Here is a 72,089-nt window from a genome sequence, read left to right as displayed (position 1 = left end):
AGAGACTCAAGACACATTCACATTCACTTAGTTTTTTTTTTTTAGTTTTGGAATCTTAGAGAGAACATTACCTCCTCTAGGGTTCTTCATATTCATAGATTTCTAGTTTTATGCTTTTGGATTGGATATTGAGAAGAGTTACTACCTCCATTGAAGTCTTTATCATTCTAGTTTGTTTCCTTATTTCCTTACTCTTTTATTGCCCATTTACCCTGTTCAGAGTTACATATGGATATCTTTGATTTTGGAAAGTATTAATGCAAGAATTATTTTTACATTTAATTTCATTATTGGTTTGAGTATCATCTTTCCTTAATTTATTATTTCAAAATTAGCTTTTATTAATTTATTTTTAGTTACCATGTCTCTTCTCTACTCCCTTTGTAACGACCCAATTTCTGGTACGTCATGATCATACTAAAAACTGAGCGCTACCAACTTGTCTTCCTAATTATTATCTATTAATTATTATATGAGCCTGATTCGTTGTTAAAAACGTAGTTATTTTGCGAGGTACTTTTTTTTAAAATGTTTGGGTTAATAAACAGAATCATTCATAATCAATTCACAGCTGATAGTAGATAAAACAGTTATAAACAACCATACATAAATACATATCAAGCAGTTGATAACATTCCATGATTCAACCTTTATTAGAGTAAAAATCTTTAGTTAGAACACCCCTAGATATAGTTAAATAATAACTATATACATATATATACATAGAATATCCCAGGTCCTGACCTATTCAAGAAGTCCCTAAGCTGGCACCCAGGCTAGCTTAGACTCTATACTCACCTAGTCCCTCTAAACTACTAAAGCGAGGGAAAGTACGTTCTAAGTCTTCAAAAATCAAGTCAGGTGGAACGTCATCAAAAGGTGGAACATCTTCTACTACTCCTGTGAATGATCATACGTCGTCTTAGAGCATATCATTGGTACTTTATTGAGTGGCCGCATAATAACAACATCGTACGAAAGAATTAGGTTAAAGTTTGTAGATAAACGGGGCATAGATGTCGGCCGGTCCCACGGTATATACATATAAATAGATAACGGAGTTCACTCTATACTCAGAAGACTATTTAGAGCGGAATCCTTTTTATGAACGATCATCAGCGAAATACGAAAGGGTACTCATGCTTCCATCTGAAGGGGGAAGAGAGAGAGAAGGGGTAAGAACTGGGGAGTTCTTAGTAACGCCGGGGTTATTAGTTAAGTTCATTAATTCCGTGTTGTTTTGCAACTAAATAGCAGAATACAGAAAGCAGTAAATAGAAGATACCGATAAATAGAGAAGATAGAGAAAACAGATAGCAGAACAAAAACAGAAGAATACAAGAAAATAACACGAACACAAATACAGAGAATAGAATACAAACAAAGAAAGCATACATTCAAACAACAACCATAACAGAGGAAATGTGCAACCAAATATGATGCATGTCTAGCCCTAGTGCAGGTAATGAGCTCATTTGTCAGTTACATACCCACTCCCGATGTTACCCAGCAACCTTTGTCTTGCAGGGTATCCACTGCAAGCAACCTTTGTCTTGAATGGCGGCACTTATTAGCTGATATACGCCCAACACACTCACTGTAAGCAACCTCTGTCTTACAGGAGCACAACACACTCACTGTAAGCAACTTTTGTCTTACATGAGTACAATACACTCACTGTAAGCAACCTCTGTCTTACAGGAGCAACAACACACTTACTGTAAGCAACCTCTGTCTTACAGGAGCACACTAATCTCGATACCTTTGTAAGCAACCTCTGTCTTACAGCAAAACATTATAGCAAGGTATCCCAGGAAAGCGTTCTCAGTGGTCGTACCACCATCTATCTGACTGCCTCTCTGCAACAGATTCTTACATAATCATTCTCATTATCATCATTCATTAACATTTTCATTATTCATCATCACTTTCACATTCTTATGCAGTACCTCTTTCTTTCTCTGCAGTACCTCTTTCTTTATCTGTTCAATCATGCTATACAAACTCTATAGCTCTTACTTTTACAATATTTCAACTCAAACCATTTCTCTTTATCACGTTACTCTTTTCTCTTTGTCTTTTTACTCTGCTCTAATTATTCTTTTCTCTGTATCCCTTTATTATGCTCTAGTTACTCTTTTCTCTGTATCTCTTTACTTTTCTCTGGTTACTCTGTTCTCTGTGTTTCTTTACTCTGCTCTGATTTCTCTACTTAACATATGTATTTAAAGCTTATGTAAATTTCGGTATGAATAGTTAGCCTGTCCCAAGTATAGGTTCATTAAGTCTATACTGAAACAGTTTAACTTTCAATATTATACCTAACCCTAGCCGCAACTCAAGGACTAACTATGTTGCCCTAGTTCGTTCACTAATTTCTGTCATTAAAACTTTACAGACTTTTCTTTGGTTTTTATCTTTTCTTTAACTTTTTATCTTTCCTTTATCTTTGCCTCACTAACATGTTATTACCACTCCCTAAGTATTTTATGAAGGTAATTATGAGATTCTACACTTAAAGTTGTCTTTCTAAAGCTTTTACAGAAAACTGCCTTTTCCGTATTATTTTATTATTTTTATTAAAATATTATTTTTAATTAAATATTATTATTTAATTTTTTTATTATTTATTATTTTATTAATATATTTTTGAAAATTACCTTCCTTTAACCTTTTACTTTATAAATTCACTTTTTACCACCCGTAACTTTTAATATTTCTACTTTAACCACCCTAACTTTCAGAAATTACAAAATAACCCCTCAAACACCAAAATATTTACTTCCTTGCCCTTTCTAAGATCTAAAAGGTGTTCTTCAATGTTCTTCATCACATTCAAAGTGTTCTTCGTAAATTCTTCATATTCTTTCTTTGTTTTTACCCATTTTTCAATCTTTTCAGCAACCGATTTTTACCAAAATTCTAAATAAATTCCCAGCCACTAAAATCCCATCTCTTCTACATGTTTTAAACACAAATTGAACCCCAATTTAAGGATTAGGGTTCGTTTTTCCAGCTGCACTCAAGAACATGTTTCATAGCTTGAATATCATCAAATTTCAACAAGAATCACTCATATAAATCATCAATTTCAAGCACAGCCAAACCATATCATAATCACACAAATCAAACACAATCAATCAAGATTAAATTTATCAAACCCTACCTTGATTTGTTGCTCCAAATCCGGTTACTCTTTGAAGTGTTCTTAAAGCACTTTTTCCTCCTAAAACACATCAAGAACAACTTTAAAACTCTAAACCATCATCTAAACGAACTTTAGCAGCATCTTAGGAAGGTTATCCTCACCTTAAAACTAGATGTATCGGAACACTTGTAAAAACATCTCTAAAAATTATTTTCTGAGCTACTAGCATAAATGACACTAGTAACATATTTATTATGAGAATAGAACATGTATGATAAGGCCTTAGCATTGCTAGTCATCAGAGAGTGCTGGTGCAAAGCTGCACCAGTAAACTGTAAACCCGGTTAAAACTATTTCCTGTTTTTAACTAAAACAGACCAGGTAACCTTATAATATCATTCAAGCATCTTCTAATACTAATATAATGATAATATTATACTATTATCTCTTTTCTCTCATTAATCGAGTCCGGTTCATCAAACAGAGACTATTTACGAAAACTAGAATCAAAACTCCTAACCGATATGGTTCAAAAACTAGGTTCTTCGCAATTGCATTGTCGGGCTTATCTCCATTAAGGTCCTGAATTAAAGATAATATAATGACAATAAGGATTGAGATGCTTGATGATATAGTAGAGGTTCTCTCCTTAATGATCTTCCGGAGAAATCCGTACTTTCAGAAAAGATCTCACCTACTCGAAAATTGGGGTTGTTACACCCTTTACATGTCTGTGAAATTGGCATCCATGTTAATGGAGTAGGCTCTTAACTTGACTTAGGAGTTGATTAATAGGAGACCCTTGAGTTGGAATACTCAAGTGGTAATTTGTAATTGGAAGTTGTTGGCTTACTCTCTAGTCACTAATGCTAATCCTTCCATAGGAGAGGATTAGGACTTGTGAATTGAAGTTGGCTCAATTACTTGACTTTTTTTTATTCGGTAAAGGTTAACTAAGTAAAAACAATAACCTTTTACTATTACCCTTGCGAAAATTCAACAAGGATAGAACTTCCGATTAATCTTCTCCTGGTCAAGGCTTTTTATTTCAATTACATAAAACCTCTTGTTAATTTTCATTGCTTTAATTTATAATCATTTATTTTTCCATTCTCCAACTCTAAAATTTCTCGAAAAACTCCTGACCAATAAATTGCACTCTTTAGTCAACTCGTTGGGAGACGACCTGGGAATTCTACTCCCAGTATTTTATTCTCAATTTGTGACAATTCTTTCTAAATTGATAAGCAGAATTTTCGTCGGTTAAGAATTGTACTCGCAACGTTATTTCTATTATAAATTCTTAATCGGCAATTCTCCGCCCGTCGGTGGACAACGTGCGCGATTCTGATCTCAAAATGCTGAATTTGAAAAAGTGTAATGACGCGCACGTGTACATCACGCTCACGCGTGGATAGGCCAACGTTGGAGGGAACGTTGCTAGTCCAACGCTGAGGGCAACGTCTTCTAAAAGCTTTCAAAACTAGAAATTGGGATTTTTGCATCCACGCGCACGCGTGGATGCGTATTCTGACCCCAAGGGCGCGAACGCGCAAAGCACGCGTACACGTGGGTAGAAGAATGTTGACACTCCAACGTTGATTCAAATGCTAATGACAGCAAGCAGAACTAAATTTTCAAAGGGACGTTTGCTTCAATGTTGGCCCTCAAACGTGGACTCCAATGTGAGCATCAAAACTTTGCAATTCAAACAGATCTCTTCTCAACAGCAAGGAAAACCAATTAGAGCAACTTTGACCCAATTCAATCAAGGCCAAAAGTCCAATTCAAGGATTGAAGATCAATGGAAGAAAGTGTATAAATAGCTTAGAATTTAAGTTAGTTGGAGAATTTTTTAGTTGGCGGAGTGATACTGACACTTGGCTCATTTTAATTTTTTACAATTCTTTCAATTCTGCAATGTATTTTTCAATTCCATTTTCCATTTTGAGAGCTATGAACAACTAAACCCCTTTTATTGTGTTACGGAGCTCTGTGTTATTCAATGGATCAATATTAGTTTTCATTCTTCTTCTTCTTTCTTTTCTCTTGATTTTGCTAGAAAGCTTTCGTTCTTCATCCTATTGGATAGTTATCTTAGGAAAGAAGCTATTCATAATTGGATCTCCTTTGAACCTTGGAAAAGGAATGAGGAGATCGTGCTAGAATTGCTTTTTCACATTGGATTAGATTGGGGTTTGGATGGATATACTAACATGTAATCTTACCAGTACCTTGATCTATGAATTTGTGTGGTAGAATCAGTGACCAAACTTCATCTCTTCCCATGAGCACTTAAATCAAGGAATTGGGCAATTGTTCATGCTTAGAGAGATTAGATCGCTAAGAAATTGGGATCTAATCACCTAAGATTGCCAAGGAGATCATTGAATGCATTGATTGAGGAAGAGATGAAAATGAACATGATCCGGAGAATTATCACATCTCTTGACCCCAATGAATCCCTTACTCTGATCTTACCCATTCTCTTTACATTCTGCTCTTTAATTTCATGCTTAATCTCCATTTCCATTTAATTTCTTGCAATTTAAGCTTGTGTCATTTAATTTCTTGCAATTTCATTTCTATCATTTAATTTTTTACAATTTAAGTTTCCTTCCAAATTTACATTTTGCAATCTCAACCCAAATTTTGATTTCGCTCAACTAGCACAATTCTCCAATTAACATTGATCAACCAACCAATCCCTGTGGGATTCGACCTCACTCTACAGTGAGTTTTTACTTGACGACAATCTGGTGCACTTGCCGGTAGGAAATTGTTAGGAGATAGTTTTCGAGTGCATCACGAACAGCCACCAAGGTCCTCTAGAGTGTCTTTTATCGGCCAACAATCTTTAAAGACGCCCGAGAGTTTGTCCGTAACTGTGATAGTTGCCAACGAGCTAGCAATCTTCCTCACAGTTACAACATGCCTCAATAAGGAATCCTGGAGATTGAGCTATTCGATGTGTGGGGAATAGATTTCATGGGACCTTTTCCACCTTCATTTGCGAATACCTACATTCTAGTGGCAGTGGACTACGTGTCTAAGTGGGTTGAGGCAGTTGCATCACCCACCAATGATGCAGGAGTAATGATGAAGTTCCTCTGGAAGCACATCTTTAGTAGGTTTGGTGTCCCACAGACACTGATCAGTGATGGAGGCACTGGTGTATGAATCGCCACGCTTCGTACAACTTAACCAGCAAGTGCACTGGGTCGTCCAAGTAATACCTGAGTGAGTTTGGGTTCGATCCCACGAGGATTGTGGTTTGAAGCAAACTATGGTTATCTTGCAGATCTTAGTCAGGTGAGTAGTAGATTTTTTAGATTTGGTTAAAAGCTTAAAAGGAATAAAGATGGAATTACAAGGTTTGATTATAAGAATAAGAAGATGGTTAAGGCTTGGAGATGCTTTGTCCTTCAGCATTAACTCTGGTCTTACTGTCTTCTTCAATTGTGAATGATTTCTTCTATGGCAGGCTGTATGTGATTGATGATGGTTTGAGCAGTTGCCAATACTCCTCCAGATTTGAACTCCATGGTTAGTGCGGATCTATTCTGATTGAAGGTGAAGCTCCTGCAGTCCATTCTCTTTAGTGATCCTACTCAAAACGCCACAGATAAGGTCGGATATTCTGGATCAGAGGATGTTGCACCTTTGGGTTCTAGCCTCTACCACAGAGACCCTAATCTCCCCATACTTCGACTGAACTGGTGTCTCGAGAAGTCCCCAACGAAGTCGTGGATTAACCGTCTAAGAGATGTAAAATCAAGTTGGTGGTTCATCATTGTCCGATGAAAGACTCACTCTGAACCCATGTAGAATGTGATAACTTTATGCCAGTTCAACGCATTCATATTGATGAAGAACGAAGATACATCTTAGAATAGAGAATCAAACACGGATTGAAGAAAAACAATAATACTTTTATTAATCCATAAAACTCAGCAGGTCTCCTCCCCTCAATGTAGGAGGTTTAGAAATTCATACTGATAGAAAATACAATGTGAAATTCGAAATATGCTGGAAGAGATCCTAAACAAGTGTGATCTTCCCCCTTTAATACTAATGTAATGACTAAGGATTACATAAAAAGGGTAAAACAGTCTTTTAGTGCTAAAATCTACTTCTAGGGCCCACTTGGTGAGTGTTTGGACTGAGCTTTGATGAGATCCACATGCTAGGAGGCCTCTAGGGCGTTGAACACTGTCTAGGAGGTCCTCTTTGGGTGTTTGGATGCTGGTCTCCTCCTTTGGGCGCTGGACGCCTGGAATAGGGCAGGAGGCTGGTGTTGGACACCAGTTTTGGGCATTTAAATCTGAAGGAAAGTATAAACTATAATATATTTCTGGAAAGCTCTAGAAGTCAGCTTTCCATAGCCATTGAGAACACTCCATTTGGACTTCTGTAGCTCCAGAAAAGCTCTTTTGAGTCCAAGGAGGTCAGATCTAGATAATATCTGCAGTGCTTTCTCTGTCTCTGAATCAGACTTTTGCTCTAGCTCCTCAATTTCAGCCATAAAATACCTGAAATTGCATAAAAGTACACAAACTCAAAGTAGAATCCAAAAATGTAAATTTTACACTAAAACCTATGAAACCTCAATGAAACTTAAACAAAACATGCTAAAATTATATGAAATGATGCCAAAAGCGTATAAAATATTTGCTCATCAGGCACTCACTTCTGTAATAGACAGCTTGACTCCCTTCTGCACTGTTATGGCATTCGCCATAGAGTGGCCACACCATATCATCCGTAGACAAATGGGCAAGTTGGAGTCTCCAACAGAGAACTAAAAAGAATCCTGGAAAGAACTGTGAGCACCTCCAGAAAGGATTGGGCGAGGAAACTTGATGATGCTCTCTGGGCATACATGACAGCTTTCAAGACCCCTATAGGAACATCACCATATCAACTGGTGTATGGATAGGCATGTAATTTGCCAGTGGAACTGGAATACAAGACCTATCGGGCAACTAGATTCCTCAATTTTGATGCTAAAGTAGTAGGAGAAAAGAGGTTACTCCAGCTGAATGAGTTGGATGAGTTCCGACTTCCTGCATCCTATAATGCAAAAATTTATAAAGAGAAAACCAAAAGGTGGCATGACAGGAAGATATCTTCTAGAGTCTTTGAACCAGGCCAGAAGGTCCAGCTCTTCAACTCTAGACTCAAGCTATTCCCTAGAAAGCTCAAGTCACGTTGGATCCTTTTACCCTTGCCTTTTGGTTTAAAAGGTTAATGGCTTTTGGCTCTTGCCTTTTAGTTTAAAGAGCTATTAGCTTTTTCTGCTTTTCATTTTTCATTTTTTTCGCCATTTTTTCGCATGGGTATATATATATTTTTCTTTTACAACATACTTTTTCTTTTTCTTTTTGCTGCTTTTTCTTACTTCAAGAATCAATTTTTGGATTTTTTAGATTACCAATAATACTTCACTTTTATCATCATTCTTCCAAGAGCCAACATTCTAAAATTCCAACTTCAAATATGCATTGTTTATTCATACATTCAGAAAACAAAAGCAATACCACCACATCAAGATAATTGAACTATTCTTATTATAAAATTGAAATTCATGTGTCTCTCAATTCTTTTCAATTAAAATTTTCTTTTAAGCAATGTGAGAGACATATGGAACACTTTATAGCTTAAAGACATAGATGGGAATGATCATGCAATAAGAATAAGAGAACAGACAATACAACATAACAGAAAACAGAAAAATAACATAGGAAAAAGAGATAAAGAGAACGAATCCTTTAATGGTAGCGGCTAGTGCTCCTCCTTAAGGATCCAATGTGGTGCTTGATCTCTTTAATGTCACCCCTTTGTGTCTGTTGTTCTTCCCTCATATCCCTTTGATCTTCTCTAATTTCATTGAGAATGGTGGAATGCTCTTGATGCTCCATCCTCAACTAATTCATGTTATATCTTAATTCTCCCATGGAAGTATGCCATTAACCCAATAGCTTTGAGGAGGAAAATACATCCCTTGAGGCATCTCAGGGATCTCATGCCGAGGTGGCTGCACAGGCTCATGTGCATGCTCTCTAATTTGCTCCATCCTCTTCTCAGTGATGAGCTTCTCCTCCTCAATGAAGATGTCTCCCGCTATGACAATTCTAGTTGAATTGCATAGATGGCAGATGAGGTGTGGGAATGCCAACCTTGCTTTGGTGGAAGGCTTCTCAGCTGTCTTGTATAATTCTTGAGGAATCACCTCATGTACTTCCACCACACTTCCAATCATGATGCAATGGATCATGATGGCTCTTTCAATAGTCACTTCTGACCGATTGCTAGTAGGGATGATAGAGCGTTGGATGAATTCCAACCATTCCCTAGCTATTGGCTTGAGGTCAAGCCTTTTTAGTTAAGTGGGCTTGCCTTGGGAATCCCTTTTCCATTGTGCTCCTTCCACACAAATGTCTAAGAGCACTTGATCTAGTCTCTGATCAAAGTTGACTCTTCTAATGTAAGGATGTAGATCTCCTTGCATTAAAGGCAAGTTGAACGCCAACCTCACACTTTTTGAGCTAAAATCTAAGATTCTCCCTTGGACCATGGTGCTCTAATTCTTGAGATTTGGGTTCACACTAATGTCATGGTTTTTCGTGACCCATGCATTAGTATAGAACTCTTGCACCATTAAGATCCCAACCTCTTCTCCAGATCTCTCTTCGATTTTCCAGATACTCATTCTTCTTGAGCCTGAAAGGGACTTCAGGGATCACTTTCTTCTCTGCCACTACTTTATAGAAGTGGTCTTGGTGGCTTTGGTGGTAATGGAAAGCAAAAGCAACGTTTTTCCAACACCAAACTTAAAAGCTTTGCTCGTCCTCGAGCAAAAATAAAGAAAAGAGAAGAATGGAGTAGAAGAAGAAGAAAATAGAAGGAGAATGAGGGAGAAGGCAATTCAGCCAAAGGGTTATTGATATGTATGAGAAGTGTGTGTATGAAGGGTTGTGAGGAGGGGTATTTATAGGAGTGGGTTAGGTTAAGGTTCAGTCATGGGTGCGTAAATAGGAGGGAAATTTGATTTTGAAGTGGGTGGGAGTTTGTGGGAGTTATGATAGTTTTAGGGAAGTAATATGAATGTGATTGGACTAGAGTTTATAGGGAAGAGTGTATGGGGAAGTGTGAAAGTAAGAAGGAAGAAGTGGGGTAGTTAAAGATGCTGTGGGACCCACTGGTCTTGAGAGGCTAGAGAATTCAAATTCTCTACCCTCTGCATGGGCGTTGAACTCCCAAGGCTATGCCCATAGCTGGCGTTCAACGCCAGCAACACTCCATTCAGAGTGTTCTGTTTTCACTGCTGAATTTTTTTCTATCTCTGTTTTGACTACTGCACATGATCAGAAACCTAAATAAATAAATTAAAGAAAAACAAAATTAAGGAAAATATAAATAATTAATTAAGGTTGGGTTGCCTCCCAGCAAGCGCTTCTTTAACATCATTAGCTTGACGGTTAGCTCCTTACGGAGGTGAGTATGGGCTCAGAATTTTGCCCCTTACAGTGAACTTTCTTCCTGTCTTCTCATGAATGAGCTCCACATGTTCTAGATATAGGATATGACTCACTGTATGTGATATGACTGGTTTCTTGGTGAAGACAACTCTCATGCCAGGTGAGAGGCCTTCAGTTGGGACTTTCTTATCCCTCCAGCCTTTAGGTACTTTCTTCCTAGTACCTTTGTTCTTAGAGCTTGTTGATGGTTGCCCAACACCAAACTTAGAATTGATGTTTGGGGGCTTTGTTAATCTCTACACAGAAAGAGAGGGCTGGAACATGATGTGCAGAAAACGATCCGACACAAAACTCACCGGCAAGTGCACCGGGTCGCATCAAGTAATAATAACTCACGGGAGTGAGGTCGATCCCACAGGAATTGAAGGATTGAGCAATTTTAGTTTAGTGGTTGAATTAGTCAAGCAAACAAGTGTTGATTGTGTGAAATTGTGTTGACAGGAATTAAATTGCATAGAATACAAAGGGGAGTGGGTGATTTGCAGGAAATTAAAGAGAACGGAAAATAAAAGTACTAAATCTTAAAGAACAAGAAATTAAATGGCAGAAACTTAGAACGCAAGAAATGTAAATTGCAGAATCTTAGAGTGCAAGAAATGTAAATGGCTTGAATTGTAAATGGGTCAGGGATGTGGGATTGCAAGAATTAAACAAGGAAAAGTAAATTGCAACAAGCAGGGAAGTAAAAGATGAATTTAATTGCAGTAGATCTTAAACAGAAAATGTAAATTGCTTGAAGAAGTGTTCAATAGAGAAATAAAAGGAAATTTTAGATCTCAGGACCTAAGAGACTAGATAACCAGGTCTAGATCTCAATGCCTTCCTAGATCCAAATTCAGAATTCAATTGCAAGAAAAGTAAAGATCCAGCAGTAGAAGAAAAGAAGTGAAATCGCAAATTCTCAATGATGCAGTAAATCAAAACAGAGAGAGATCTCAAGATGAGATTGAGACAGAATTTCCTCAATTCTTCAACCCAAGATTCAAGACAAGTGTAGATGAAATTGAAAAACAAGAAAACTAAGAGGAAAAGAATTCAATTCTCCTTCCCCAAAACTCAGAATCTCCAAACAGCTCAAAACCCAAAAGCTCTCTACTGTAAATACTATGAAAATTCTTCAAGAAAACTCTAAAAAGAAAAGCTCTTTTTTAAAACTTCAAATCCTAAGCTATTTATACACTTTCTTCAAATGATCATTAAGCCTTGAATTGGGCCTTTAGTCTTGATGGAATTGGGTTGATAATAGCCTTCGTTGATTGCTCTTGGTGTTGGGAAGAAATCCATTTGTGAACCGGGCCATGAACCAATCACGTTTGAGTCAACGTTTGAGGCAAACGTTGACTCAAACGTCCCTTGTGTGAGGTATTATGCAGATAGCCCATTTGCTGTCATCCACGTTTGAACCAACGTTTGAGGTCAAACATGAGCTCAAACGTGGTTCTTCCCAGGCTCCCTTTTTGGCCAACGTTTGGCCCAACGTTTGAGGCAAACATTGGCGCAAATGTGGCTCATCTAAACCATCAATCAGGGGTGCTTTGCCATGCTCTTACTTGCCAAAATGTAGCCAATGTTTGACCTCACATTTGAGGCAAACGTTGGCTCAAACGTTGCCGTGCCCAGGAGTGCTCTTTTTCATTCTTTTTGGCGCCAACGTTTGACCTCACGTTTGAGGCAAACGTTGGCGCAAACGTTGCCTTCCCCTGCTTCTTCTTCAGCCAACGTTTGCCTCAATGTTTGAGGTCAAACGTTGGCGCAAACGTTGGTTCTTCTCCAGGGTGATCTTCATCTGCTTCTCACGTTTGAGTTAACGTTTGAGGCAAACGTTAGCTCAAACGTGAATCCCTCTTTTCAAGCCCATTCTTGCAACCTTCTTCCAAGCTTTATTCCACCTATCATCAATCAACAATTGTATCAAAGCTATGCCATAATCATGAGAGTTGTTCTTCTTCTTGTCATATGAGCAATTATGGCATAGAAACTCATAAAAATGCATCAATTTGTCCCTGGTTCATTGAATCAAAGGAAACATGAAATTCAACCCAATTGGCTTACTTATGGCTTAAGAAAGTGCATAAAACTAAATGAAAACAAAGGAAAAAGACTAGTGAAACTAGGCTAAGATGACTTGTCATCACAACACCAAACTTAAAACTTGCTTGTCCCCAAGCAAGAACAGAATTATTAAGAAGAAAGAATGAAAACAAAAGAGAATGCTCATGTTAGCAGAGTATTATTGGTAGCTCATGGGGTTTTATGCAGATATGTAACTACTCACTTCTTATTGACAAGTAGGCCTAGAAAGTTTCCTCTAAGCATCAAGCAACACACTGCTATGACCTCTCATTTTTCCTTTGTCCTTGTTTACTGAATTTTTTTTTATAAACTTTAGTTAAGTGTCATGTGTAACAAGCTCTTTTCTTTATTTATGCTTGACACATTATTCACTTTAGACACTTGGCTCACATGCCTTTTTAGAACATTGATGCCCAGCACCTCTTTGGGTTACTAAATGTCTTGTAGCCAGGTTGCTCTTGATAGTGGACTTTCAGTTGATAATCCCGGGTTAGTTAACCCAAGTCACCAAGTGTTGATGCACTCCAAAGAACTTAATAATCCAAGCAGATCCTAGTACAAAGACACCACAGGCATATATTCTAAGGTTCAAGCTATTGGTGTCTAGCTTTGTTTCTTTTTTTTTTCTTCCTTTTGTTCTGTTGCCACTTTTGGCTTTTTCTTTTTTCTTTTTGTTTTTCTTTTCACCCAAGGACTTTTATTTTGTTGAGATTCATAGACAGTGAACTACTTTCTTCTTAAAAAGAGAACAGTCTATTCCTTTTATTCACTAATAGTGAGTTGCCACACAATCACACATACATGCCACCACTTACTATTATTTGACTTCTAGCTAGCAATGAACCATCTTACTTCATGTTTCAAACATTTCTTTTATTGAATTGAAAAGACTTAGGGGACAAAGCATGCATTAGTTAAGTGAAAGTAAACACACAAGTACACTTAGACTATCATTCTTATTAACAATAATATTCAAGATGCATAGCTACTGAACTAACAGTTACTGCTAAGATGGGCATATTCAAATTTCAAATTTAGAAAGATTGCATGCTGATGGAGTTAAGTGACAATACAACCTTTTGGTGGCTTCTTCTTCTTACTCTCAACTGATGGTGTGAAGCCCTCCCGAGAAAGTGTTTAAATCCCTGCAGAGTTAATGGAAGTTGCTTGTTTCTCAAGCCCTTAAATAACTAGTTAGTGTGCAGGGCCTTCTTGTAGGCTTTTGAACTTACTTTGGTGTGTGAACACCAAACTTAGTCCCTTGCCACTGCCTTTGATGCATCGAGTTGATCATATGTGAATTCCTAGTGTCTTAGCTAGAAGTAATAAAACTACAAAGTAGAAGCAGACAATGATTAAATGATTCATCTGATTGCATGGAGCTAGCAACCCTTTATGCAGAAGGTGAGAATGTGTTTTTAAATTAGATTTTTGGTGGAACACCAAACTTAAAATCCTTCATTCTCCTTTAAATTGTTTTGGTGTGTGACACCAAACTTAGCTCCTTGCACTGCAGATGAATCCACTTAATCTTTTTATTGAACTAGCATTGAAAGAAAAGGACTACCTCAGGTTGGGTTGCCTCCCAACAAGCGCTCTTTTAATGTCACTAGCTTGACATTCTTCATTTTTGCTTCAAGGACGTTGTAAGCTCTGAACCTCTTTTTCCTTGTCCCAATGTCCTCCTAAGTACAGCTTTGCTCTGTGACCATTTGCTGTGAATTGACTCTTTGTTGCTTCATCTAGTAATTCAATACTCCCATAAGGGAAAACCTTGGTTACCAAATATGGACCAGTCCACTTAGATTTAAGCTTGCCAGGGAATATCTTGAGCCGTGAGTTGTACAAAAGTACTTGCTGCCCTGGTTTGAATTCTTTCTTCATGACCTTCTTGTCATGCCACCTTTTGGCTTTTTCCTTGTATATCTTGGCACTTTCATAGGCTTCTAGCCTAAATTCATCCAGCTCATTTAGCTGCAACAACCTTTTTTCACCTGCTGCTTCAGAGTCAAGGTTTAGGAGTTTAGTAGCCCAAAAAGCTTTGTGTTCAAGCTCCACAGGGAGGTGACATGATTTGCTATATAATAGCTGAAAGGGTGACTTCCCAATGGGAGTTTTGAAAGCTGTCCTGTATGCCCAGAATGTATCCTCCAGCTTCCGAGCCCAATCTTTTCTTGAACTTCCTACTGTCTTTTCCAAAATCTTCTTCAATTCCCGATTTGCCAATTCAGCCTGTCCATTGGTCTGGGGGTGATATGGCGTGGCTACTTTATGAATCACTCCATATTTATGGAGGAGCTTCTCCATCTGTTTGTTGCAAAAATGGCTACCACCGTCACTCACAAGACCCTTGGGAACCCCATATCTAGTGAAAATATGCTTCTTAAGGAATTGAAGGACAATTTGTGCATCACAGGTGGTTGTGACTATGGCTTCCACCCACTTTGAAACGTATTCTACTGCCACTAAAATATATCTGAAAGAATAGGAAGGGGGGAAAGGTCCCATGAAGTCAATACCCCATAAATCAAATAATTCCACTTCCAGAATGAAGTTTTGAGGCATCTCGTTCCTTCTTGTCAAGCCTCCTGTTCTCTGGCATTCGTTGCATTGGTGAACAAATTCTCTGGCATCTTTGAAGATAGTTGGCCAATAGAACCCACTCTGTAGTATCTTTGCAGCTGTTCTTTCTGGGCCAAAATGTCCTCCATAGGCTGAGCCATGACAATGCCACAGTATATTTCTTATTTCACTCTCAGGGATACATCTTCTAATTACTCCATCAGAGCATCTCTTGAACAGGAAAGGTTCATCCCACAAGAACTTCCTTGCTTCATTGATTAACTTCTTCACTTGTTGCTTAGATAATTCTTGAGGTATCTTCCTTCCTACTTTGTAGTTTGCTATGTCAGCAAACCAAGGTGCTTGTTGAATCTGCAGCAAATGTTCATCTGAGAAGCTTTCATTCACAGGCTGTGAGGCTTCTTGGATTGTTTTTTGTGGTAGTCTTGATAAATGATCAGCAACTTGGTTTTCAGTGCCCTTCCTGTCCTTTATTTCAATATCAAATTCTTGTAAGAGTAATATCCACCTGATAAGTCTTGGCTTAGCATCCTGTTTTGACATTAAATACTTAATGGCAGCATGATCAGTATAAACCACAATTTTGGATCCTATCAAGTATGATCTAAACTTATCAAATGCATAAACTACAGCTAACAATTCCTTCTCTGTTGTGGTGTAATTTTTTTGAGCTTCATTCAATACTTTATTTGCATAATATATGACGTGATGCAAGTTTCCCTTCTTTTGTCCAAGCACAGCACCAATTGCAATGTCACTTGCATCACACATGAGTTCAAAAGGTAGTTCCCAATCTGGGGGTGTGATGATTGGTGCTGTTGTGAGTCTGTTTTTTAAAGTTTCAAAGGCATGCTGGCAATTTTCATCAAAAACAAAAGGAGTATCAATCATAAGCAGATTACTCAAAGGTTTAGCTATTTTAGAAAAATCCTTGATAAACCTTCTATAAAATCCTGCATGCCCCAAGAAACTTCTAACAGATTTCACATTAGTTGGTGGAGGGAGCTTCTCTATGATTTCCACTTTTGCCTTGTCAACTTCTATCCCTTTTCTTGAAACTTTGTGACCAAGAACAATCCCTTCGGGCACCATGAAATGGCATTTCTCCCAGTTCAAAACCAAATTAGTTTTTTGGCACCGTTTCAAAACAAGAGTTAGATGTGTCAGGCAAGCATTGAAATTATCACCAAAAATAGAGAAGTCGTCCATGAAGACCTCTAGAAACTTTTCGACCATATCAGAGAAGATGGAGAGCATACACCTTTGAAATGTGGCTGGCGTGTTACAAAGCCCAAAGGGCATCCTCCTGTATGCAAAGACTCCAAATGGACATGTAAAGGCAGTCTTCTCTTGATCCTTGGGGTCCACCACGATTTGATTATACCCAGAATATCCGTCCAAAAAGCAATAATAGGCATGGCCGGCCAATCTTTCCAGCATCTGATCAATGAATGGGAGAGAAAAATGATCTTTCCTGGTGGCATCATTCAATCTTCTATAGTCTATGCACATCCTCCACCCCGTCACTGTTCTAGTAGGGATTAACTCATTCTTCTCATTGGTGATGACCGTCATTCCTCATTTCTTTGGTACAACTTGGACCGGGCTTACCCATGAGCTGTCAGATATTGGGAAGATTATCCCTGCATTCCACAACTTTATTACTTCCTTCTGGACAACTTCCTTCATCGTGGGATTTAGCCTTCTTTGAGGTTGAACTACTGGTTTGGAGTTATCTTCCAAAAAGATCTTATGCATACATACTGTAGGGCTGATGCCTTTCAGGTCGTCAATAGTCCATCCTAAAGCATCTTTGTGAGCTTTGAGTACATCGAGAAGTTCTCCTTCTTCCTTTTTTGTTAATGACGAATTGATGATCACTGGGAAATTCTCTGATGCACCCAGGAATGCATATTTGAGATGGGTGGGTAATGGCTTCAGTTCTTGTTTTCGTACTTCTTCCTTCTTGTCTTGTTTTTCCTCTTGCTCCATAGACATCTCGGCTACTTGTTCCTCTGTTGTCTCTTGATTTTCTTCTTGCTCTTGAGGATTATCTTCCAACATTTCTTCCACCAAACTCTCTATCATATCCACTCTCATGTAATCCTCTTGCTCAGGAATGTGTTGCATTGACTTGAAAACGTTTATGACCATTTGTTCATTGTGGACCCTGAAGATCATCTCTCCTTTTTCTACATCAATGATGGCTCTTGCTGTGGCTAGAAATGGCCTTCCTAAAATGATTGAATTGTTTCCTTCCTCTTCAGTATCCAAAATCACAAAATCTGCTGGAAAAATAAACTCTCCGACCTTCACCAACAGGTTTTCCACAATTCTATTGGGTGTCTTGATCGATCTATCAGCCATGACTAGTGACATCCTAGTGGGTTTGAGTTCTTCTATAGCAAGTTTCCTCATCATAAATAGGGGCATTAGGTTGATACTAGCTCCGAGATCACAAAGAGCCTTGTCTAATGTCATTTTGCCTATGGTGCAAGCAACTACAAAACTTCCTGGATCTTTAAGCTTTGGTGGGATTCCCTTTTGAAGCACCGTGCTACATTCTTCAGTGAGAAGTATAGTTTCCTTCTCCAACCAGCTTCTTTTCTTGTTAATGAGTTCCTTCAAGAACTTGGTATATAAGGGCATCTGTTCCAATGCTTCAGCCAGGGGAATGTTGATTTCCAGCTTCTTGAAAGTTTCCAGGAATTTGCAGAAGTGTTGATCCTTGGTTTCTTTGTTGAACCTCTGTGGGTATGGCAGCGGAGGAATGAAGGCTTTCTCCTTTTTCTGTGCTTCTTCCTCTCTCTCATGTATATTGATTGGCTGGTCTTCTTTTCTTTTGGGGTTCTCTGTGCTCTTGTTTGGCACCATATCTTGATCATTGGCTTCCTCTGTATCTGTTGGTTTTCTGCTGCTCTCTACTTGTTTCCTTGTAGTGTCATTGTTGTTCATCAATGTTCTCCCACTTCTTAACTGTATTGCCTTGCACTCTTCCTTAGGATTTGGGATTGTGTCACTTGGTAGGGAACTTGGTGATCTCTCAACAGAAATCTGCTTGGAGATTTGCCCAATCTGCCTCTCTAGGCTCTTCATGGAGGCTTCATGGTTCTTGGTTGTCATTTCTTGGTGTTTCCACATTTTGTCTATCAAGGTTTCCAAGTTAGTGATTCTTTGAGATTCTGGTGATGCTTGTGGTGGGTTGTGAGATGTGGATGGTGGATGGTAGGTATTTTGGTTGGTGGGTTGGTTATTGGATTGATAATGATTGGGATTGGGGTAGTTATTTAGAGGTTTTCTGTAAGGGTTTTGGTTAGTTTGCTGCTGGTTGTGGTTTTGGTTGTTTCTTGAAGTGTTTTGGTTTGAGTTCCTCTGCCATGGTTGTTGGTTCTGGTTGTGATTGTCTCCCCATCTGAGATTTAGGTGGTTCTTCCAGGATGGATTGTAGGTATCACCATAAACTTCATTCTGTCCAGAGTTTTGGTTATACATGTACTGCACTTGCTCCTGTTGTTGCTCTTCTTGGCTTTCTTCATTCTGCACACATACAGTTGATGGGTGGCTTGTGTTCACAGCTGCTACTTGAAGGCTGTCAATCCTTTTGGCCATTTGTTCAAACTGTTGTTGAATTTGTTGTTGCATCATCTTGTTTTGAGCCAAAATGGAATCTACTCCTTCCAGTTCTAGTACCCCCTTTCTCTATGATGGTTGGCGGGTTCTTTGATGAGCAAAGAAATATTGATTATTGGCCACCATGTCCACAAGATTCTGGGCTTCCTCAGCAGTTTTCATCAGTTGTAATGAACCTCCAGCAGAGTGATCTAATGCCTCTTGAGATTTCAATGTTAGGCCTTCATAGAAATTCTGCAGCACATCCCATTCATTGAACATCTCTGGAGGACACTTTCTGATTAAGGCTTTGTATCTCTCCCATGCTTCATACAAGGATTCGGCATCTAATTGTGTGAATGTCTGCACCTCAGTTTTCAGCCTGATGATCCTTTGGGGTGGATAGAATTTGGCTAGAAATTTAGTCACCAAATCATCCCAACTAGTGATACTTCCTTGGGGAAAAGTTTCAAGCCATTGTGCAGCCTTGTCCCTTAATGAGAACGGGAACAACAGAAGCTTGTAAGTTTCAGGATTCACGCCATTGGATTTGACAGTGTCACAAATCCTTAAGAAGGTAGATAAATGCTGGTTGGGATCTTCCAATGGGCTGCCTCCATAGGAACAATTGTTCTGGACAAGTGTAATGAGTTGTGGTTTTAGCTCAAAATTGTTTGCATTGACATTGGGGGTTAAGATGCTGCTTCCACAGTGTCTGGGATTTGCAAAAGTGTAGGAGGCCAACACTCTCCTCTGTGGTGGATTGGGATTAGATGGATCTCCTTCCATCTCGTGATATTCTTCCTCAGATTCTTCCTCTCCAACAATACCTTTCCCTCTTTCAGCTCTTCTTAATCTCCTGAGAGTCCTCTGGTCAGCTTCGGATAAGATAGGAGTACCTCTCCCTGTACCTGACATACAAACAAAACAAGAAAAACACACAACCAGTGATACTTCAACCTATTGCTAGAATAAAGTTTTAGTTAGCTTAAGCAAAAATTCAAACAGTTAGTAGGTTAGTCAAAATTAAAGAAAAAGTGCTTGATCTAAACTACCACCTCACTTAATCATTGTCAATCTATTCAATCCCCGGCAACGGCGCCAAAAACTTGATGTGCGGAAAACGATCCGACAATAAACTCACCGGCAAGTGCACTGCATCGCATCAAGTAATAATAACTCACGGGAGTGAGATCGATCCCACAGGAATTGAAGGATTGAGCAATTTTAGTTTAATGGTTGAATTAGTCAAGCAAACAAGTGTTGACTGTGTGAAATTGTATTGACAGGAATTAAATTACATAGAATGTAAAGGGGAGTGGGTGATTTGCAGGAAATTAAAGAGAACGGAAAATAAAAGTACTAAATCTTAAAGAACAAGAAATTAAATGGCAGAAACTTAGAACGCAAGAAATGTAAATTGCAGAATCTTAGAGTGCAAGAAATGTAAATGGCTTGAATTGTAAATGGGTCAGGGATGTGGGATTGCAAGAATTAAACAAGGAAAAGTAAATTGCAACAAGCAGGGAAGTAAAAGATGAATTTAATTGCAGTAGATCTCAAACAGAAAATGTAAATTGCTTGAAGAAGCGTTCAACAGAGAAATAAAAGGAAATTTTAGATCTCAGGACCCAAGAGACTAGATAACTAAGTCTAGATCTCAATGCCTTCCTAGATCCAAATTCAGAATTCAATTGCAAGAAAAGTAAAGATCCAGCAGTAGAAGAAAAGAAGTGAAATCGCAAATTCTCAATGATGCAGTAAATCAAAACAGAGAGAGATCTCAAGATGAGATTGAGACAGAATTTCCTCAATTCTTCAACCCAAGATTCAAGACAAGTGTAGATGAAATTGAAAAACAAGAAAACTAAGAGGAAGAGAATTCAATTCTCCTTCCCCAAAACTCAGAATCTCCAAACAGCTCAAAACCCAAAAGCTCTCTACTGTGAATACTATGAAAATTCTTCAAGAAAACTCTAAAAAGAAAAGCTCTTTTTTAAAACTTCAAATCCTAAGCTATTTATACACTTTCTTCAAATGATCATTAAGCCTTGAATTGGGCCTTTAGTCTTGATGGAATTGGGTTGATAATAGCCTCCGTTGATTGCTCTTGGTGTTGGAAAGAAATCTATTTGTGAACCGGGCCATGAACCATTCACGTTTGAGTCAATGTTTGAGGCAAACGTTGACTCAAACGTCCCTTGTGTGAGGCATTATGCAGATAGCCCATTTGGTGTCATCCACGTTTGAGCCAACGTTTGAGGTCAAACATGAGCTCAAACGTGGTTCTTCCCAGGCTCCCTTTTTGGCCAACGTTTGGCCCAACGTTTGAGGCAAACGTTGGCGCAAACATGGCTCATCTAAACCATCAATCAGGGGTGCTTTGCGATGCTCTTCCTTGCCAAAATGTAGCCAACGTTTGACCTCACGTTTGAGGCAAACGTTGGCTCAAACGCTGTCGTGCCCAGGAGTGCTCTTTTTCATTCTTTTTGGCGCCAACGTTTGACCTCACGTTTGAGGCAAATGTTGGCGCAAACATTGCCTTCCCCTGCTTCTTCTTCAGCCAACGTTTGCCTCAACGTTTGAGGTCAAATGTTGGTGCAAACGTTGGTTCTTCTCCAGAGTGATCTTCATCTGCTTCTCACGTTTGAGTTAACGTTTGAGGCAAATGTTAGCTCAAACGTGAATCCCTCTTTTCAAGCCCATTCTTGCAACCTTCTTCCAAGCTTTATTCCACCTATCATCAATCAACAATTGTATCAAAGCTATGCCATAATCATGAGAGTTGTTCTTCTTCTTGTCATATGAGCAATTATGGCATAGAAACTCATAAAAATGCATTAATTTGTCCCTGGTTCATTGAATCAAAGGAAACATGAAATTCAACCCAATTGGCTTACTTATGGCTTAAGAAAGTGCATAAAACTAAATGAAAACAAAGGAAAAAGACTAGTGAAACTAGGCTAAGATGACTTGTCATCAGAACACTAGGTGTTGCACCATTGTCTCTTTCTTATCAGAGGAAGAATTGGGTTTGGACATCTTGAACAAGATGTAGTCCTCTCTTAGTTGGAAAACCATTTCTTCCTTTGCCACATTAATCATGACTTTTGCAGTGGCTAGGAAAGGTCTTTCGAGAATGATAGAGTCATCCACATCCTCTCCAATATCCAAGACTGTGAAGTTTGCAGGGATATAGTGGTCTTCAACTTTTCCTAAGACATCCTCTACTAAGCCATATGGCTTCTTTATTGACTTGTCTGCCATCTCTAATGAGATATTTGCAGCTTGTACCTCAAAGATTCCCAGCTTCTCCATTACAAAGAGTGGCATGAGGTTTATGCTTGACCCTAAGTCACACAGAGCCTTCTCAAAGGTCATAGTGCCTATGGTACAAGGCATCAGGAAGCGTCCAGGATCTGGAAGCTTCTGAGGTAGCTTCTGCGGAACCAAAGCATTGAGTTCTTTGGAAAGCACTGTAGGTTCTTCCTCCAAAAGCTTTGTACCAAATAGCTTGGCATTTAGTTTCATAAGAGCTCTTAGGTATCGAGAAACTTACTCTTCCCTAGTATCTTCATCCTCATCAGAGGATGAGTATTCATCAGAATTCATGCACTGCAGAAGTGCATGCAAAAGAACCTCTATGGTCTCTATATGAGCTTTGGCTTCCTTTAATTCTTGGATAGGGATTTCTGGAGTAGGTATTGAGAACTCAGAGGGTGTGCTTGTACTGGCATCCAACGCCAGTGAAGAACGAAACTCTCGCGCGATCTAGAATTTTCACAAAAATATAATCGCGTTGTAAGTATAGCTTCTAGACCGACAAGAATTCCTTTCTTACAAAAGTTTGGTTGTCACAAGTAACAAAACCCAATAAAATTTATAACCGAAGTATTTAAACCTCGGGTCGTCTTCTCAAGGAATTGCAGGGAGGTATGATTTATTATTGGTTATGTAAAGTAGTATATTTTTTGGTTTTTTTAAAATAAGGAACAAGTAATTTAAATGGCAAGAAAAATAAATTAATAATTAATAAAATCTCTTGGCAAGGTATAAGAAATTGAAGTCCTATCCTAGTTATCCTTATCAATTGTGATGAGAATTGGATTCTGCTCCTACTTGTTAACCTCTAACTATGAAGGTAAGTTAAGTAGATGAATCAATTTGATTCCTCAGGTCCTAGTCAATTCCTAAGAAAAGACTAGAGTTATTGGAATTCCAATCAATCAGCGAAGAATTCTAATTTTCAATCAACAAGGAGTTTGATAACTCAAGTGTCTCCAATTTATCAATTCATCAATTAAAACCAAGAACATAAAAAGCTAAATAAAAATCATAAATCTGAAATACCTCAAATTGCATAAATAAAAGAAATCAAATCTAACATGGAAATTCATAAATTAAATTGGGAAAATAAATAAAAAGAACATTAAACATGTGATTGAAGAAGATGAAATCCTAATCCTAAGAGAAATCCTAATCCTAAATCCTAAGAGAGAGGAGAGAGCCTATCTCTCTCTCTAAAAACTACATCTAAAACTGAAAATTATGAATTATGAGCTGATATCCGGAGTCTCTGCATGTTCCCTGACTTTAATCTGTATTTCTGGGCCAAAAACTGGGTCAAAATGCGGCCCGAAATCGCCCCCAGCGTATTCTGTTATTTCTGCAGATCGCGCAGGTCACGCATACGCGTCGTCCACGCGTGCACGTCATTCAGCGTTTTTCCTTGCCACGCGTACACGTTGTTTACGCGTTCGCGTCAGACACGCGAACGCGTCACTGCGCTTTCTCCATTTTTGCACGGTAGCGTGAGTCATGCGTCCGCGTCGATTCTTGCTAGTCATCTCCTTAATTTCTTGTGCTCCTTCCATTTTTGCAAGCTTCCTCTCCATTCTCTAAGCCATTCCTGCCTTATAAAGCCTGAAACACTTAACGCACAGATCACGACATCGAATGGTATAAAGGAGAAATTAAAATACACAATTTAAAGCTTTAGGAAGCAAGTTTTCAATCATAAAATAAATCCAGGAAGGAATTGTAAAACCATGCAAATCATATGAATAAGTGGGTGAAAAGCTGATGAAAACCACTCAAATTAGCACAAGATAAACCATAAAATAGTGGTTTATCAGCTAGCTCTGATGGCTCTTTGGGTGTTGAACGCCCATGCTGTATACCCTCACTGGCGTTAAACGTCAGTTCCCTTACTATCTTGGGCGTTGAACACCCAGCAGGGATGTCCTGGCTGGCGTTTAACGCCAGCTAACCTGCCTGTTGGGGTGCTGAACGCCCAGTGAGGGCTTCCTCACTGGCGTTCAGTGCCAGGCTTGCTGCCAGGTTGGGCGTTGAATGCCCAGTGAGGGCTTCCTCCCTGGCATTCAGCAATAGGCTCTTAGCCATTTTGGCGTTAAACACCCAGTGAGATCTTCCTCACTGGTGTTCAATGCCTTCCTATTCTCTCCAGATTCGGCCTCATCCTCAGTGGTGATGGCCTTGCACTCTTCTCTTGGGTTCACTTCAGTATTACTAGGAAGAGTGTCAGGAGGGGTCTCAGGGATCTTCTTGCTCAGTTGACTAACTTGTATCTACAAATTTCTGATGGAGGATCTTTTTTCAGTTATGAAACTATGAGTGGTCTTAGAGAGGATGGAGACTAGAATGGCTAAGTCAGAAAGGCTCTACTTAAGAGTCTCCATATCCCTTTGAGAAGATGGGAATGGTAGCCTATTGTTGAACCTATTCTGGTTCCTTCCACCTTGATTATTATTGAAGCCTTGCCAGGACTTCTATTGATCCTTCCATGAAAGATTATGATGATTCCTTCATGAAGGGTTGTAGGTGTTTTCATAGGGTTCTCCCATATAATTCACCTCCTCCATGGTGGGTTGATCAGGATCATAAGCTTCTACTTCAGAAGAAGCTTCATAAGTGCTGCCAGCTGCAGCTTGCATTCCAATCAAATGCTGAGAGATCATATTGACCTGCTGGGTCAAGATCTTGTTCTGATCCAATATGACATTCAGAGTGTCAACTTCAAGAACTTCTTTCTTCTGATGGACCCTATTGTTCACAAGGTTTCTCTCAGAAGTATACATGAATTGGTTGTTTGCAACCATCTCAATGAGTTCTCTTACTTCTGAAGGCATTTTCTTCAAATGGAGTGATCCACCTGCAGAGCTGTCCAATGATATTTTGGACATCTCTGACAGACCATCATAGAAGACACTGATGATAGACCATCTCTTTGTCTGAAGGTTTGAACTTCCACTCTGATTTTGCTCATCTTTTGAGGGGGAAAGAATTTAGCCAGGAAAGCATTAACCAGCTTTTTCAAGAGTCTAGACTCTCTTTAGGTTGAGAATCCAACCATATCTTAGCTCTGTCTCTTACAGCAAAGGGAAAGAGCATAAATTTGTATATCTCAGGATTCACTCTATTGGTTTTAACAGTATCACATATCTGCAAGAATTCCGACAGGAATTGATGTGGATCTTCCAGTGGAAGTCCATGGAACTTGCAATTTTGTTATAGAAGAGAGACTAACTAAGGCTTAAGCTCAAAAGTGTTAGCTCCAATGGCAGCTATAGAGATTCTTCTGCCATAAAAATCATAGGGTAGGCATGGTGAAGTCACCAAGAACCTTTCTTGCCTCTCTTTCATGTTTGGCCATATCTTCAGCTTCTTGTTCAAAATTTTCGAAGAGGTCTCTTCTGGAGTGTTGTGCTTTAACTTGTTGTAAGCTCCTCCTTAAAGTCCTTTCAGGTTCAGGATCAAGATTAAAGAGAGATTCTTTATCCCTGTTCCTGGTCATAAACAAGAAAAGAAGAAACCAAGGACAGAGGAGAATGGGAGCTCTATGTTCAAGAACAGAGGATTCCCTGTGAGATGTGAAGAAAGAAAAGAAAGACAGAAGAATAAAGATAGAAGAAGTAGAAGAAGGATTCGAATAAATAGAAGTAGAGAGGAGAAGAAGTAGAAGTAGAAAAGATAAACAAGAATTAAAATATTTTTTATTTTGTTTTATTTATTTATTTAATTCAAAAATAAAGGTTAATTAATTAAAAAGATTTAAAAATTATTTAATGAATTTCGAAAAAGAAGAGAGAGAAATAGAAGAAGGATTTTCAAAAACTAGGAGAGAGAAGAATTAGTTAGGAAGTTTTGAAAAAGAAGAGAGAGAAGATAAGTAACTAATTAAGAAAAGATTTGAAAATAAGATTAGATAGAAGATTAGAAAAGATTTGAATTTAAAGTTTTAAATTTTGAAATTTGAAAATTAAGTTTTAAATTTTGAAATTTGAAATTCAAATTTGAATTTTGAAATTTGAATTTTAAATTTTAAATTTTGAAATTTTAATGAATTTTGAAAAGTCAACAAGATAAGATAAAGATTTGATTTTTGAAAAGGTTTAATTTTGAAATTTGAAATTTGAAATTTAAATTTTAAAAATTGAATTTTAAAATTTGAATTTGAAATAAGATAAGATAAGATTTTTGAATTTTAAATTTTAATTTTTTTTAATTTTAAAGAAAGATAAAAAGATAAGATAAGATTTTGAAAAAGATATGATTTTTGAAAAGATTTGATTTTGAAAATTGAAAACTAAGATAAGTTAACAATTTGAAATTAAAATCTGAAATTTCATTTTAAATTTTCGAGATTTTAATTGAAATAAAGATAGAAAAGATATTTTTTATTTTTTTAATTTAATAAAGAAAGAGAAAAACAACAAAAAGACACCAAACTTAAAATTTTTAGATCTAATGACACCTAGTGTGTGAAGATTTGAAGGAAAAACGCAAAAGAACTCCAAACTTAAAAATTTTAAGATCAAAACAAAAAGAAAAATAAGAACACTTTGAAGATCAAGAAGAACACCAAGAACAAAACTCAAGGAATTCAAAGAACACAAGGACATGCAAAAGACACCAAACTTAAAATTTTTGAAAACCAAACACACAATTTTTGAAAATTATAAAGAAAAACACAAGAAGACACCAAACTTAAAGATTGACACAAGATTCAAACAAAGAAACTATTTTTGAAACATTTTTGGAAAGAAAGACTCAAAGAAATCGAAAATTTCAACAAGAACAAAAACAAAAGACTCAAACCAAGAACAAAGATTAAACAAAGAAAAGAAAAAAAAATTTTGAAAAAGTTTTTTTATGTTTCAAAAAAAAAGAAAAATAAAATAAAAGACTCTAACAAGATAAAAAACAATACCTGATCTAAGGAATAAAATAATCCGTCAGTTGTCCAAACTCGAACAATCCCCAGCAACGGCGCCAAAAACTTGGTGCATGAATCCCCACGCATCGTACAATTGAACCAGCAAGTACACTGGGTCGTCCAAGTAATACCTGAGTGAGTCAAGGTCGATCCCACGAGGATTGTGGTTTGAAGCAAGCTATGGTTATCTTTCAAATCTTAGTCAGGTGAGTAGTAGATTTGTTGGATTTGGTTAAAAGCATAAAAGGAATAAAGATGGAATTACAAGGTTTGATTATAAGAATAAGAATATGGTTAAGGCTTGGAGATGCTTTGTCCTTCTGGATTAATTCTGATCTTACTGTCTTCTTCAATTGTGAATGATTTCTTCTATGGCAGGCTGTATGTGATTGACGCTGGTTTGAGCAGCCGCCAATACTCCTCCATATCTAAACTCTAGGGTTAGTGCGGATCCATTCTGATTGAGGGTGAAGCTCCTACAGTCCATTCTCTTTAGTGATCCTACTCAAAATGTCACAGACAAGATCGAATCTTCCGGATCAGAGGATGCTGCGCCTTTGGGTTCTAGCCTCTACCACAGAGACCCTAATCTCCCCATACTTCCGCTGAACTGGTGTCTCAAGAAGTCCTTAACGAAGTCGTGGAATAGCCATCTAAGATATTATAATCAAGCTGGTGGTTCATCATTGTCCGATGAAAGACTCACTCTGAACCCATGTAGAATGTGATAACCTTATGCCAGGTCAACGCATTCATATTGATGAGAACGAAGATACATCTTAGAATAGAGAATCAAACACAGATTAAAGAGAAACAGTGATAGTTTTATTAATCCATAAAACTCAGTAGGGCTTCTCCCCTCAACCTAGGAGGTTTAGAAACTCATATTGATAGAAAATACAATGTGAAATTTGAAATATGCTGGAAGAGATCCTAAACAAGTGTGATCTTCTTCCTTTAATACTAAACTAATGACTAAGGATTACATAAAAAGGATAAAATAGTCTTTTAGTGCTAAAATCCACTTTTTGGGGCCCACTTGGTGGGTGTTTGGGCTGAGCTTTGATGAGATCCATGTGCTAGGAGGCCTCTAGGGCATTGAACATTGGCTAGGGGGTACTCTTTGGGCATTTGGACGCTGGTCTCCTCCTTTGAGTGCTCGACGCCTGGAATGGGGTAGGAGGCTGGCATTGGACGCCAGTTTTGGGCCTTCTAATCTGAAGCAAAGCATAGACTATCATACATTATTGGAAAGCTCTGGAAGTCAACTTTCCATGCTATGCAAACTGGTTAAGGAACAAGAGAAGCAGGGGCGTGAACTAGAAGAGTTGAAGCGTCAGAAATTATCCCCTGAAGAGAATAACAACCACCATGACTAAGGTGGTTGAGTTTCATCCTATCCAAGTCTTTTTTTAGTATTTTATTTTTTTGTCTTTTAATTTGAGAATTGCATGATCACTATTAGGATTCTATATTTTTATTTACTTATTTCCCTTCTGTCAATTAGGTAGAAAATATTCCTCTTATCATTCCATTGAGCTTGAATAAAATTTCGAATTCTTTAAGAAGTAATGTACATAATTTCGAGTTATATAATAAGAATGGTCCAATTAATTGTTGTGGTGGCATTACTTTTACTTTCTGAATGCATGAATCATGTTGACTCTTGAAAAAATGATGGAAAAGGTGAAGTATTATTAGTGATCTGAAAAATTCAAATATTGATTCTTGAAGTAAGAAAAAGCAGCAAAAAAAAAAAGAAAAAGAAAAAACCAATAGCTCTTTAAACCAAAAGGCAAGAGTAAGGATCCAAGGCTTTGAGCATCAATGGTTAGGAGGGCCTAAAAGAAACAAAATCTTGGCCTAAAAAGTTCAAATGAGCTACTTCCCCTAACTAAATGCTTGTGGTGTGAAGGTGTCAAGTGAAAAGTTTGAGACTAAGCAGTTAAAATCGTGATCCCTAAAGCAAAAGAGTGTGCCTAAGAACTCTGGACACCACTGGCTATGGATTCTAGCAAAGTAGAATCACAAACCTAAGGGGTTCACCCAGTTAAATGTCTGTGGCGTTTATGTATGTAATGGTAATACTGGAAAACAAACCGCTTAGGGTCAAGATTAGACTAAAAAATAAGCTTTGTTCAAGAAAAAAAAGAACTAAACTAAGAGAGTCAATAATATCATCCGGACTTTAAATTCCTAAAGATGCCAATGCTTCTAACCTTCAATGGATAGTGAGATGCCAAAACTATTCAGAAGTAAATGGCTACTAGTCCCACTCATCAATTGGGACTTAGCTTCATTGAAAACTCTGAGATTTATTGTATCCTTTTTTTTATCCTATTTGATTTTGGTTGCTTGGGGACAAGCAACAGTTTAAGTTTTGTATTCTGATGAGCGGATATTTTATACGCTTTTTGGCATCATTTCCATATTGTTTTAGTTATGTTTTGTTTAAATTTTATTATATTTTCATAGGTTTTAGTGCAAAATTCACATTTTTGGATTCTACTTTATGTTGTTGTGTTTTATGATAAATTCGGATAATTTCTGGTTGAAATTGAGGAGTTTTGGCAAAGTCTGATTTAGAGGCAAGGAAAGCGTAGCAGATGCTGTCAGATTTTAACCTCCATGCATTCAAATGAGTATTTCTGGCGCTACAGATGTCCAAATGATGCATTCTCAATGGCGTTGGAAAGATAACTTCTAGAAATTTCTAGAAATATATAATTGTTTATACTTTTCTTCGAAGGAGCCTGCCCATACTGGGTGCTGAACGCCAAGGAGTTACCCCATTGCTGGTGTTCAACGCCCCAAGGAGACAAGCCAGCATTGAATGCCCAAGAACCATCCCCTTTGGGATGTTCAACGCCCACCAAGAAATAAGGCAGCACCAATCACCTTCTAATGGGCGTGCAACGCCCATTCCTCAAAGTTTGACGCCAAGCTCAGCCCAAGTACTAAACCAAAGTGGGTCCAAGGATGGATTTTCGCACCTCTAGTCTAGTCTATCATAATTCTATACTTCTTAGTCATTTGGTTATTATATATAGAACAAAGATCACCTTTGTTAAGGACTTTTGATCTTGGCCATTCATACATTTCACTATTGTTTTTTGTAAAGCATGAGCAACTAAACCTCCTAAGTTACGGTTAGGAGCTCTACTGATTCTCATGGATTAATAATATTACTATTTCTATCTCAATACATGTTTGATTCCATTCTCTTGTGCATTTTTGTTCTTTATCTCATGAATTGAGGATGACCCGTGATAATCATCCTTGTTCTATATGGGTTCTGTGTGAGTCCTGACCCGGATAGCATTGAACCACAGCTAGAGAGTGCACTGCGGATTCCAAGAGCGTGCCTGGGTGACTTTGGATACGTGACATAAAATCCTGTTGACCGTGGGTTACTAAGGTCTCTGTGGAAGGCTAGAGTCTGAGAAGCAGCGTTCCTTGATCCCGAAGATCCAACCTTATATGTGGCATTTTGAGTAGGATCACAAAGGGGAGTGGATTGCTTAGGTCTTCACCTTCGGCCATAGTGGGAAGCCATGAGTTAACTTGATGAGGATGCTACATGAGTTGCTCGGATATGGTGGACTGCTATGGTTTAGAAGAGACTAACTTAATGAGAATGCTACATGAGTTAGTCAATTACGACTGCCATTGAATGAATCATTTGTTATTGAAGTAGACAGTAAAAAAAGTTAATCCGGAAAGAATATGCATCTCCGAAGCCTTAATTGAATATCCATCTTTGCTTTTACACTAATATGGTATTTCGTTCTTTACTATTTCGTTTATGCTTTCAAACAAACAACCATCTTTTCTTAGTCGCCTGACTAAGATCTACAAGATAGTGATTGCTTGCTCAATCCGACAATCTCCGTGGGATTCGACCCTCATTCACCTGAGGTATTACTTGGATGACCTGATGCACTTGCCGGTTCAGTTGTGCGGAGTTCAATTTCGCACATCAACTATAACAACCACGCAGCGTCAAAAATCTTCTCAGAATCTAAAAGAACAGGAACCAAACTTAAAACCCTTACCGACAATATTTCTCTGCGGTGGCAGTGGCATTCTCCGGCAGCAGAGACTCGGCCACCAACCTCCAATAGTGGCGATAGAGCACGCGACGGTGGCTGGGCACAGCGGTCACTCCACACGCGACGGTGACAGCAATGGCTCGCCTCTTCTCACGCGCGTCAATCTCCCATCCGTCTCTCTCTCACTCTTTACGAACTCTCTCTCTCTTTTCGGCTTCAATGGCGACGATGGCAACCTTAGCAATGGCGGCGGTGGTAGGATGCGACGGCAGTGGCAGCTTCTACTCCTCTGTGCATGCTTTGCTTCTCCCATCCATGGCTCTAGTTCGTGCTCCTCCTCCATCAACGGCAATACACAACAGCAGCGACTGGTGGTGGGCTAGACGCTACTAAGCAGTGATGCGATGGGGCATGAATGGCGAGCCCAAGGCCGGCGGTGGTAGTGCAGCTCCTCCCTCTTCTCTTTTCCCTCACCGATCTCCCTTCCCCTCTGCTCTCCCCGTTCCCTCTTTTCTTTTTCTTTCTTTTCTTTGTTTCTTTTACTGGGGGTGGGTTTCGAAAGGGGTGAGGAGTTTTGTGTGTGGGGGATTTGTAGGTGGCGGCTGGGAAGGATAGTTAGGGTTAGATTTGTGTTAAAATTAAGGTTTGTGTAGAGTAAAAATATTAATGAAATAATAAGGTAGAGTAATAATTCAAATTAAAAATTAAATATAAAATAATTATCTTTGAAATACCATTTTATCATCATCTTGCAAATTATTTTTAAATATACTCTAATTCAATAATTTGGGATAATTTGATTAATTCTCTTTATTTATAAAAATGAAAGTATTAAACTCCAAATCTCAATTATTTAAATCAAATCATATAAAATCCTTATTATTTTACAACTACTAACTTTATCATTTTAAATATAGAAAATAACTCAAATTATAAAATTGGATAAGAATCTTAATTTATTTCAAATTCAATTAATCAAAACTTGCTTTAATTATTTTCAGTAAAATACTTTTTGAAATTGAAACTGTAGATTTGAAATTAGCTCATAATAAGACTTTTCAAAAGTTCTGGGTTTTGCATTCTACCCACCTTATAAAAATTTTCGTCCTCAAAAATTAAAGTAATACACATATATTACATAGCTTTAATACTTTACTTTCGAATACTTTAGAAAAATAAGAAGACTTGGCGTATATATAAATTGTCAAATATTTGATAAGGCATAAGACTTAGATATAAGAAAAAGGTGTGGTGTAAAGCAGAAATAACAATAAGCTCAACACAAAGAGATTACATGGTGTCAACATCAATGGCTTTAACATAGCTCACCATCACAACTCCCAACTATACTTTATCGAACGATTCATCCGAAAGTTCTCAACTTCATCAGTCACGTCACAAACTCACTATCGGTCACAAGTCTAATATCAACAAAACTTTTTCGTGTAAGACAAAGTTGTACAACATTCTGTGGCATCGCACACTTACAAGCTTTACCTTCCGCATCCACCAAAATCGTGTCCTAAGAACTAACGTATCGCTTGCTATATCTAATGATCGTACGTGACACAAACAAATCTCAAGTTTACTCCACTAGATTTAAAAAAAAAAAAGGAAACACAAGTGACAAGGATAGTACTCATAAGAATTTAAAAGAATGAAAGGAATTACAAATAAACAAGGATACACAAGAAATGAATATGGCTGGAAAGGAATCAATTGGTAACTTTAAGGATAACTCTTGAATCAAAGAAATTTGATAGAATCAATGCAAGAAAAATAGCACATTAATTTGAAACAAATTCAAGCTGAGTCGAAGAAGTATGAGGTTTACAGAAAAATAATATCTCAAACACAAGACAAAGCTCCAGAACTCAAGAGTACGATTAAAAATACTTTCGAATACATTGTTCATAAAAGAATGAAAAACTTGCGAAAAACTCATTTCGTGGTCTAAAAGAAAACATAAGCAACAAACATCCTTCGATAAAATAACAAAAGCATGAATATGGCTTTATTCCAACATAAATTCAAGTTGAAATAAACTATGCAAAATTTGGAAAAGAAAAGATTAATTTGGCTAAGGGCAAAATTATATTTTCTCAAATACTTTGAAAGGTACTTAAGTACTGACTAAACAAAAGTATGCATGAAAACTGTGATCTGGTTGGAAGAAAAACTGAGTTAAAGTTTTGTTCATTAAAAGGGATAGAGGATGCATTGCAAACAAATAAGTTTAAACCGCATACAAAAATTTTCAAAGTGTAAGATAAAGGAATGTAGGTTGAATCAAAAGTAATTTTATTAAAACTTCAAGAGATGGTTATATCGCACCAAAACAGGTTCAAATCACAGCAAAGAGATACACAGCTTAAGTAAAGGAATGCAAAGTCAATGTCAACCTTGCACAAGAATAAATCAAAAACCTATTTAAAAAGGTTTAAAACGAAATTCAGAGAGTATACTTGAATTCGCAACTTCATAAAAATATTCAAGAATATTAAGATGCGCTAAAAAGGAAAATCAAATCACATTTCGAGGATGAAACTTAAATCAAGGAAATTCAAATGGGTTTACGAGCACGTCAAACCAAACAAGTTTTCAACCGATCCAAATGAAGACAAAACTCAAAGAAAGACAACCCAATCAACAGAAAAATATTAGAGATTTCAATGATCACTTTGATGCATCAAACAAGTTCAACATACATCAAAGAGTACATGGGTCAAGAAAGGAGTTTAAATAACACAAAACAGATATCCAAGGAATGTAAGCAGACACATGCAGTCAATATCAAACGAGTATGCATATGCACAAGGAACAGGATCATAGAATAATCAGTTTACTTCCCAAGAAAGAAATCTCAAATAGGAATTTCAAGGCAAACTATGAAAGAATAAGATAAATAACTGAGTAATCTCAAGAAGTAACCTCTATAGTTTCCCAAACTCCGAATATTTGTTATTTATTACTCGTATCTCGTCTATGATAACCCGTTAACTTTTCGTACACATAAACCATCAACATTAAGTTGGCCAGACTTAACATTAGCAGATATGCAACGGTAAGTTAACAGTGTTAATCAATAGATAGTCATGGGCATAAACCTCTAATCCTCGTCATTCAGACAAGACCTATAACAAGACAGACAATCAGAGTATGTAACGAAGCATAATCGTCCATTCCCAAGCCTCTAATCAGGATGAACTGCTCTAATACCATAATATAACACCCTAACTTTTAGCACCTCATGATCGTACTAAAAGTCCAAGCGTTACCAAACTCTGCTCCTTTAATTTAACACTATATTTATTTAATATTGAGCCTTTGCGAATATAACTCCGATTTTAATTACGAAAAAGGAAAATCTTTACTTCAAACCACATAATCACATAATTATATCCACATAATTATAAATATATAGACTTAATCAAAACTCCTCAAATCAAGGGGAAAATCTAATAAACTACACCAAATTCATAAAATATAATCACATATAATAAGCTGGTAGTTCAATCGCGGCTTCGCGTCAAAGCTTCCTGAAAAAAGAAATCTGTAAGGGGGTGAGAATATCGTCCTTGCAGGTTCTCAATAGAGGCGAAAATACTATCAAAGCAAAGAGATACTTGCGAATAGAATTAGTTTCATTAAAAAAAAACAGTTTATCCTTGAAATAACCCTTAAAAAAATACTTTACGAAAAGTATTACTTTGAAAAAGCCGTAAAGAAACTTCTTTAGTTTACAAAATAGTATGGTGAATAGTTTAAAATTTAAAAGAACCACAAGCGTGTCTAAAGGGCTTTCTAACGAATAACTTACCCTATTAAAAATCTGAAACTGGGTATAACTACAACATACATTCTCAAGCTTTTAACCAACACTCCACTCAGCCTATCTCTTTCCATTACCACAGTCTATCAGCATATGATTGAACAATTCAATATTAAAACTCAGTTTTCAGCAACATTCCATCATCAACATCAAGTACAACCGTCAGCATCACCACCGCCAGCATGAGGGATCTCTCGATTGTACAGACACAAGCAATTGAGACAAGTAATACCCAAGTAGGTTCAAGTAAGGCAAATAGCACATAATCACATAGAATGGCATATACAATTAGGCAAACCAATACAAATAAGCAAACCCAAACAATTCAAACATATGCAAATGATGTATGCCTGTCCTATGGCTGATGATATCATCTGTCGGTTATATAGCCAACCCGACACGTCCTGGTAGCTAACCATGGACTGAAACACTGATGAATCAACATTTCATGGCATTAATTTGCTCTAATTGGGTGGATTTCATTGACTTTTCTTACATTTATTCATTGAAATAGTATAGTTTCATAATTTCTTCCTAAATTATGCTTGAAAGTAAAAACATATTTTTATGCTTAAAATTACCAATTTTAATTCACTTTTCTCCCATTTGATGCCTTGATATGTTTGTTTGAGTGATTTATGGTTTTGAAGGCAAGAATGGCTTGAGAAAGTGGAAGGAAAGCATGCAAAGTGGAAGAATTCAAGAAATGAAGGATTTGCAAAGCTGTCAATCCTGACCTCTTTGCACTAAATTGATCATAACTTCAGCTACAGAGGTCCAAATGAGGCGGTTCTAGTGGCATTAGAAAGCTAACATCCGGGGCTTTAAAATGATATGCAAATGTTTATAGTGGACATGGAGTTTGGGTGTGCGTACGCACACACTTGTGCGTACGCACGCACGCACATTTGTGCGTACGCACAACTCCTAGCATGTGACTTTATTAAATGCAAAATGCTGGTAACAATTTTTGGGCTTCCAGAATCCAATCCAACTCATTTCTGAAGCTATTTCAAGCTAAATTGAAAAGGAATGAAGGGGGGAGCAATTATAGTAGTTTAGTATCATGTTGTAGGTCATTTTCTAGGAAGAGAAGCTCCCCCTTCTCTCTAGAAATTAGGGTTATTAGTTTAATTTCTCTTTAATTTCTCTTTTTAATTCTTGTTTTCATCTAGTTTCTTTTACCTTTATTTGTTTTATTGACTTAATTTTCTTAGTTTATTTTGTTAATTTCTCATTTTGGTTACTTTTTATGTTGATGAACTCTTGTTAATTTCTATTCATTTAATGCAATTTATGTTTTGATGTTATTGTTACTCTCTTTAATTGTTGGTTATTAATTTCTTGCATTTGGTAGCTTTAGAATTTATTTTTATTACAATTTAATATTATTTTCTTTTCATGCATACCAAGTGTTTGATAAAATGCTTGGGTTAGTTTTAGTGTAGTTTTTCACACTCTTGGCTTGGAATTGAGGACTTAGGTGACCTTGAGTCATTGATGTCCATTCTTGATTGATATATTAGGGTAGTTAGTTGATTTGATTTCCACAAACGCTAGTCTTTCACTAAGTTAATTAGTGAGTTGTCTAGGACCTGTGGATTGAGATCAATTATGCCTATTTAACTTATTCTCGATGTTAGGTTTGACTAAGTAGGATTGACTCTTCATAATCATCATACGTTTGTGGTCAATGGCTTGGATATGAAACCTTAACTCTCAACCCTTACTAAGAGTTCCCTTTTGCCATTTTAATTTCTATTTTTGGTGCTTTAATTGCTTTTCATTTAATTCCTTTCCATTGAATTCTTTACATGCTTGTTTACTTTCTTGCATTTTAATTTCTTGTCAATTGCCATCAAAATCCCATTCCCTCATTGCCAATAATTGAGTATTTTATTGCAATTCTTAGAGAGAATGACCCGGGATTTAAAACTCCCGGTTATTTTACAACTCGCTTTCTGTCTTATTTGCTGGCTGTTGATTGTGACAAATCTTTGAATTAAACTTTGATGTTAGTCAATTATTGGGTTTAGACTATACTTGTAACGGAGAAATTCTATTTTATAAAATTTCGAACCCACTTTTAGTTATCATCAAGTTTTTGGCGCCGTTGTCGAGGAGTGCAATGGTGTTACATTGTTTGCTATTGTTAATATGTGAATATGTGAATAGTTTGTTTTGATTGGTTGCTTGCTTTTGCTAGTTTTAGGAGTTTATTTTACTTATTCTTATTATCTTTTGTTTTTATTTTCTTTTTCTCCTATGAATTCTCATCCATTGAACTATCAGTTTGGTTGCTATTGTATTATAGGAATTGATGATTTCGCATGTTTATCACCTAGATGGAATGAAGAGAACCAACAAGAAGATTGGGTGCACAAGCTTTGGAATCTTAAAAGCCATGGAAAATGCAAGCATGGGTGGAGATTCAAGGAAGAGTGGAAGCACAAGCCTCCTTGATAAGAGCTTCTAAAAAAGTGCAACTTAAGGACTCTAAATAGAAGTGCTAGATAGGAGACACCCCACCATGGTAAAACTTTCCGACTTTTCTCCTTTATTTCACTCTTGTAAATATGTCTCTTGGTTGTTAGTTTGCCTTAATAGATTTTTGTTTTAAAATGCATATTTGAATAATTAGTAATATTGTTTGCCTTTTTGAGGTGAATTGCATATTTAAAATTTTGAATAAGTTTTTGGATGGTTGAAATAGTTTGGATAAATTCTTGGTTGTGCATATTACAAGTACTTTGAATAGTCTAATAATTTTAATTTGAAAATAAAATTTTGTTAATTTTAAAGTTTAATGTGAATAGTTGCATATTTTGTTATTTTTGTTTTGGATTTGTCTAGGGGACCAGCAACTTTTCTAAATTCTGGCCAACATATAACCAGCAAAGAAAAGTGAACCATTGGATGAAATCTCACACCAATCTCACACCATTAAAATCATTATTGATGGATGGCTATTTGATGGCTACAAATCACAAAAGTTGCTGGCCCCTAACACTCCTCTATTATTTATAGGAAAAGTCTAGGGGGCCAACAACTTTGTTAAATTCTGGCCAGCATGTAACCAGCAAAGAAAAGTGAGCCATTAGATGAAATCTCACAACAATCTCACACCATTAAAACCATCTTGATAGTTATTTGATGGCTACAAATCACCAAAGTTGTTGCCGCTAGCATTCCTCTTATTTATATGCATATTGAAATGTTGGGTGAATTTCTGTTTGGACAAAAAAAAAAAATAAACTGTGCATCACATGCACACTTCAAATGATGGTCCTTGCTCGTTAGGGATGGCAGCAGTACCCGTACCCGCCCCGCCCCTACCCGGTCGGGGCGGGTTTGAACCCGACCCGGAGCGGGGCTGGTCTAAATCGTGGCGGGTTGATGAGTGGGGCGGGGCGGGATCGGGTTCAGGCTAAACCCGCCCCTACCCGCCCCGGAGTGCATATATATATATATATATATATATATATATATATATATATATATATATATATATATATATAACTTTTTAGCAAATATTAGGGTTAGTTACTTCTCATAACCTCAGTGGCTCAATTCTCGCCGTCACTCTCACTCTCACTCAGTCAATTAGGGTTAGCAACCCCTTTGGCCCTTTCTCAGTTCTCACTTCCTCTGTTCCTCGGCTCTTCTCCTCTCCAATACCATAGCCTCGCTGCCTCGGTTCAGTTCAACCCAGTGCTTGCCGTCGAATCTGCTCCAGTTCCGCGTCTCCTTCAAGCCGCATGTGCCTGTCGCTCCTCCTCCGCGCAACTCGTCTCTGCCATCGCAAGTTCGCAACTCGTTGAATCATCTGATTCGTCTCGTTGCCACTCCTCCGCAGCGCGTCTCTTCCGCGTGACCGCGACTCCTTCAAGCCGCCTGTGCCGGTCGTTCCTCCTCCGCGCCGCCTCTCAGTCCGAAATCCTCTGCGCTCTCTCCGCCCTCCGGCCTCCAAGTCGCGTACTAGACGAGCCACCCCCGTGCCTCCTCTGCATCGGAATCGACCCTCGTCTAGTCGTCCGCGCCTCTCCTGGTCCCGAAACGCGCCTCTCCTGATTCTCCTCGGTACAGTTCTTGCCCCTATCCCAGCCTTTCTTTTCTGTTTGAATGATTTCATATGTTTAATCTCTGGCTAATTTTGGATGTATCATGCGAATAGACAAAGAAGAAGTTCTTTTGTTTTTGGGTAGTTTCCTGAGTTTGGGTAGTTTCCTGAATTTGTAACTAAGTTTGTAACTGAGTTTCCTGAGTTTCCCAGCCTATCTTTTCTTTTTGAATGATTTGAAATGTTGAAACAGCTTGTTTGGGTTGAACCACAAACTATTCTGTTTTCTTTGTTAACAAAATATGCAGTTAGTTGGAATAAAGCTTGAAAAATTGAAGTTGTTTTGGCTTCTTTGTTGATTGGTTATAGGCAGAAGTTGTTTTGGCTTCTTTATCATTCTTATGCATTCTGGAGTTTGATTTTATTCTGATTTTACAATTGTCATGGTGTTCTAATTGTGGAGAGAATCACAAACTACATACTGTTCTGTTTCCTTGGTTAACAAAATATGCACTTAGTTTTATGTTGATGTTAACTTTGATGTCATTGAGTTCCTTCAGCCTCATCAAATTTTTCCAAACGAACTGGTTAGCATAATTCAGAAAGAGTTCTAAATCAGTCTTTGGTTTTATATTCTCGTTTTCTTCATTCATCTCCAGAAGGATAAAATCTTCACAAAAAGGTCCTGAAATATTATTACAGTCAACATTAACCTTCTTGTTTAAAATAAAAATTCTGAGTGCAGGGTATATGTTACAATGTAAAAAACGTGGAGGCAACTAGCCTCACCACATGATAATGAATCTTGCATAGTTGCACCAAATCAATTGACCTGATCAATGGTTACTTATTTTTCAAATTTTTGAGATGCATCATTTTGGAACCTTTGCCCTTTTCACTACGGAAATTTTTAAATTGGTTCAAAAGCCATTAACTGAAAATTTGAATTTTTTTTGTTTTTGATTTGATGGACAAGCATGGATGGATTCTTTACATTTAGAAGTTTAATCCAATAAATTTTGTTAAAACTTAGCACGTTAGGAGTCTAAACAAGTAGCATAGAGTGTTATCAAATATTCAAATCAAAATAAATTAAATGTCAAGGGTTGTGGATACCGAAAGGTGAACTTGTTAGGTGCAAGCTTATGATTTTGTGCATTTATAATTTGGTTTATTCTAATTTTGTAATTATGTATTTATGATATGATTTATGTTAATTTTATACCCTCATGTATCCTCTAATTTTGTGGGCACCTTTGGAAAGTAAATGTGATATATTGATTAATCTTCATTTATGTTAATTTGTTTCATAGTACCGATTAATTTGTTAATTGTTATCTCTTTTAATTTTCAGGTTTAAATCTTGATTTACAAACTTTTAATGATGATGAAGATGTTGAAAGTGATCAAGAATAAGGGTTGAAGATCATTGTTATTTTAGTTAATGACATTGTATGAATTTTATGTTTGTATTTTAATTTATCTATGAATTTTAAATTTTTGTCTTATTTTATATATAAATAAGTAAAAATTAAAATAGGTAAAAATTAAAATATTTAATTTTTACAAAGGCGGATCGGGGTGGGGCGGGTACCCGCAGGGGCGAGTTCGGGTTTTGTTATTTACTACCCGCGGATAGTGATGGGACGGATAATATATACATAACAAGACGGCGGGGCGGGGTCGGGTAGGGCAAAAACCCGCCCCTACCCGCCCCACTGCCACCCCTATTGCTCGTGGTGTTCGCAGAACATGTTGTATACACACAATTGCTCATTACGCACAAACATTGGTGCGTACCCATGATAGCAAAATCACCCCCCTCCCCCTACCCTCTTCGCGTAACCACACCTTTCCCCTCCTCCAATGTTCCCCATTCCCCCTTCAGCCTCCAAGACCCAAGAACCACCACCACCATTCCTTACCACCAGCGGTCACCGTAACCGCCGTCAACCAAACCGCCACCCCCTTATCCCCTTTCTTCTTCCTTTGCTCTCATTTCTCTCTCGTCTTGCCCCCGTTCCTTCCTCCCTCTGCTTCACCACAACAACCAGACCATCACTCATTCTTCTCTCTCTTCCTCTACCCTTTCCGTCGGCCTCGACCCAGGACCCACCGCGCCATCAACAAGCCACCGCGTGCCTCACCCTCTTCTCACCTCCGCCGCAACAACTATCTCCGCCGGCCGCCACCCTTTTTTCCTTCCCCTTCTTTTCCCTCTTCCTCTACCCTTTCCGTCGGCCTCACCTCTGTGATCCACCATAGCCGCTGCCACTACCTTGCTTCCGCCGCGCCAGCGATGCCGTCGAAGCCTGGTGCCATCGCGACGTTACCCTCCTCCCTCTTCTCAGCGCTAAATCAGCATCCAACCAAATCGCCGCCGGTTCTCCTTTGCTCTGTGCAAGACCCACCACCTCTGCGAAGCTCTCTCTCCCTCTGTCATTACTTCCCTAACAGCCAGCCACCTAGAACTACCGGAGCCACCCCTCTTCCCCTCCTTCCCTGTTTCAAATGTTTGTTCTGCATTTCAGGTTTTCATTGAACTCTGTTTCTGATTCTTTTTCATATTTTGTTAGTTAGTTTTGGTTTCTTTAATCTAATTTTAATTCTAGTTAGTTACTTAGTTAGATTCTGATTTCGGCTTAGTAGATTCTAGTTTGTTAGGATATGTTAGTTTAGTTTATTGGATTTTGATTTTAGCTGCAAGTGTTGGAAAAATTCTGTTTGCTGATGAATATTGTTGTTCGGATTGCTGGTTTATGATGTGAAATCACTGATTTTGATTTGATTTTTCCGATTGAATTGATGGATAAATGGCTGTTGAGTTCACTTGGTTAATTGTTTGACTGATTTTCTGTTGAACTTCTGAATATTGCTGCTGGGAGTGTTGAAATATTGTTGCTGGAATTGTGTTAAATATGTGGGTATGTATTAAAATATATGGTTGTTGTGGATTGAAACTGGTTCCGTTGACAGCATCGCGGCTAAAATTGTTAAAGCCTGCGGTTTTGTTTTTCCTTGATTATGTTTGCTTGTCGGATAATTAATCATGCTTTCATGCTATTCTTGAGTTTGAATTGCAGTTTGATTAATTGATTTTCTGCTGGATTGTTGAGATATTGCTGCTGAATTCATTTGGGCTAAAAGTGTTGAAATTGTTGATTTGCTATAACTACTGCTGGAATTATTTGGAAATGGTTAAGTATATTTATGAATTACTGTTTGGTGCTGAATTGTTGAAAATTTGCTGTTGAGATTGGTTGAAAATTTTCTCGATTGTGTGGAGATTCGCTGTTGTACTGCCGGTTTTGATGACTTTTGAGGCTGAAATTGTTGGGATAATGTGTGATTGTTGCATGTTTGATTGTCTGGAATACTTTTGATCATTTGGATACTTGTTACTTTACTGTGTTAAAGTTGTTTTTGCATTCACTACTTTGCTGCTATTCTATTTGGTTGCTCAATTAAGCTGCATTGTGTTGTTTGAGCAAACAAGTTCTATTTGACGAATTTCTGTGCCAAAATAAACCCTTGTTTGCTACATGATTTCTGATTGGATCAAGAAATTTCTTTGCAAGTTGTGGTCATGCCTTTAATATTCTTTGCTATTTTTCATACTAAATTACTCCTATGCATTGAATAGTTCAAGTGAATTTTCAAATTGACCATAAACTTGAAATTCTTTTAAAAGTAAAGCCTTTTTTGCATAAACTCACAAGATTGAAGGTTTTTATCTATGTGGCTAATTTGATTCATTTTTATCCATGCCTAACTTACATTAAGTCACATAGAGCATGAGATTTTCAATTTTTGTTTCAACTTGTGACTTTCATGCTTCCTTATTATTTGGTGTTTGAATTTCACTTGTGTACTTTGTTCATCAAGGTTTTAATTTTGTAAATGCCAAATTCCTTTAATTTATGCCAATTGCTTGTGATTAATAATCATTTGATTATGTGCTCTACACATACATTTGTATTACTTGTTTTGGCATCTTGAATTGTTGAGAAGCCAATACAAACTTGCTTGTTTTGAAACTTTGGAAACTTTTTGGAATTAAGGAACTTTTTTACTATGCACATAACTTTTGACCTTTGTTTTCTTTTTCAACTGATTGTTTTCTTTTCTTCACCTAACTTTTAACTTTTCTTTTCTTTTTCAACTAACATTAATTTTTCAACTAATTTTTTTCTTTTCTCCACATAACTTTTGACTCTCCTTTTCCTTTTCAACTAATTTTTTTTTTTCACTTAACTTTTAACTTTCTTTTTTCTTTTCAACTAACTTTCCTTTTAACTTTTTAACTGTTTTCTTTTTCTTCGTGCATAGCAACAATTCTCCTTTCTTTTCTTTACCTTTGATAAACAAGCAAGTTAGCTATCTTTGATTGATTGGAAGTTGCTTCTGTTTACTTTTAACTTGAATCTCATGCATGCTTCCATTCAAATTTACATTATTTGTTCACTTCATATATATGTTGTTTTGTGATTCAGTTTTCTGCTTCTGTTCACTTGAGGAGGATTATCCTCTCCGGCAGCACCGATATTCCACCTAAGCCGGACACGCCATCCGAGCATTCTGAGTAGGTGGAGGCCCAGCATCATGAGCCGGAGGAGGCACGAGACCCACCAGCTGATGGTGGAGGTGACGACAGTGACAATTCCTTCGACTCTGCATGATCTTGAGCACCGAGGATGGTGCTACATTTTAAGTGTGGGGAGGTCGTACAACTTCAGCAAGTATATTTTGGGTAAAAATTTCATTTCCGAACACTTGTAATTTAGTTTTTATTATTATGCTTTTTAGTTGCTTTGTATATATTTTACCCTTTTTGAAAAACTTTTTATTTAGTTTATTACTTCTTTTTTACTTAGCTTATTCCACTTTTTAATTTTGCTTGTACATAACCTAGTATTATATTGTAGTGATGCATATCTTTACATTTTGCCTTTGATTTTGGCTTTTACATATGCTTTTTAGTTTTTTTAGCTATGATTGTGATTTGGAATGATGTGATGATTGCATCTAGTTTGATTTCCTATAAATTTTCTATTTTGGTTTAATTGGAATTAGAAATTAAACTTAGGATTTTTGACCTTTTTCATCCAATCACATTATATATACATATATAGAACAAATGTTAGTCAATTTAATGAAATTTTCAAGAAACTTACTTTTTATTTAGGGCATTGAAATTCAAATTGAATTGAGTTGAAATTTTTCATTGAAACTTGCATGATTTATACATTGTGGAATATGGTTTTTGAGTAAAGAACATACAACTTGTGAGTTTTTGAGCGTTATTGTGTGGTTACATCATTTAACTACTTATTTCATTCTTGTGTGTTACTCTTCTCTATGATTGCAATTTTTGTTTTGTTTAAATATATCTATTGTTTAATGTATATTTATGCATTTATGTGATTGAGACCATCATTTCTTTATAGCTCACTTAACCCAAATAGCCTACCATTTCATTTACTTTTGTTTACCACTTTGAGCCTATTGATGTCTAAGCATCTTTGGCTAGTTTCACAAATCATTTTCATTAGTTTTTAATTGGTTTTCATGCATTTTCTTAGGCAATAAACAAGCATTTGGATGAGTAATGTATGCATGTCTTGATTCAATCCAACATTTTGAATTATAAACATTTTCATGAGATTGATGCAAGAATTACTTGATGTAATGAATGATGCATTATCTTGTGATTATGACAAAGTTTTGATGCATGTGTTTGGTTAATGATAGACAAGGAGAAGCAAAGAAGCAGAGGCTGTGGTGTTAGTGGCCAAGTTAGTCCACTAACGCCATGGTTAACGTTGGCTTTACAAGAAGAAGCTGGCGTTAGTGGCCAAGTTAGCCCACTAACGCTAGTGTTAACGTGACTCAAGAATGAAAAGTAACGTTAGTGGCCAAAGTTGGCTCAAGGAAGAAGGAAGCAACGTTAGTGGCCTAAGTTGGCTCACTAATGCTATAACACAAGAAGAGGTGCCAACGTTAGTGAGCTAACGTTAACCAAGTTAGCACACTAATGTCTTCGACCATTTTATGAGTTTGGGCTGGAGGATTTGGCTAGTGTGCGTACGCACAGCAAGAAAAACGTTGATGGCCCCGTTAGTGTACTAAAGCCAGTGGCAACGCCATAGTGAGTTTTGAAGGTAACGTTAGTGGCACCGTTAGTGCACAAACGGCAGTGTTAACGCCAGTATGGAAGGAGACTTGTGGTGTTAGCAAGGCTGTTAATACCAGTACTAACGTCAGTTTCAAGGTGCCTCATCCAAGTATGAGAACGTTAGTGAGTTAACGCCAGGATTAACTTCAGAAAGAGCCGCTCCAAACTTGTTTCAACTAAGGCCAAAAGCCCACATTCAATTACTTGAGGACTGATCTAAAGAGTGTATATATAGGAGAGTTTTTGAACTAAAAAGGAGGCTGGGACCTAGAGGGGACTCTGACAGAGAGGACCCAAATTAGGATTTTTTTTTCTGCACTTAGTTTACTTTTTATGTACTTTTCTTTTCTCTTTGAGTTTTCAGAGCAATGATGAACTAGACCCCACATCATTAGGGGGAGGAGCTCTATTGTAATTCAAATGAATGAATGAAATTCTTCTTCTTCTCAATCTGCTTGTTGTAGCTAAGAGATAACTTCTGTGCTTAACTAATCTATTCACTACCAGAAGGGGGTTTAGATCCATTTGAATTTCTATGTGGACTTCGGAAGGGGAATCATAGAAATTAGTTTGAAGCTCTTTCTCTCACAATTCTCTTGATCAATAAATTCCTGGTTTGAATTGAGATCCTAAGAATTTGTGTGGCTTATGGATAAGAGAATTGAACTTAACATCTTCTCATGACAATTAGATCAAGGAATTGACAAATTGATTATGTTAAGACAAATTGGGTTGCCAAGGTATTGAGACGCAATTAATTACAATCCGCCATAGATCTACTTTATATGATTGAGAATGAAGTTGAGACCTATTGATTCATGATAGATTATGATATCTCTAATCCCTAATGAATCTCTCCCATTGTTATTCTTCACTTTAATTGCTTTGAGTTTCCTGCTTTTTTTGATTCCCAGCTCCTAAAACCTATTTACATTTCATGCAATTTACCTTTCATTGTCATTTACATTCTTGCTTTTATTTTCTTGTCATTTAAGTTTCAGCTCTTTTAATTTCTTGCCATTTAAGTTTCAATTCTTTAGTTTCTTGCCATTTAAGTTTCCGCCATTTACATTTCACAATTTACTTTCAGCACTTTAATTTCCAGCAATTTACATTCTGTTGTTTTACTTTCTTTGTGGATCATAATTCAGTTCATTCAATTTCACAAAACCATCAAATATTAGCTTAACTAGATAAATCACATAACTAAAGTTACTTAATCCATCAATCCCTGTGGGATCGACCTCACTCAACGGTGAGTTATTACTTGACGATTCGGTATACTTGCCGAAGGGATTTGTGTGGTACAAATTTTCACGCATCAAGTTTTTGGCGCCGTTGTCGGGGATTGATTCAGATTAACAATGATTAAGTTGGTGATAGTCTAGATTAAGTATTTTCTTTTTTTTTTTAAAGCACACTAACCGTTTGACACTTTGTGTCAACTAACTTTAACATCACTCTAGTAATAGGGTGATCATTTTGCTTTTGGTCTGGTTTTGTGTTGTGTATGCCAGGTGGGAGAAAGGCAACATTAACTTTCTTTGATTCTGAGCCAGAGAGAACTTTTCTAAGACTGAGAAGAGAAGTTAGGGGGAAGAGAGTTGTTGGTGAAGAAGACTTAGAGGAGGACTTGGATATCATGGAGGATGAAATGCATGAGGAAGGAGTAGCTAACAACAATGGCTAACCTGCCAGGATAGTGCTAGCCTTTTATACTATCCCTGATCCTAGGAATTGTGGGAGTAGTATACTCACTCCTAATGTACATGCCAATAATTTCGAGCTTAAATCTCAGCTCATTACTCTGGTTCAGAACAATTGCCAATATGGAGGGAGTGCTTCGGAGGACTCAAATCAACACCTATCTATTTTTCTAAAGATATGTGACATTGTCAAAACTAATGGTGTACACCTAGAAATCTACAAGTTATTGCTATTTCCCTTCTCTCTAAGGGACAAAGCAACTCGGTGGTTAGAAACCTTCCCAAAGGAGAGCATCGCAAATTGGGATGATTTGGTCAACAAATTCTTGGCCAAGTTCTATCCCCCTTAGAGAATTATCAAGCTCAAGACTGAAGTACAAACTTTCAGACAATTGGAGAGAGAATCCTTATATGAGGTTTGGGAGAGGTACAAGGCACTAATCAGAAGATGTCCTTCGGACATGTTTAGTGAATGGATAAAGCTCCAAAATTTTTATGAAGGTCTCTCCATGAAAGCAAGAAAGGCATTGGACTACTCTTTAGGAAGGTCACTGCAAATGATGAAAACTCCAGAGGAGGCACATGATCTCATAGATATGGTGGCTAACAGCTAGTACTTTTACTCCTCGAAGAGACAAGCAACTCCAAAGAGAGGTGTCTATGAGCTTGAGGGGGTGGATGCTATCTTATCCCAAAACAAGCTGATGCACCAACAACATCAGTAGCAGATGGAAATGATGGCAAAAAAGATGGATGGATTGCAATAAGCTATAATTAGAACAAGAAGCCAAGCTCCAAATGCAAGGGGTCAAAATGAAGAAAGCTTTGAGACATAAAACAATGAGCAGCAGCCTGAACAAATCCAGTATATGTACAACACAAGGTCTTCCCAAAATGACTTTCACAGGGACACATACAACTCCTCATGGAGGAACCATCCTAACCTGCGATGGGGAGATAACTAGAACCAATGACAGAGGAACTCTAACCCCAATAACTTTCGCAACACAAGCAACCAAAATCACCACCCCACTAACAACAATCCATACAGAAAACCACAAACTAACGTCTCCACATCCACATTCTACCCACAAAATAACCCTTCAAATAACCCAACCAACTTCCATCAACAACCATCAACATCCCACACACAATCCCAACCACATCAAGAGTCTCAAAGAATCTCTAATCTAGAGAGATGATGGAAAAGCTTATGAAGAACCAAGAGATGGCAATCAAGAACTATGAAGCATCAATAAGGAACCTTGAAAGACAAATAGGACAACTGTCCAAGCAGCGTGCTGAGAGACCAATCAATGCATTCCCAAGTGACACCATCCCTAACCCAAAGGAGGAGTGCAAGGCCATACAACTTAAGAGTGGCAAAACATTGGGAAATGACAATAAGGTTGCCATCAAGGAAGAAACAGAGGTTGAGGAAAATGATAAGGTGGATCCCAAGAAGGATGATGAACCACAAGCTCCAAGGAAAGGCAAGCAAGTCTCAGAGACACAAACACAAGAGTAGAAAGAGGATGTCAAACCATATGTTGCTCAACTACCTTACCCTCAGAGATTGCACAAGGAGATGAAGGATCAACAATTTCCTAAGTTTTTTGAGATTTTCAAGAAATTGGAGATCAACATTCTACTAGGTGAGTCTTAGAACAAATGCCACTTTATGCAAAGTTTCTCAAGGAACTCATCACCAAGAAAAGGAACTGGAAAGAGAAGGAAACTGTGATTCTCACCCAGGAATGCAATGCTGTAATCCAGAAAGGTTTGCCACCCAAACTCAAAGATCCAGGAAGCTTTTTCATACCATGCACCATTGGGAACATACCAATTGACAAAGCATTATGTGACTTGGGATCCAGCATCAATTTGATGCCACTTTCTATGATAAGGAAGCTGTCAATAGAGGAGGTCAAACCCACCAGAATGTCACTACAACTGGCTGATAGATCCCTTATAATACCCAATGGAGTGGTGGAGAACCTTCTAGTTAAGGTTGGCAAGTTCATTTTCCTATGGATTTTGTGATTTTGGACATGGATGAGGAAGGAAGCGACTCAATCATTCTTGGAAGACCGTTTCTGGCCACAGCAAGGCCAATTATTGATGTGAAAAAAGGAGAAATAATTCTGAGGGCACACGATGAACAGATAACCCTCAATGTTTTTAAAGCAATACAGTACCTTGCTAAAAAGAAAATTGCATGAGGATTGAAGATGAAGACCCAAACTGGAAGGAGAAGCCCAAGGAGTCATCTCTAAAACTCGTAAGTTCATCTTTGGGGAAGAATGATGAAACTGAAGAAAGGTAGAAGGTTCAAGAGGCCAGAACAACTGAAGAAGAACTACAAACAAAGACCCCAGAGGTGACAACTAAGAAGAAAGCTCCTGACATTGAGCTTGCTAAGAGGAAAAAGTCATCAAAAAGGGGGAAGAACAGCAAGAAAAGGGTGCCTAAAGGGTGGAAGAACAAGAAAATTCTAATTGAAGGATTCTCACCAGGAGACAAAGTGAGGCTAATCTATCAACCAGTGAAAACATCTCCACACCCTTCTGGATACTATACTGTGAGCAAGATCCTTTCACTAGAACACATAGAAATCATCAAACAAGACACCAGAAAGAAGCTCACAGTGAGAGGAGATAAATTGAGACATTATGATCATCAACCTCCTTGACAGAGGACAACCATCAAATTAATGACGATAAAAAAGCGCTTCATGGGAGGCAACCCATGTTTAGTATTTCTTAATTCCTGCTTTAGTGATAATAACAAATGGTTTTCTATCATGAATTCAGACTTTCCTAAACAATTTGATAGCTGCATTAGGCATTTTCATGAAGCATATGATCAACTTCTAAGTTTGGTGTGCCTAGAGGCACCCTAAGATGATTTCATGCATGGTGAACATATAGACATCTTAGGATAGTTACTTAAGCATTTTCTTGAAGTATATAGCCAAACATTAAATTTGGTGTTCCACATATGCTACAAGTATAAATAATGAGAATCAAATTGTTTAAAGTCTTGAATTTCATAGGAGGCAACCCATGCTCTGTATCCTTTTGAGTTTATGCTTAAATAGTGGATAATAAAGTAGCCTTCATGATGATCAAATCATAAGTGACAAGGATTTAATTGAATTCTTGCGTGAAACATATGGTGGATAACAAGTTTGGTGTGCAAGGCACCTAGAATAATACATAAGGGTCATAATATGTATATCTTAGGAGGTTAATCAATTTCCTTACACCACATGACCAAACACTAAGTTTGGTGTTCACAAATGTCACATGCACACTTACAAGTAGTCATGTTGGTTTCTAATTCATGAGGAATACTTAATTTTTTTTAGTATTTGGTCAATTGATGAAAATTCAAAAGTTAGTTGTTACATTTTATTTTTTCCGCCATCAATTTGATTCAATTTTTGTTTGTTGTTTTGAATAGGAATATGAAGAAAGAGATTGATGGAAATGACAATTCAAGGAACGGGGGCTCGGCTACTTTGCAACAAGGGCTAGTCACATGCCCTTGAAAATTGCTCCTTGGAAACCACAACCTTGCATACATTGATTAGTTAGGTGTGTCATAAGAACACCTTTATGACCGAACCTACCAACCTCATAAAGAAGCAATCTATGTCCCCATTCAATTTTGCATGCATACCCTTCATTTCCATATCAAATGAATCCTTACCATCCATTCCTTTACCACCTTTCATTATAAATAACCTTCACTTGGTTCGAACCTCACACTTAAAGATACACTTTCTTACATTCATCCACATTTCACTTCTTGTGTTCTTGTGATTCCAAATCTCACCCTTATACTTCCATTCAACCAATTCTTGTTATCACTTAATCAATCACTTATCTTCATTCTCAAGCTACACTTGCCACTCTTTCCTATCTCTTCTTTTTCTTCCATTCGGCCTCTTTGAAGCAAACCAATGACATCATCAAGTTCAAAAAGAAGAAAGGAAAAGGAGCCTGTAGAGGAAATTTTCTTTGACAATTGAAAGTTTAAATCTGTGTTTCATGAGATACAACTCGGGTGGATGGAACCAAAGGAAATATTGCCCGAATTAGCCTTCCAACTTTTGGATGATGAATGCCATAAGATCAAGGAAAAGATTGAAAGGAGGAGATGGGAGCTTCTCACCAATCCGCTCACACGAGTAAATGCAACTCTTGTCAGAGAGCTTTATGCTAATGCGGTGAGGGAGGATCCAAAAAATGACACTTCTTACAAAAGCTATGTAAGAGGTGTAGAAGTTGATTTTAGCCCGAAAACCATCATGAGGGCTCTTGAGCTTAGATCAACACCATTTGAAGAAGCTAGCTATCATGCAAGTTAGGTTGGTTCTTCCTTCTAGGGTTGTAGGTCTTAGAGAATGGGTCATTGTGTTGTCTAGAGGGATTTTCCATGTAATTGACTTGCTTAACAGAGGTTTGATCATGATTAAATGACTCAGAAACTTCACTTTGATGGACTTTTTCTCCCATGTCATAGGTGATACCTTGTGTTCCCACTGCAAAGACTTGCATATGTCCAAGTTGCTTAGTGAGTGCATTGATCTACTGAGACATAGCCTTGTTTTGTGCTAGAATATTGTCCAATGTGTCGAGTTCCATCACTCCTCTCTTCATGGATTGTTCAGGGGAATACAAATATTAATTTTTGGCCACTACTTCAATTAATTTCAAGGCTTCTTCTATTGTCTTCATGTGCAAAGATCCTCCAGCTGAGAAGTCCAATGAATTCCTTGAAGTAGGAGTAATCCCATCATGAAAAATATGAAGTTGTACTCAATCAACAAACATATCTGGAGGGCACTTCCTCAACTTCACTTTGTAGAATTCCCAAGCTTCATAAAGGGATTCTCCATCTTTTTGCATGAAAGTTTGGATATCATGTCTCAGCTTTTCCAACCTCTGCTGTAGGAAGAATTAGGTTAAGAACTTATTCACCAAATCATCCTATGTTGCTATGCTCTCCTTTGGTTGAGTTTCGAGCCACTGCTTGGCTCAGTCTCTTATAGCAAATGGGAACAACCTCAATCAATAAGCTTTAGTAGAGACACCATTAAATTTGACTGTGTCACAAATATGAAAGAAGCTAGACATGAACAAATTAGGATCTTTTTGAGGGCTTCCATTGAATTGGCAATTTTGTTTCACTAAGGCGATGAGTTGAGACTTCAATTCAAAGTTGTTTGCCTCTATAGCGGGTGCTACTATGCTGCTCCCACAATTTTCAGAAGTGGATTTTATGAACATTGATTGTGTTGTTGATATTGTCAGCGATTGTTTTAAATTCTTCTTGGCTTTAATCCGCTTTAGTTTCTTTTATTACCCTCTGGTCTCTAGCTTGCTTCCTTAATCGCCTAAGGGTTAGTTCAATTTCAGGGTTAAATTGAATAGTCTTTTCTTCTTGATTGTCCTGCATGAACACCAAGTACCAAGAAAATAAAAGTGGAACTCCCTACGTCAAAGTGAAAGAAGTTCCCAATGAAGTAAATACACAAAGAAGGAAAAGGTCTAATCTAGGAAATCAATTAACTGGTTTGTTGTTAATCTCAATTGATCCCCGACAACAGCACCAAAAACTTGATGCGAAATTTTGCAAAATCACAACTCGGCAAGTGCACCAAATCGTATCAAGTATTACCACAGTGAGTAGATCATCATTCCTACGAGGATTAACGAACTAAGAAAGCAGTGGTTAATTGATTATTCTAGTTAGACAATCAAAAACTTGAATTGTGATGAATTAAACACTAAATCATCAATATAAATAAGGGTAGCAATGAATGAGTGTAAAAAGTGATATAAGTAGATTTCAGAGATGCTAATACTTTCAAGATAAATGCTTTTCACTTGCTACCTAAATTATGCAAAGATGTATCTCATGGTGAACCTTAATTAACCAAATCCCAATCCCTTAGGGATTCAATTTCTCTTTAACTTAATCAATTACTAATTCCTTAGTTAATTAAGTAAGAAAAAAGATTAAGCACGTTCACTGATTCAAAAACCACACAATTCTTAGGCCCTAACCCTAGTTGATTTAATGTCACCTATCAAGCCAAGTTTAAAACCCAGAGAATCATGAGAAAAAATTTTCAAACTTAATTCTAACAAACAACTTTTTCAAGATGAATATAGAATTCAATTCAGATTTAAACTATTTTTCAATATATTCAAATCCTTGTGATGGAGAATGAAAACTTGTTTCTTAAGAAGACATCAATGTATAAATCAAGAAAAAAAAGACAACAACATTAATCCATAAGAATCAGTAGAGCTCATAACCTTAATAGAGGAAATTAGTTGCTCAGGATGCAAAACACAAAATTAGGGTTCAAAAGTATGCGAGAGTAATCAGGTGTTTGGTTTAGGGTTTTCTAAATCCTTAAATACTCCAAAACTAAAACAAATTAAAACCTATAATTAGAGTTAATAAAAAAAATCAAATAATATCTTTTTCTAATTAACTTTAAATCAAAAACTCATTCTCCGTGTGATTAAGGCTCAGGCTTTAGTGACTCCATTCATTAATCACTCTTGGGACTTAAATGCACCTCCCAGGGGTAAGGAATGGCTCCACGTAAGACATCCATGGAGGCTACGTGAGATGTGGGTGAAGGAAAAAAGGTGAGGCGACTGCCTTTAGGCCCAACATGGGACGTGGGTGGTGACCACGTGCGACATCCTCAAGAGGAGAAGGCTGGATGTCCCTAGACCTAGCTTCACTTGCTACGTGAGCTTGGAACATAGGACGTCTTGGAGAGGGAGAAAGGACGTGCTGCTGGGCAGAAGCCCAACGTGGGACATGACTCCCCACGTTGGATGTCTTCGAGCTAGGAGGAAGGAGAGGCTCCTGAGCACAAACCCAACATGGGACGTGACTCCCCACATTGGACGTCTTCGCGTGTGGAGAAGGTTGGACGTGGCTGGACATCCCACATCCTTGCATGCATGGAACCAACATGGGACGTAAGGGAGGGACGTGCAACGTCTTCGAGAGGGGAAGGAGTAAGGCCACTGCCTCTATGCCCAACGTGGGATGTGACTCCCCCACGTTGAACGTCTTCAATGGGAGATGGAAGGGTTGTGGCTAGATGTGCGACGTGGATGATGAACGTGGCACGTCTTCGACAATGTCCTGGAAGGGGGCTACTAGGTTCATGCCCAACGTGGGACGTTGGGTTCCCCACGTGGGACGTGAACTTGAGAGAATACCTGGATATGGGAAGTTGATTCTCACATCTCATGTTCTTGAAGAAAGGGAGTTGGGACTGTCCCTGGAGCTAGGCCCAATGCGGGACGTGGCTTCCCCAGGTCTCACGTCTCCGTTTGTGTCTTTCTCCTCTATTTCTCCTTCTCTAGTTCTATGTTTTGCTCTTCTATGAGTTTTTCTCTTTTGTTAAACAAATTTTTACTAATCTCCTACAAAACATATGAAGCAAAGTTCTCAAAGTATTTTGATGAAAACATAAGAGAAATAGTGAAGAATCGTAATCATTATTGACATAATTAACAAGAAAACTACCAAATGATGCTCATGCATCATGAAGCTCCCAGGGAACGTGCATGCAAGGACACCAAGAGTCCTTAACCAACACTGGGCATTTTCAAATCAAATACCTCTCATTTAAAATTACGTTAAGGTTTTATCTTATCCTTTTCTTTTTCATGCACGTATGCTTTTGTCCATGATTTACACCCATTATTCTGTCAATCTTTAAGTTTAATGTAAATCTCTAAGTTTGGTGTAAACTCATAAGTTTGGTGTTGGTAACACCATGGATCATAAAGTCCCGGCACAAGAAGCAGTAATGATAACTGAGTAGACTTGGGTAAGATCAAATAAGATAAATCCTCTCTACTAGTGGTTAGTTATTTTCTTTCTCCTTTACTTTCATCCTTCCTATTTTAGTTTTCCTTGTTTTTTTCTTTTATTTTCTTTTTCCTTCACTACATATGTAGCATATTCTATCTTTCTTTTCTTATTTTAAACTTAAAATTTGAATGCTTGTTTCTCCAGTAACTATTATTTTGGAGGATATCTTGGTGAAAGGATTGAATTAAATAATTCAAAAATAAAGATTAGAGGTGCTTAAGTATATGTGGTTGCATTTGAAGAAATATGAAATGCTTGAATCTTGAGGAAACGGAAAAAGAATCTTCAAGAACAGAAATTTAAAAAAGTATTATGAGAATTCGACCATCAATTCCTTGAAGCAGTTGAAAAAAATGGAACGATCAAAAGAAATTAAAAGATCCAAGGATCTGAGCACCAATGATTAGGGTCCAGTTATGTGTCTGTGATGTTTTTGCTTTAAGGATAAACTTGGGCTAGTAAATTCAAGGGGTGCTTTATCACTCGATAACTTCGGCTAACTGAACTAGGATTATCAATTGAAAGTCCGCTTAAAGAGTCGCATTAAGACAAAACATTAAGAAGTCTAAAGAGGCCTTGGGCATCGATGTCTAGGTCAAAACCCTAGTTATCTGCTTGTGGTGTAATTGTGTCGATGAGAGGCTTGGATGATTAGATCCGAGTGGTTACTTATCACCCGGTAACTTGGGCGAACTAGCCGGGATTATCGATTGAAAGCCTGTTAAGAGCTGCCTTTTGACAAAGCACTAAGAGTCGAAAGCCCGCAAAAGATCTCTCACGTAATTCAAATAAGAAGTAAACTGCCTTCAAGCCATATAAATTCAATAGAACTCATAATATAATTCGAATTTCAGTTTTGAAAATTCCTAAATCATAAGTATACAAGATTTATGAAAGATAAGAGAAGCCGAATATAACCACAAGGATTATCATAAATCCCACTTTATGTTTTCAATCTTAATCTTTTTTCAAATCTTTTTCACTATGCTAAACTCTATTTATCTTTCTTTTTTGCTTGAGAACAAGTAAAGTTTTAAGTTTGGTATTGTGATGACACATCATCTTAAGTGATTTTTAGGGTTCTTTTTAATTTATTTTCTTAGGATTTAGTAAATAATAAAATATTTGGAGTTGTGTTAGTGCTTTTATTATTTCAGGAGTTTTTAGCTAAAAAATAATAAAAAATCAAAGGAAAAACACAAAGGCAGCAAAGCATGGCCTAAGGAAGGAAAGTGTGGCCTAAGGAAGGACATACATGGAGCACGCCTGGCGTACAAAAGGCATGCCCAACGGATGGACCCCACGCCTGGTGAGACCCTTCCATGATGTAGCACGCCTGGCGGCCAAGCCCTGCGCCTGATGGCCTTGCCCTGCGCCCGACGGCCTTGCAACATGCCCGGGGGACCCTCTAGCTCCATACTTCCGCCGGGCATCCGCACACGCCCATCGCGTGTCCTTCATTGGGATATGAAATTTTGGGCTTTTTGCCCAATTATCTCTAATACACGTCTGGATTAAACACAATTACAACGTTCAAATGTAACAATTAAGCCCCATGCCTAATTATCCACACTATTAGAAGCCTTAATCACATCCAGAACATTGAAGACTCTAGAAGATTGGTTATTAATTCTTTCTAGAAACATAAGGGATTCGGTTCGTTTTGAATTTGAATTGAATTATTGTTTTGAATTTAAAATTAAAGTCAGTAAGTAGTACCTTATCCTTTTCTGTGGAAGATAAGTAGTTATCTTATCTTTCTCTCTGAAATATAATATTAGGATAGTTTGAATTTTAATTCTAGAATTTAGGATATAAATAATTGAACCTTGTTCACAAAGGAGGACATCCATCTCCTCTGTAATCTCTTTTCATTGTTTTCTTTCCTTTTCCATAAGTAACTAATCCTTTTGTCAAAGGGTTAAAAGCTCTGTTTATCGATCTACATTTGTTTTATTTTGAAGTCTTGTATTGGTCTATTTCATGATTGAGTTATTCGTTCTTCATTTGGACTAGTGGTATCGAAAGGTTTGCTAATCTCTTTTGAATTCTTTTATTATAATTGAAAATTTTGATATTTGAATTAAAGCTTGAAAACTCTTTCACATGACTATTTGAATTCGACTAGGAATAGTGGTTCAATTAGTGTGTGACGCATGCATGATTTTCAATCACTCCAATTTTGAATAAGTGACATATAATTCAGATAAGAACAGCTTTTGAGAATTGTGTTTTTCTTCGATTTAACTAGAAAAGACTACCTTGAATATGTGACATGTAATTCGACCTAAGGACTACTTTTAAATATTATTAGAAAACTAAATCAGTTTTTGTACTTAATCTCTTGATTAATTAATTGACGACTAATTAATGCTTGAGAAACTAAGGAACCAAAGAATTCGAAATTAGTTACTAAAGATTTGTCATGAAAGATCTTTGCAAACTTCATGGTAAGTAAACAAAGTTTGATTTCTCTAAAAGCATAAACAACTCCGAAGCCCTTGGCTTTCACCATCACTGTCTTCTCTCAATTCAACATCCAAGCTTGTTTGTAAGCATTCAAGCATTCAAGCATTTAAGGTTCTAAAGCTCTCGGCAAGACACAATCTTTCCCCTTTCAGAATCAGGTTTTATTAATCTAATTAGGCATTTAATCTGATATTTGTTTGCTCAATCTTTTAATCTTTATGGGAACAATATCCACTTACCATGGTATTACTTGAGCGATCCAGTGCACTTGCTGGTATCCGTGAGCTTTAATTTTCGCTCATCAACATAAAAACTTCAAATTAAACAAAAGAAAATTACTTAAAAAGATATATAAAAATCATTAAAGATGCAAAAGAATCATTGTGGAATAATAATTTATCAAAATTTGTCCAAAGATCTAATAACTTGGATAAAATATTAGCATATCAAAGATCAGCTTCACAAAAAACTAATTTGGGATATAAAGAAGGAAGCACTGTAGTTTTTAAAAATTATTCTCATGAAGCTTTTGCTTCATATAATCAAAACAGAAAATCACAATGCAACTTTACAAATTCAACAAAAGAAATATTTGCAACAAATGCAATAGATATGGACATACTTAAGCAATGTTTCATTTCTTGGAAAAAATATGGTGAAAATATTTATATTGTTGTACTGGATTATAATAACCTTCCGTAACCAAAGAAAATTTACATTAAAGGATTCAAACTAATTTGGATACCTAAGATTCCTTAAAGAAAGAAAGACAGAGAGTATATTGATATGTAGGTAATAGATACTCATGGCATATGATAAGGAGTCCCACTTTCTTCGTCAAGATAAATAAATATGATGGTAGTTTTGTTACCTTTAGTAACAAAACCAAAGGTAAGATTATTTCCATTGGAAAATGTTTGCGAGTTACCTTGAACAATCGGTGACGAGTTTTGCGGCGTCCCATCTAGTGGAATGAAAGGAGGGGGTGACTTACAAAGATTCTGACGCTCAAATTAAAATGGATCTAAGAGGTAGGATTTTAGGATTTGAGGTGGTCCAAAAGGTCCCCGATTCTTGGGCCGAGGAGGCCGAATTGGGCTTGAGGGCCGAATTCGTCGTTGGACCGTTAATGCTGAAACCTGAGTGCGCAAAAGAAAAGTTGGTAAAAATTCTTCAACCTCAATATATAATGTTCTCTTAGTTGATGGTTTAAAACACAATTTGATTAGTATTAGTTAATAGAAGGTATTTTACTAAATGGAGACGAAAGACGAACCCTATAAAGACCTATTATCATTCTTAATTACAACTTAGTTTTAATTTTTTTATGTTGAGATTTGTCAATATTATAATCTTTCATAATCAATTTTGATATATTATTTTATTTAGTTATACTCTCTCTAAATGTAATGAAACACCTTCGTACCTCAACAAAACGATGAGTAGGAAACATTTCAAATGTTCTATGGTTTTAAATATTTCATTGTTTATAGTTATTCATCCCATTATGATTGAGATTAATGACTAAAACTAATTTTATAATTGAAATCAATAGTTAAAGATACTGAAATACCTAAAACAACGGTACACTTGCTTCCCATAATATTTTTGCACTGCAAGATGAGATTGGACTGAACGAACAAGTTTGGTTCCTTCCGTCGTGTTTATAAATTATAATAGCTATTCATGTTCTGTGAGGAAACAGCTATTCCTATCCTATGAAGTATCATTAGAGTAAGAAACCAATTATGAGAATCTTTTAGAGGCATTTTTCATACGGTGCATATCATCGTGGGTTTCACATGCTGGTTTTAAAGGGTATCTGATTGCCCCAAGCACCCAAAAAAAGTGAAAAACAAAAAAAAAAAAAAAGTCGCTGTTCAATTCCTTCTCCCGAGTGGAACCGATGAGGCAACCGGCTATTTTTTTTTAGAAAATAAGATAAATAAATTTCTAGCTTTTTAATTAAAAAACAAACTCATTATTGTTTGATTAATTGAATAATGATTAATTGAAAATACAAGTGTGTTCTTTACCTTTTAAAATGTGAGATATCTAAAAAGAACCTACGAGGAGCTATTTGTTTTCACCTTTTTTTAAAGGTGACTACTCCAATGAAGATTTTATGATTATCATCATGTGAAGATACTTTATTTTTATCATTGGATGATAAGTTGTAAGACTTAATTTTTATTTGAAGTAAAAATATTACCTTTATTTAAAATATTATTAAACAAATAAGTCATACTTTTTAAACAAAGATCATCTTCATTAGAATAGTTGCCTTTTTTTTAATGCCTTCTCATTGCTGGATTCTGTTACAGCGAATGATGCGGCTTTTTTGCTTCCTCAGCCATCCGAAGTTAAAAACCACAGTGAAATGTTTTATGGTTTTACCCTTCTATTAAAGCTGCTTTTTCGCCCTAATTAGTCGCAATTTCATACAGCTAAATAGTATCAGAGGAATGCAATGAGAATCGACGAATGCTTCAGCAGTACAATGGCCACAAAGGCCCACTTTATATCAGCATCATAAAGCCTTGATAATGAATAATTAAAATGAACCCTTAGGTCGAATGCTGAGTGCCCAAACATTAACATTCCCTAAAACCATATCTTAAAACCGTGACGCCAATGTTGCAAACATTAATTCCTGCAGTTGTTCTTGTCAACTAATTAAAGGCATGGGACTTGGACTTCAGAGTAAATTTCGAGAGAACTCACTCTTTTTTTCTTTTGAAATGGGTGTTCCAAACATTATATTCAGTCACAACTTAACCATAGAAGATTGCGATGACCAAGAGTTCCAATAGAAGTCCATATCTGATGACTAATGTTTAATTTTAGCATGATTTAAATATAATTGATTCACGAGAAACAAAAACAGAAACAATATATAAAATAAAATAAAACAAACAATATGTCAATACTGATGCAAAATTTGAGCCGCAAAACAAAAACTCTCCAATTTATATATACTTTGAACACCTTTTCCCGAGTACAAAAGAAACAAAGAAAAATAAGCACAAAATTGTTTAACCGCTTTAGCGACCAGTTAGAGGCAACTAATATAGCATGCATATCACAGCAAAATTATGTAGAGTAAACCTGTCTTGAGTCCCTCAGTGAACTTATGATTCTCCATCAAAGTAGAGGCGTAAATAATCAGTCCTGTTCCTGTGAAAAATGGAAAAGGTCCAATCAATCACCATACCTTAAAATTGTAAACTCACTTCTCCAATAGACACATTGTAATTTTGAACAACTAATGACAGATCCATTCCATAAGGCTTACCATCTTGGTGCTGCCAGCTACTGAGTTCTCAGATAAACATTTAGCATGAACAATCGGCCCCACATTTCTATTTTCCATCTCACCGTTTCTATCTAAGTTGTTTATGTAAACAGCACCTTCGAACATCCATTCATCCCTCTCTTGACAGTACACATCTTCAAACAGATCACCACACAATACACACAAGCACTGGCTGTCATCAGCTGGAACGATAGCATCAAATGGACTCCTGTCTGTTTCCTCACAATAATCGTCTACAGAATCACTAGGCTCAGACGAAAAACAATTCTCATACCATTTTCTGGATGCTGTAATTAGACCATGTTGCTCTCTTTCTCGTGCAAAATGCCACTCCAAGTGTTTGTTGAACTGTTCTTCCTGTTTAAGCTTAATACCACAAAATCTGCAATGATGTTGACTATCATCCAATAATCCCTTGATTACAGTGGGATGCATCTCTCGGATTACATCAGGCTTAAAATCAAAGCCGATGATATTCCTTATTTTGGTGTTGGTTGATTGACTTACGATCAGGGAGGCTTTTGCATCATCTTCCACAACTTTAGAGGATGTTACTGGGAGAACTGTGGAACCAGTAACTGAAGGAACTGGCAATGAGCTACTGGCAGTAATGCTTTCAGTACGCGTTTCCAATTGAACCAATGCCTCTGTTGGTACCTTAATCGATGACTCCGAATCTGTAGATATCAAACCTTTTGCAACCAGTGAGCTTAAAAGGTTTGCAATGGGATTCAAGGAATTGTTTTTTGTAGCAGTTGAGGTTGGAGCTGACACACTGCTCATGTTAGAGGAAGTTGGTAATTTTGTAGAGACCTTTGGTTTCTGTCCAGTATTTGCTTGTGATATGTTATCCAGAATAGAAGAATCGTCATCTGGAGGAACTAATGTTGACGGTGATGCAACTGCAGATACCGAAGAAATTAATGTGGCAGGCGAAGGTCTACCTGATAGAGCTGGGCAAACCCCTAAGTCAGATGGAAGATTCTTTGTAACTAGACTACTACTTGTACCAGGAAAACTATTTGTAATTGATTTGTTGAGGAATCTAGTCTGCACAGTTGCAGCTGACAAACTACTTTTTGATTGTTCTGAACTTTCACTGGCCTTGACTTTAGAGTGGAGAGGCTTCTTAGTTTTTGCAATAACTTCAGTCTGGGAAGAGACCAGTGGCTGCTGCTGATGCCTTGGCAGAAAAGAAGTCTCTGAAGATAAAGGACCATGCAAATCCTTTTCTCTAGATCTATGCAAACAACCAACTTGAGCATTGGGAGGAAGGGCAGCTGGTTGATCTCTAATGTATTGTCTCTGCAGATCTCCCAGAAACTGTGATGTTTTAGAATCCTTCCCATAGTCTTGCTCCAACAAATTTTGTGTTGGATGAGGGTGGAGCTTTGTTACAGGCAATGATGCAGACTGCTGCTGCAAAGGTGACTGCGCAGAAGTGGGTTTTGTTCCCATGGAATCAAATTGCTTTTGTCCCATAGTTTCAGACATACCTTTGGTTGCATTTGGCATGGAAGACCGATTTGCCATCCTGACAACCAAAGAACTTGTATTAGCTGGTAAGCAACCTAAAGCTGACAACAATTCTTCCGAGTGACCTGGCTTCAGATTCAACTTTTCATTCGATCTCTGCTCCTGCAATTGCCATGGCAATGATGAATGCCCCCCAGATGCAAATGATTGTTTCCTAGCAGTAGATATTTCTCTATCATGGTGCAAGATTTGGGATTGATCTCCATCCTGGACACGGAAACAAGTCAGATGTAACATGACATATAAGCTTGTCATTCTTAGTACTATTGAAAATATTTATGGAGTCTCATTACCCTTCTCCAATTATAAGAATTAACATAGCACGAAAGATAGAGGGCAATGTGAGAAAATCATATTTAAAGGGTTATGTTCATGAACCCTGCTATAGAAAATGAGGACTTTCAATGATCCCTCTTATCCCCCTTGATATCTTCCCTTTTTAAATTCCCATAGCATAAGATAATATGCCTAATGTAAATAAACACTAATTTATCCGAGAGTATCTTTTGGAGGGGTGATAGAGAGGGAGTCGCATGGTCAAGCTCAAGTAAACTATATTTGGAAGAAACTTAAATTTTAAGGAGAGAATAGAATGGCAAGTTAGGGACACCTATTCCACCCTTGCAGCTCAAGGCTACATTTGTCCCATCAAATTGGGGAATCAAGGAAGGATTGTCAATTTATCATGCATTCCATTCCCAACCTTTATTAAACTGGTACACATTCAACCATAAGGAGGACATCATCTACTACACTATATAACAAGCCACTTCATTTCATTGTCTATAAAAACTCCTAGATACAGCCTAAGACAACCAACCCATAGATGAAGATCCTAATGATAAGCAAGTAGTGAAACCCTCATATAAATTGGGCCAGTATATCATCTGTCATAAAATCACAATCAGACAAGATAACTTGAAGTTGCAAAAATTAACAACGAAATTGATGGACAAGGACACCATCCATGTATAAACTGCAATTGGATGAATAAATTTAGGTGGCAAAGTGCAATAATCAAGCATGCTTACCAAATTCTCATCATCACCACCCATCCATCGTTCTGTATTCAAGTTGTTGGCAACGCTGGCGGCACCATCACCAATCATTCCAGAGTTCATTTCATCCCACATGAATTCCTCTTCCTCAGAATTTTTCCAGCTACCTGGCACTACACTGCTCTGTATGCTAGTTAAGTTTTGTGTTGGCTGATGATGTGCACCCAAGTTCATCGACTTTGGTGCTTCACAATTCGAAAAACCAAGCTTCAAACTGAAACCATTACTTTGATTAGATGTGTTCTCTGCCACGCTGAGTCCTGCTTTATACCAAGTTTTATCATGTCCCAACTCAGCAACCCTACTGCCAGTTCTTCCAATACTTGAAATACCAGAACTATTTTTCATGCCCCCATAGGATTCAGCTAAACTCTTCTCAGGAACAGAATTGTTATATGCATCTCTTTGAATACGCTGATTAGAATGCAAGATAAACCATTACATTCAAATATGACAATTGATAGAATGAATACCAGACATAATAAGAAGAAAAGAAATTTACTCTACATACATGCATGTTAATCCTAGGATCGAGCCACGGTCGTGAAGCACCCAAAACTCTACTTGGCCTCTCTGAATCCTCATTTGAGTTCAAAATAGCTCTAGTCGTATCATTAGCTACTCCTTTAATCTTCATGACATGAAAATGGACATGATGGAAGAAATAAGTACCTGACATATGATATAGAGGTATGTATGACTAAATTATACAGATGATATCTACTCGAAACTAAGCATATTCCCAAGCAATGCAGTGTATGAATGAGTTGTCAAATCATGATACATAGTATGAATCACAAGGTTTCTTAGGAATTGTGAATCATTTTTTTAAGGTATAGTGTCAAGAGGAGATGTTGGGTGGTCTAAACATGCATAAATACAATACAGGAAAAAGTATTCAAAGGATTACCTCTATCTCAAGCTAACAAGATTAATATATTAAACCATATAAACAACAATAAAACCCAAAATATATCCAAAGGAAAAAAGGTCGGGATATTTCATATTTACAAAAAGTAAAGGAGTTTTAGTTTCTTAGAAAGTTCATATTTACAAAGATGTGGAATGCAAGAATATTGCATTGTGTCTCAAGTGTCTCAGTAAGAAGTAATGAAGATCAGAATTTGGTTGCATGACATATCTTCAAGTTCAATTTTAATATCCAAGAAACAAGAATGAGAATTCAATTGATCACCCAAAATAAAAAAAGGTAGTCCAATCCTGAGTAACTCCACTCAAATCCAACATTTCAAACGTTTATACGTTTTAGGTGCAATCATTTCACCCACCCTGCTGGATTGCTGAAGACGCTGCCGTTCTAAATACTTGGGATTCACATGGATGCTATGAGCTGGGCGTTGTGACTGTGATTCACTTCCGAGTGTAGCAGATGAAGAAGCCGAACCATTGACTGCAGGCATGAAGCCAAGTTCCTTTTCAATCATCTGAAGGGTCTGCGGAGGAATGTATCCCTTCCAAGTTCCAAAAAGATGCCTCATACTTGAATGGACAGGTGGATCAACCTGTTTGTATGCCTTGATGAATACCTAAAATGTAAAGGAGTAACGGGCAAGTACCTAGTTAAAAATAGGTTGTAAAATTAGAAAAAATATCTCAGCAAAAATACAAAGATAAAAACAGTTACCAGTAGAACAAGCAGAATATTCGTATTTAATGAAATGCAAGAATTCTAACTATCTTTTTCAATGTAACCTACATAGTGTAAAACCTCATAACCTCAGAATTTGGACTATTCATTGTAGATCATATAATAAACAAAGTGATAAGTAGTTTTTAGATAAAGGCATTAAAGGTCAACAAAAATGGAAACAGAACAGATATCTGACCTCAGGTAGTCTGGCAGCAAAGTATTTTATATAATCCCGCCCAATATTCTTAACAATACTGTCCAAGAGATAAAGAGATGGAAGCTTTTGCTCATTTGGAACCTGGATAGTCATTAACACAAATTTTAATCGTTAAGGCGATGAGACAGCTTTTCTATGGTGGAAAAAATTAATAAGCAAAGAAACAGATACAACACTGCCAAGCCATATCTAAACAAGGGTAACAACTAAAGCCTACAAAGTATGAGAAAATTTCATTGAAACCAGTCTTCAGAGCACTGATTATAATTGGAAACAGTAGTGTTCATTTCCTTTGTCATATCCAACAACAAATAAAAAAGAAATGAAAAAATAATAGATACTCCTACAAAACTGCCATCACCAAGCAAAGGATAATTCTTAGTTTTTCTTTTTACCTCTGATTGAAAAACTATAGATCTTTATTCTCTGAAAACCTTAACACTTAACAAATGAAACTTGATTGAATTGGGTTAAGCATAAATGATTTTGAAAAAAAAAAACTACCAGAACAAACATCTCATTTTCTCATCTACTCCCAGGACTGCAACTCTTCCCATTCATTACTTGCACCTTAGATTCTTACCAACTCAATTCAATCCAAATAATTAAAAATGGCACCACACATGAAAACAGATTGTGAAAAAAACAGCGTAAACAAGCGCACAGTGCAAACTTTGAAGGTTCACCTCTACAATGTTGGTACAAACGATGCCAGCAATGGCCTTCGCAGCAGAAAGGTTCTCTCCTGCAATGATGGTCAAGTTCGTAATTATTGGCTTCGAGTTGAAAGTGAGCTCAGCTAGCGCGGCCTTGTACTGAGATACAAGCTCCTGGTGCGGTGGCGGTTGCGGGTGGTACCTGTCGCTACTTTCGGAGTCCCTGTCGCTGTTAGTTCGGAACCTCGCGGTGGCGGAAGTCAACGGTGTAACCGCAGAGGACGGCGGTTGCCGCGGCTGAGAAAACGGTCGGGAAATGGGGTTGGAACTGCTGTCGAGCTCGTCGATCAATCGGGGCTTCTTGGCGCCCGGCTCTCTCGATCTATCGAACGATCTACGCGTGCTCTCCATGTTCATGTAATAATAATTAAAAAAAATATGTATATTTATGAAACGAATGTAAAAACCCTAACGTAGTTTCAATTAAGCGAGGAGCTTGCGGGAACAAGATTCAATTGATTTACAGAACGAAATAGCGTCCGGTTATTGGTTCCCGCGCGGATTTTATTGCCAGGTGGAGAAAAAGAATGAAAAACAGAAGAAAACTGAAAGAGGAAAAAGACAAAATCTACGGGGGATTGGGTTAAACCCTAATCCCCAAATCCAGACAAAAAGGAGGGATAAAGAGAAGGGGGTTGAACGTTATATGAAGGACGCGATTAGCATCAAGAGTGAAGAAACCCATCGGTAGTAACTCCAGGTTAGTGAACTGAACTATGAGTGTGACCTTTCCTCAATCTCAAAATTGGAACTGTTTCTTTCTTTTTTCTTTCTTTTCTTTTTTCTTTTTTTCTTCCTTCTTTTTTTCACTTTCTTTCTGATCAGAGTATTGATTTAGATTTTAGTCATTCAATTCAATTCAGATGTTCCGTTTTTTTATACATTGTAGATCTCAGGCATTCTTGAAATTATAATTCCGACATTAAATGAATATTTGCCTTAAGAGATTTTTTATACTATATACGATTGTTAATAAATTTATGAGAAAATAATTATTTTTAACAATAAAAAAATTAGATACTAATAAAATTGATGACAAAATATTAAATTAATATTATATTTATAAAAAATAAATTTTATTCAACAAAAATATTTAAATATTAGATTTTTATTAACTCAGTAAAAAAAATGTATTAAATTTCTAAAATGTTCCTATTATAATTTATTATCTTTAACCACTTAAACATTCAACCAAATTACATTAACTATAACAAAAAGTAAGCATTTGTTTCGGAATAAAAATAAGCACATCAAAATCAGAGTAACAAATATTGAAGAATTAAAGCAGACTAAAGGTTTGTTTAGGTAAATTTTTAAGAAAATTATTTTTTAAAAAATTTTATAAAAAATTTTATAAGAAAGTAAAAATAATTTTATGTTTTGATATCTCATAAAAAAATTTTTTTATTTATTAATTATGTTTGGGACATAACAATATAAAAGTATTTTTTATTTATTTATTATGTAAATATCTTTTTTTAAGGAAAAAATATCTTGTAAAAAAAGATATAAATTGTAGATTCTCAAAAAAGATATTTTTTTATTTTTCTACTGTTTTTAATTTTATTATTAAAAATTTACCAAACACGCTAAAAATAAAAAAAATTATTGAAAAAGATCCTTTTTAATAAGTTAATAGCGCCCAAACAAGCACTAAAAGTAATTTTTAAAAACAAAAAATTGAACCAGCATTAATAATTGAGCACAAAATATGGTATTATAATTACCTAATTCTTCTCTGAAAGAATAAAAGAAAAAGAAAGTGAATAAAAAGAAGAGATAACTATCAAATTAGTACCCGAAAAATTTAAACGATGATAAAATAGTACTTAAAAGACGTTATTAACAAATGAGTAATAGCTCAAATGACATAGTCTCCCCATACTCAATTAAGAGGTTGCGGGTTCGAGTCTCCTATCTTTGGTAAAAAAAAAAATCTCTAAATAATTTTAGAATTTGACAAAAATGACTAAACGTTAACTATCTCTGTTTATGTGGTACTTTTCTTCATTATTAAAATTTAATATGTAGAAAAACTAAAATCTCTAAATAAAAAATTCCAAAAATCATTAATCCTAACATTTAGATAGACTCGTTCTTGCTGCAAAATTTGCATCTTGTAGCTTCTTCTTCTCCCCTTCACATATAGTGGTGGTGGCGCAACGGATTTCCAGGAGGAATGGTAGTTGCAGCAGCTATAATACCCTACCATTCATTGCCTTATACTTAAGTCATAATTCAATTATGGTTTGGTGCTACAACTCAAGCTGTGATATAAATACTTAATTATAAAAAGGAATATTATACTAGAAGCCTGTGAAAAGATTTAAAACTTCAAGGAATAAGACAATTCGTCAATCATTCACACTCGATGGTAAACATAAGCGCATCGAAAAACGTAGATAATCAAAAGCTCGAAGGAAGGATAAGGTTAAAGAAACATACATAAGTATTCAAAAAAGAAGGAGAGAGTCTAAAATCAAAGTGGAATAAAAGGTCTTTTTCGTTGTCCTGCCAGATAAACCTCCCATTCACTAAGAAGCGTCAGGACCTGCATCTGAAAAGTAATAATTCCCGAAACGGGTGAGAACATCATCCTTTACGGGATTCTCAATAGGGTTCAAGCCAAGGGTTTTTTCTAATCCGAACAAGGTAAATAAACTAAGTCTCAAATATATTAGTGATCTCTCAATCTCAGTTCTCCCTAATACAATCTATCATCTCTCTCATTATCATAGTTTTTCAATTTCAATAATTCAATATCAAAACTTAATTTCAATGTTATCAATTTATTCTCAATTTTTCCTCAAACATCAATCACCACATCTCATCAAGAACAACCCTCAGCGTCACCACCGCCAGCATAAGAGATCTCTCATTTGTGCAAACACATACAAGACAATACAAGGAATACACAAATAGAGATAACAGGTAAGGCAATTAGTTCAATTAATATATAGAGACATTTATTTAACAAGGCAAGCCAAATACAAAATACACACCCAAATAATACACTCAAATGCAAATGATGTATGACTGTCCTACTGGCCATGAGCTCATGTGTCGGTTAAAATGCCAGAACCCGATACATCCGGAAGCTAATCCGGATATTGTCTCTCTGCTGTGCATCTCTAGGAGGTCTATAATCTGGGGAGTGTGCCGTACCACCTTCTCCTAGAGACAAACACCAGGGAATCTTATCGGGGAATTAGTGCCTTACCACCTTTCCCTAGTGAGGTCGTGCCATATATATCGGGAGATTAGTGCCCTACCACCTTATAGACAGAGAGAGAATGTGGGAGAAAATATCGAATGAATTAGTGCCCTACCACTTTCAAACATCGAGGGAATTAGTGCCCTACCACCTTCTCCACATCCTTTAAAACACAATTAAACGAGAATGCAGGGGAATAAATCGGGGGATAAGTGCCTTACCACCTTCCCCACATCCCTCAAAATATAAGAAAGTGAATTCTTCATCCTCAACTTGCCTCTCAGTGAGCGAGATGAAACTGCCGCCCCACCTCCAACCAAAAAACTCGAATACCAACCGGGAGCAAGCGGGACAAAACTACAATCTTTGCGTCCATCCTGGAAGCTCAAATGCCAACTGGGAGCAAGCAGTACAAAACCACAATCCCTGCATCTACCCTAGAAGCTCAAACATCAATCAAACTTATTCTCCTCATCCAATCATATGAACTCATTCACATCATGTAATCATATCAGCTCATTCTCATCATTCAATCATATCAACTCAGCCCCATCATTCACTCATAGTAACTCATTCTTTTCATTCACTCATATCAACTCAATCTCATCATTCAATCATAACAACTCATTCTCGTTATCCCCTCGAATCAACTCAGTCTCATCATTCAATCATATTATATCATTCTCATTATCCTCTATACTTATTATAGGATTTACAGAAGTTTAAAAAGTTAAGAAAATGGTTTAGAGGAATAAGATTCATTCGAAATCATAAAAAATAGTCATTGGATCTCAAATAAGGATTACAGAAGTGAAAGAGTATAATGGAATAGGAAAACTAGTTAAAAATCACATTTTTAGCAAATCAGGACATTCGTGCATACACAAACCTCATGCGTACGCACGAGTTTCCTTTTGTGCATGCGCATGGTACGTGCACGAAAAACATTTCAGTTCTAGAAATGCGGGTTGTGTGTACGCATGCTTCATGCGTACGTGCAACTCCATTTTTGTGCGTGCGCATGAGATTTGCACGAAATCATGTCATTTCTGTTTCACCCATCAAGCGTACACATGACCTCAGTTTTTTGTAACTTCTGCAGACTTCAGTTTTGAAACCAAATTTTCAAACGTTCATAACTTTTTTAGTAAAAATTATTTTCCGTACATTCTTCATTTAAAACAAGTTCCACAGAATTTAGAAGTCCGAGGGTCAAGCTATGTCCATCGATTTTCGTCAAAAATCCATTTTTACCCAAAATTTTCTGCATAACCATTTTCATCAATTCCAATTCCAATTCAATTCAAAACCATTCCAATACCACTTCTAAGCTCCCTCAACATACATTTATCGATTTTCTATCCTTTATAATCATTCAATACCTGTTTGATCAATTTCTCAAGACAACCTCAACATTCACACTGAAATAAACAAGAACATAAGCCACTAAAATTAGTGATGGATACTACCAAGAACATAAGCTAGAGGACCCCTATAACATCAAAATCATCAACAATTCTCAATACCCAAACCAAAAATGCGATTTCATCATTGAATGAGAAATTGGGGCTGAGAGTTCGAGTTATTCACAACAATACTTAGATAGAAATGAAAAGGAAGTCGAGACGAATGCATGGCCACAAATGACTCATTAATCGAAGCTTCGTAGCAAAAGTTACGATAGATTGAAGGTGAGGGTGGCTAGGGTTTTCTCTTCTCTCTTTTCTCTTCTCTCCTTTCTCTTCTCGTAATTTCGAACCTCTCTTATAAAATGGGGAGAATGGTAGATGAAATCTCATTAAATGTGGGTATATATGTAGGGGGTTGGGCTCGGTAAGGCCTAATTTTATTTCTTTAGTCCGTTGGTCCAATTTTGGGCCAAAACCTTTAAGATAAGTGTTTTAATTCGCACCCTAAATATTTTTATTCTCTAAATTCTAAATATTAAATCTCTAATGTTTTTTCACTCTCATATAATTTATTTATTAGTTGTCAATTAAATATTTAGTATTTTGCTGGATTTTACATCCTACCCACCTTACAAGAATTTTTGTCCTCGAAAATTTTGATCATTAAAACAGAAAATACATGTGAGTGGCTCTTCCTTACTTCAACTTCCATTTCCTCAACCTCCTGTTAATCCTCGAAGGAATCTAAACTTTTAAAACTCCTTTCTTTCCATGAACTATTTCAGCCTTAGCACTGCCATAACTTATTTGGTGCACCATTAGCCCCATCTAGCTTTTCGCTTAATAACTCACCCGATTTCAATCTCGCCAAATTAACCCCCAAACTAACTTCTACTAATCCATTACTCTAAATTCGATCTAAATCTTCTGTTCTCATGGACATAGCCATTACTAAGGTAACTCAACATAATAGTCAATCACTCGATGTCAACAATATCTATCTTTAACAATCGACATCTGAAAACTTTAGTTCAAGTCAATACATTGTAACATAAATCACATACTCACACTTTTTATTTCTCGATCATTCATCAACCCGTGAAATAGTCTCATATCCTAAAACTCCTTATTCACCTCATAATAGCCTTAAAGTCATTCAAAATCACCGCACTTCCACTGCGTCACTGATGATTGGACTTTTGACGGTTTAGAATTTCTCTAATGAATTCTCGTTACAAGTATAGTTTCTAAACCAACAAATAATCCTTTCATACAAAAATTTGTTTGTCACTAGTACAAACCCCTAAATTTATAAACCGAAGTATTGAACCTCGGGTCGTTCTCCCTAGGAATTACAATAAAGTGTTATTGTTATTGGTTATGAGGTATTTTTGGGGATTTGAATGAGAAACATGAAAAGTAAATGGCAATGAAAATAAACTAACAACTAAAAGAGGCTCTTGACAAGATATGAGAACTAGAAGTCCTATCCTAGTTATCCTCCTCAATTGTGACCACAATTGTCCATTGCTACCACTTAGTTAACCTTTAACTATGAAGGAAAG

General features: G+C 36.9%; 1 protein-coding gene, 1 long non-coding RNA gene and 1 other non-coding gene across 4 annotated transcripts; 2 read left to right on the top strand and 1 right to left on the bottom strand.

Annotated features, from left to right (window-relative positions):
* The first annotated feature begins 40,819 nt into the window (after positions 1-40,819).
* On the top strand, positions 40,820-45,759 carry LOC107646972 (uncharacterized). The gene is made up of 3 exons (XR_015886230.1): positions 40,820-41,665; positions 43,628-43,884; positions 44,886-45,759. It is a non-coding gene; the product is annotated as an uncharacterized LOC107646972 (long non-coding RNA).
* Positions 45,760-51,850: 6,091 nt separating this feature from the next.
* On the top strand, positions 51,851-51,958 carry LOC148561604 (small nucleolar RNA R71). Its single transcript, XR_015887826.1, has one exon. It is a non-coding gene; the product is annotated as a small nucleolar RNA R71 (small nucleolar RNA).
* Positions 51,959-60,347: 8,389 nt separating this feature from the next.
* LOC107648804 (polyadenylation and cleavage factor homolog 4) lies at positions 60,348-66,748 on the bottom strand. 2 transcript variants are annotated; one of them, XM_016352618.3, is made up of 7 exons: positions 65,872-66,748; positions 65,165-65,266; positions 64,607-64,864; positions 63,829-63,948; positions 63,291-63,731; positions 60,703-62,466; positions 60,348-60,584 (listed from the first exon to the last, which is right to left on the bottom strand). In XM_016352618.3, the coding sequence occupies exons 1-7, from the start codon at positions 66,256-66,258 to the stop codon at positions 60,573-60,575; spliced, it is 3,084 nt and encodes a 1,027-aa protein (XP_016208104.1). In that variant the 5' UTR covers positions 66,259-66,748; the 3' UTR covers positions 60,348-60,572. The 2 variants fall into 2 exon arrangements, with proteins under 2 accessions (XP_016208104.1, XP_088347412.1); XM_088491286.1 differs by lacking the exon at positions 65,872-66,748 and having other exon boundaries at positions 64,607-64,894.
* Positions 66,749-72,089: the final 5,341 nt, after the last annotated feature.

The sequence above is a fragment of the Arachis ipaensis genome, chromosome B6 (assembly GCF_059453495.1).
Source record: "Arachis ipaensis isolate K30076 ecotype BB chromosome B6, ASM5945349v1, whole genome shotgun sequence".
NCBI lineage: Eukaryota > Viridiplantae > Streptophyta > Magnoliopsida > Fabales > Fabaceae > Arachis > Arachis ipaensis.
This window is presented reverse-complemented; position numbering and strand designations above follow the sequence as displayed.

Coding starts and splice junctions, on each gene's coding strand:
- LOC107648804 (XM_016352618.3), bottom strand. CDS start 66,258: ATGAACATGGAGAGCACGCGTAGATCGTTCGATAGATCGAGAGAGCCG. Junction 65,267..65,871: donor TTTGTACCAACATTGTAGAG/GTGAACCTTCAA, acceptor ATGACTATCCAG/GTTCCAAATGAGCAAAAGCT. Junction 62,467..63,290: donor GTGGTGATGATGAGAATTTG/GTAAGCATGCTT, acceptor TTCCGTGTCCAG/GATGGAGATCAATCCCAAAT.